The 72,089-nt window shown below is 39.9% G+C and overlaps 2 protein-coding genes and 1 long non-coding RNA gene across 4 annotated transcripts; 1 reads left to right on the top strand and 2 right to left on the bottom strand.

Moving 5' to 3' along the window:
- Positions 1–35,826: 35,826 nt before the first annotated feature.
- Positions 35,827–37,205, bottom strand: LOC121631161 (von Willebrand factor A domain-containing protein 5A-like). 2 transcript variants are annotated; one of them, XM_041971865.1, is made up of 3 exons: positions 36,888–37,205; positions 36,715–36,838; positions 35,827–36,622 (listed from the first exon to the last, which is right to left on the bottom strand). In XM_041971865.1, the coding sequence occupies exons 1-3, from the start codon at positions 37,107–37,109 to the stop codon at positions 36,543–36,545; spliced, it is 426 nt and encodes a 141-aa protein (XP_041827799.1). In that variant the 5' UTR covers positions 37,110–37,205; the 3' UTR covers positions 35,827–36,542. The 2 variants fall into 2 exon arrangements, 1 of the variants encoding a protein (XP_041827799.1); XR_006008682.1 differs by lacking the exon at positions 36,715–36,838.
- A 17,032-nt stretch (positions 37,206–54,237) lies between these two features.
- LOC121630866 (von Willebrand factor A domain-containing protein 5A-like) lies at positions 54,238–60,087 on the bottom strand. Its single transcript, XM_041971380.1, has 4 exons — positions 60,024–60,087; positions 55,177–55,343; positions 54,970–55,084; positions 54,238–54,476 (listed from the first exon to the last, which is right to left on the bottom strand). Exons 1-4 carry the CDS (start codon positions 60,085–60,087, stop codon positions 54,238–54,240), a joined length of 585 nt encoding a protein of 194 aa, XP_041827314.1.
- A 1,229-nt stretch (positions 60,088–61,316) lies between these two features.
- On the top strand, positions 61,317–61,725 carry LOC121631162. The gene is made up of 3 exons (XR_006008683.1): positions 61,317–61,359; positions 61,460–61,593; positions 61,673–61,725. It is a non-coding gene; the product is annotated as an uncharacterized LOC121631162 (long non-coding RNA).
- Positions 61,726–72,089: the final 10,364 nt, after the last annotated feature.

Genomic DNA, 72,089 nt, shown 5'->3' with positions numbered 1-72,089 from the left:
AAGAAGAGGATCAACAGTCAGGTCATCAGTGGAAAAATGACATTCTCTGTCTGCAGGCAGGAATAGTCAGTCAAGCACCACCAATAACTGACTAAAAAGACAGATGTCCCGCTCGTTTTCAGCCAACTCAGGTAAATGCCATTAAAAAATAGTTTATGGTTTGTGGCATACAAGTTATTGGTTTTCTGTATAAACAAATGGTGCCCTTTGTATTTGTCTTATTTTTGTACAGATTAACGAAGAATTCAGAAGGATCACCGCTGTTAATCTGGAGACAACATTCATGGCAAAACTGGTCCTGTACTCCCCAAAAATAATGTCCCTGCTTTCTGCTAAAGGAGGAGCTACAAAAGTGGAAATTCAGCACATTAGAAACATGCTCCTAGAGGTAAAAGCAAAATTTGCTTTTACATTTAATGTAACATGAAATCTAAGTGTAAATAAAATCATTTTTTGTGTTTGGAAGGAGATTGCAAAATCCTGTTCACTGAGTTCTTTGTCCCTAATTGATGTTTTTTGTCTTTACAGGATGATTCAGGAGAGGAGGAGGGAGGCTGCTGTCCGTTTTTTAGTGGCATACCTCAAAAAAAGGAGGAAGATCTCTTTAAAGAGCACTCGGTAGGTAAAAGACACTTGCATGCACTTTGTTTTCAGGTATACACACACACACACACACACACACACACACACACACACACACACACAGACAAATTTGTTGGTACCCTTCGGTTAATGAAAGAAAAACTCAATGGTCACAGAAATAACTTGAATCTGACAACAGTAATAATAAAAATTTTGTTAAATTTAACCAATAAAAGTCAGACATTGATTTTCAACCATGCTTCAACAGAATTATTTAAAAAATAAACTCAAAACAGGCCTGGACAAAAATGATGGAACCCTTAACTTAATATTTTGTTCCACTACCTTTTGAGGCAATCACTGCAATCCAACGATTCCTGTAACTGTTAATGAGACGTCTGCACCTCTCAGCAGATATTTTTTCCCTGTACCAGATGCAGCAAAGCAGCCCAGAACATAACAGAGCCTCCTCCATGTTCCACAGTAGGGACGGTGTTCTTTTCTTCATATGCTTTATTTTGCCATCTGTAAACATAGAGATGATGTGTCTTGGCAAAAAGTTCCATTTTTGTCTCATCTGTCCATAGGACATTCTCCCAGAAGCTTTGTGGCTTGTCAGCATGTATTTTACCTTTTTTATGGTTTGTTTTCAACAATGGTTCCTCCTTGGTCGTCTCCCATTAAGTCCACTTTGGCTCAAACAACGACCGGTGGTGAGATCTGACACTGATGTTCCTTCAGCTTGAAGTTCACCTTTAATCTCTTTAGAAGTTTTTCTGGGCTCTTTTGTTATCGTTCGTATTATCCGTCTCTTTGATTTGTCATCAGTTTTCCTCCTGCGGCCACGTCCAGGGAGGTTGGCTACAGTCCCATGGATCTTAAATTTCTGAATAATATGTACAACTGTAGTCACAGGAACATCAAGCTGCTTGGAGATGGTCTTATAGCCTTTACCTTTAACATGCTGGTCTATAATTTTCTTTCTAATCTCCTGAGACAACTCTTTCCTTTGCTTCCTCTGGTCCATGTTGAGTGTGGTACACACCATGTCACCAAACAGCACAGTGACAACCTGTAGCCTATATATAGACCCACTGACTGGTTACAAGCTTGTAGACACCTGTGATGCTAATTAGTGGACACACCTTGGATTAACACGTCCCTTTGGTCACATTATTTTCAGTCTTTTCTAGGGGTACCATTATTTTTGTCCAGGCCTGTTTCATAAGTTTTGTTTTGTTTTGATTTGTTTGTTTGTTTTTTTTTGTTTTTTTGTTTGTTTTTTAAATAATTCTGTTGAAACATGGTTGAAAAGCAATGTCTGATTTTCATTGGTTAAATTTCATAGAAATAGAATTTTTATATATTATTACTTTAGTCAGATTCAAGTTATTTCTGTGACCATTGTGGGCTTTTCTTTCGTTAACCGAAGGGTACCAACAATTTTGTCCACGTCTGTACCTTTGAAGTGTTTCAGACGGTATTCCTTGGGCTGGATGATCTGAAAGCTAGCCCAAAGGTCAATTCTCTAAAAAACAAACTGCTGCAATAAAATGTAGAAGATCAGATTCAGCAGGAAACTTTACAGGTTTTATTGTTCATGCGGTTATATTTCCAGTTTGAATGTTGTTAAAATTAGTCTTATGTTTCATACTGTTTAAAGGTTTATCAGGAAATTGAACCAGATCTGTACTCAGTATCTGAAAGATTTGCTCCATGTTCTTCAGGGAGGAAATGCCAAATGTTTTTGGGCATTTCAGCAAAAGTTTTTATGTATTTGTGTTCACATGCGCTATTTTTTATTTTTTTTTATTTATTTCTGAGAGGACTGGATTTAGTGCAGACTATTGTCCCACCAATATCCAGATAATTCATTTGAATACTGTATGTTAAGAGGATTTACCTGGATTCTTATCTTTTGGAGCTCCTCAGCACAGCAAGATTTCTTTTGTGATTATATTCAAAATGTTTTCTTTTTGTTTTTGTGTTTTGATTTTTTCTTTGTTTGTGCACATGGGGTAAAACTTTTTAAATTCATTGTCACTGTGACTTTATAATGAAGTGAGCAAAAGAATAAACTTGTTTTAAATAAGTTCATAGTACTAAAGAAAACTGAGGTAACAATTTGCAGTGACAATAACTTAAATAAGTGATTTGATAACTCAAAATCACCAAAATTTTAGAAGGAAAATGAATTTGAATCAGCACAATTAAGCTTTTTTGAGACCAGTTCAAATCATGTTGACCATGCTAATCAAATTGAGTTAGTAGAACTATGAAAGTCTCTGGATATATACTTAAAAAGTTGCAAGTAAGATGGATGCAAATTGTTACCTCAATCTTTTAAAGTTAAGTCAGTGTATTATCTTTTAGAGTGTAGCCACATATTTTCATAAGATCATGGCACATCGATATGGCCTCCTCTTCCGTAGCCACAGACTTAAGGCAGTCGTCCACATAAAAATTCTGTAGGACTCTTTACAACCTCAGTTCTGTTTTGTTTACCCTGATCTTCAGCACACTTTCTCAGGGCAAAGCTGACACAGCTGGGTGAGGATGTGGCTCCAAACAGATACGCAGTCATCTTGTGTTCCACCAGTGGTTGAGTGGAATCTCCACCTGGCCACCACAGAAATAGGGCTGCATGATTATGACCAAAATAATGATCACGATTATTTTGATCAATATTGTAATCACGATTATTAATCATGATTATTCACCGTGTTTGGAAAAACATGTATTTTTATTGCACCAATTATAAACAAACTATAATTTTTTGTGAAAAAAAAAACGCCCTTGTTCTTTAGGCAGTTTCATGAAGCTTTGGCCTTGCGTTCGCCCCCTGGTGTTTGGCAGACAACAGGTTGAGAATGTATGTGATCAGAAATACAGCAGAGCCGCTTTTTGAATGTAAATATCGTTGACAATCAGGTTAATTTAATTGTAGCCACCAAAATCGTGATCACGATAAAAATTAGATTAATTGTGCAGCCCTACACAGAAACCTCAGTAGGTTGGAGTCATCGTCAAGAACTTTAACCTGGTGGAACATTGCTTCCACGTCCGCCACCAGGTTCTTGTCTGGATCTAATGACAACACCAAGAAGACTGCTAGTTAAATCAGGGCCTTGCAAGAGCTGATCCTTTAACGATGTTCCCTGAAAGGAAGCTGCACAATCAAACACAACTCTCAGTTTCTGTTTCACTGGATGATATACAGGACTATGTGGTATGTACCACACTTTACCTTCCTTGTGTGTCAGTTCTTCAATGGACAACTGCACCGCATATCCGTTCTGAAGAATATTGTCCATGAAGTCCTTGTATTCCTTACGAAAGAAGCCATTCCTGATGAACCACCGTTTCAAATTCTGTGCTCTCTGCTCAGCCATTGTTCCATTATTTGGCATGCTGACCATTCGGTTCCTCACAGGCAAACATACAACGTAGTGGCCTTCAACCAGTTTAGCAGATTCTATGACCATGTCCATGAACTGGTGGTCTTCTTTTGACATTCCCACCTCATCATGTTTGGGAAATCCATCCGAAACTGTTGAAGCCACAAATCCTCCAGACTAACAGCTGAAATACGGTTCACCATGGTCTTAACAAGTTTGCTCTTGTTGCTGCAGCTGGATCTTTCCCTCAAAGGCCCATTTACTGTCCAGCCGAGCTGGACAGTAAATGGGCCATTACAGACACTGCTCACAACCTCCCATGGCTCCATGGCCTTTGGCACATTTGCTCCAATGAGCAGTCCGATGATGCAGTTTTATGTTTTTAAGGTAAGGCCACCTTTCAAGATCCTTCTGTTGTAGTATTTTTTCTTTTCCTATAGGTATTGTTTTATGAATGAAGGCATCTGGGAGATCAATAAACTCATCACCTGACAGACTGCTGACCTCCAGGCCAGACACCACATAAGTATTGACAGGTTTCTCTTCATTCATGGTTCTCAGCATCATTTCAGTCTTTCGTCCATTAACCTTCAACTCATTCATTAGTGCCTCTGTACAAAATGTAGCAGAGCTGCCTGGGTCAAGAAAGGCATGTGTCTGCACTATCACACTTCCTTTTTGGATTTGACTTGGACCGGAACTATGGCAAGCATGCAGTCTGCCTCCCCGGCCCCAGTCAGCTCATGCTCGTCAGACTGAGCACAAACAAACGAGCTCAAAACCATCACATTGACCATCACTGTTCTCTGCCCATGTTTCTGCATCTGCAACTAAGCCCTTTCTCTTAATGTGCTGAAGTGTTGGGTGTGTTAAAGTACACACCTCACAGTTCACTTTAATTTAGCAAAGTTCACTCATGTGACCATGCTTGAGGCAGCTAAAACAAAGTCCCTTGCTCCTCAAGAACTCCAGTTTCTTTTTGTGTGATTTACTTTTAAGTTTGTTGCTAGTCTCTAAGATATTCTCGCCTTTACAGAAGAGACAGGCCAGTGTTGTGGTAGTTGGAGCTGTGTGTTCAGCTGGATCTGTATCTTTCTTTTGTTTATCCAACTGCACGGCACTTGTGGTGAAGGACTTCCTGTCTATACCTTTTTTCAGCTCTTTGTGATTACTTTGCTTGGTTGTGAACGTTTTAGATGCAGTGCCATCTTTTATTTCACCAAAGATTGCATGAAGAGCAACTTTGGCTTGTTTGCTGATGAATTCAGCCAAATCCTTAAACTTGACTCTTCTATCACTATCCTCTTGTATGTTGCACACAACATTTCTCCATCTTTCACGCAGCTTGAATGGAAGTTTTGCCACTGTGGCTTTCAGATTTACAACATTGTCCAACTCCTCCAAATAACTCACCTCAGTCATAGTGTTGCAGCAGGCTGTCAGGAAGAGTGAAAAGGCATTCAAAGCCTCTGCATCCTCTGGTTTGATGGGCGTCAATATCTTGTTTTTATTTAAGAACAGCAGCCTTTGCTAGCAATGCAGCTCTTTCTACTTCAGCTTTGAGACGTGCAGCTCAAGCAGTGGACACTCTGCTCCCGACATCTGATGCAGGCTGTCTACTCCTACAGCTATGGGCACCTGATGCCAATGATACACTGTCTGCCGGGTGCACCTCTGCAGCACATTCCTCAGCTTGTTTAGCACGTTCTTCAGCTGTCTCTATCCACGTTTCCACTTGTCGCATAAATCCACGAATGTGCATTAGCTTCGGCTCAAACCACAAACTTTGATCTTTTTCCAGCTCTTCTCCACACAGCAAGCGTGATAAAGCATCATTAGTCTTCCAAGATTCTCCTAGGGAGTCTTGATAATCTCAAGGTGTGTCCCAATCCGCACACTTCTATACTTCGGACACTACATTTAAGTGCTTAGTGCGCTGACACAGAAATTTCAGTAAAAACTCAGTGCACTGAAAGTACCCGGATGCTGCCCTAAACTCGGCCAAAAATCTAGTGCGAAACGATGGACACTACACGCACTAAACGGACGCCATCTTGATGTCGTAGCGGAAGGGGAGGGACTTTCAACCAGTTTTTCAGAGCTGAATAATGGCAGCCACCGACTCAGCGGTACAGATGCAGGTGGAGGCTATTTTCTACTGTTGTAATTATGAAGGCATTTGATCAAAATTCTAATATAAACTGCAGCATGCTTCTTATCTCTTCTATCCCTGATGACAGTTATGGATCTGATCATTTGTTGGAGGCTGCAGTAGAGTTAGCAACGTAAATGTTAGCAGTTTTATAGCCGATTTCGTGGATGTAGATGGGCCATAAGTGTTAAAATGATTAATGCTATAGGTTCTGTATCTTTATTCATGCTTGTTGAACCTCCAGATTAAGCACTGCGGGGTCTCTGGCGTAAACGAAATGGTCCTTGATCTGAAAACTGATTAGGAAACACCGCTGGTTAGAGAACCGGCCCGTTTCCATGGTAACGCTGACGAAGCCGTAGCTGATTGTACATCACTTTAGATAAGCGTCTGCAAAGTACCTATAAAGTACATATATATATATTAATGTTTGCTTTTATATAAACTGCCATTCTGTGTTCACCGTAGGTCACTGTGGCATCAAACCACCGAGCCAGCAGTGGCTCTGAAGCATTTACCACCAGCGGGCCAGGACGCTGCTGTGGAGAAGAAGAGGCGGCAAGAGAGAAATGTTTAAATAAAAAGTTTAAATAAAATGTTTTCTGCATCCCTGTTTTAGCATCTTCATTACTGCATTTCATATTTTAAATGATGGTTTCTAGCATAGAAGACATGAACGATATCAGTGTAAACACCAATGAAAACACATGTATAATGTACTTTAATTCAGTGAAGATATCTTTGCTTGTTTAAAAGCTGTTTTATTAGTGTTTTAAATTGCACTTTATACTAACAAGTATGGGGGAGACATGCAAAGACACATGAACGTGTGCTGATGGTTTCTATTGTTATCTACTGAGATAGATTAATACAGTGGAGGCCACGGTTCTTTGTTTCACTAATGAGGCCTTTTAAAAGGATTTAATAGCATAAAAGTATGATGACATGCAAACACGTATGTTAACGTGGTTTTGGATTTTGGAAGAACTTGGACGGATTGTCCTAAAAAAAAGTATATTAACGGAGCGGCGCTGCTGTTAGGCAGCATGTAGGAGGGTCATAGACCTTAAAATAAATAAGCATACATTCTAATTCATGTGCAGCCCGAGGAGGATCCTGCGTTGGATGCGACAAAGTTTACAGGTGGGGTTAAGTAAGGGGTAAACAAAGTAAAATCAAGAGTTGGAAATTCATTCTGTAAATTAAGGCAGCAGAAGAATCACCGTCAAAAGCTGGTACGTCACTACCGGTAAGTTCAAAACGTTAGAGCTCAATTTGGTTCAGCACTTACCCACGATAGTGTTACTACAGAAGGTAGAGCTTAGTACGAACTACACACTACCTGCCAGTGCACTCATGTAAGTGTGCGGTTTGAGACACACTCTCAGTGTAACTTCTGCTTCACTGTGTTTACGTTAGCATCTTCTTCCATTAGCTGTTAGATCACATTAGCCTTGCCAGTTAGATGACCCAATTTAGCTTTTTTTGATTGAATTAATCAGGAAATCTTTTCTTCGACAGCCTTCTTTGTCATTTTCGGTTCTCTTTTTCCACGAGCTAGCTTATGATGGACTTCCGCTCTATCCGCTTTATAGTATAGAATAGAATAGAAATACTTTATTAATCCCTTTGGAGAGTCATCAGGGAAATCTGGGTACCAGCAGCAATACAACACCAACAGTAAAGCAGGATAAGCACAAGATATAATATATACAGGTATAAAGTAATATACAGGCAATAAGGTGCATCAGGGCTATTGTGGTCTAGTTCAGCCGCCAAAAGTCTACGCTTACTCCTCAGTTGTTCAGCCGTTTTCCCATTCTCCAACGCAGAAGCAATTATCAGACTGACATCCGGGTCCTCTGAATGTCTACAGAACAGCTTGATCAAGATTTCAAGATCAGTCACACTCCATAGTTTAGTTCCCTTGAGCCGGCTCTTAGTGCCTGCAGCCGCAATCTTTTCCCTATGCTGTTCAGCTGGATGGGCGTGTCTGTGGTGTTGAGTCAAACCAACAAGAGTTCACACGCAAACTCTCCCAGCGGGGCCACCTTGGGTACCCAAAAGGGGATACACAAAAGTACAGCCAGATGTCCATACCTGAGGCTCTGGAAACTGCCAAACAAAGACTCCAGGCATTGGCTGCACGACTGAGGAGATACAAAAGAGAAATAGAGGCCAGGAAAAATAACTGGCCTAGATAAAGTGTACTCCCAGTGGCAGGGATAATACCACACACACAAATTCACCAAGTCACCTAGTAGGCACAGTGTGGGGTTTGCAGGAATATTACATTTAAACCATGTTGACATGCCTTCACATACCTAAAGCCAGAACCTGCGGACAGTATGCAGGACCACAAGGCATGGAAGTAGTTGTCAATCATGTTTGAACAAATATTTGATTGTGACAGATCCATCTGGAACATCCTTTGTCCTGTATAAAGAGTTCTATGCAGAATTTTGAATTGTATTAGTTGCATGTTTGAATTCTTAGTCATTGTAATGGTGTTTTGATTAAAGTTACTGGATAAGCCAGCCTCCCATTTTGAAGTTTGAGGTTGAATCTTCTATTTTAGATAATATATATATTTTTAATAATAGTTTTGGGGCATTGAGATTCAAGAATTCTGCTACCCTGATTGTCATGTTTCCTCTGATAGGGGTCAGTTTTCCCAGCCACTCCCGAACGTATCTCCAGTTTTTCCGTCTGATTGCTGATGCGCTCCAGCTGGGCTGCGCCCCTTATATACCTGTGTGTGACAATCCTCCTGGGCCAGATCATCTCGGTTTAACCTTGCACGTATCCAGCCTCTGTTTTCTGCCTGTCTACCTGCCTGCCTGCCCGCCTGCCTGCCTGCTGTCGACCCTGTATTTCTGGACCTAGATATTCGCCTCTGCCTGGTAACTCAGCCTTGTTTAGTCTTTTGATCTCCTGGATAACTGACCTCTGGATTGCTCTCAGGATTTGGTTTCTAGATCACGGACTTGGCTTTTCCGCTCTGACGGAGAACACTGAAGCTCCTGCCGCTGCCTTCCTCCTCTCGGACTTCCTGATCTCCGCCAGTGACCTGATTTCACTTATCTTACACATATTGTTCAATAAAACTCCTTCACCTATCCCTGGGATTCTGAGTTTTCACTGAGTCCAAACACCTGAATCATGACACTGGTAGGTACCTGCAAGTTTAACTAGTTAATGGTGTGTGTGTGTGTATATGTGTGTGTGTGTGTGTGTATATATATATATATATATATATATATATATATATATATATATATATATATATATATATATATATATATATATATATATATTTACACACAATAGATTTAAAATGCTGGGATTCTAAAAATTTAGTGCTTCTGATTCCATATTGTGAAGTAAGTATATCAAATGAGAAGAAGTTCCCTTTTTATATTATATGTTCTGTTTTATTTAATCATCTTTTTGTTTTGCAGGATGTCAGGGTTCTTCCAGACAGTTGTCAGAATAGGTTGAATAATTAAATACTTGGTTATTTTTTTAAATTCCCACCAAGTCATTAAATAAGAACTGATTTAATGCTTTTAAAATACGTATGTGGTTTGATGGCAGGTCAGAGATAACTAGATCCTCACACAATGCTTTCTCTACATCTAACCATGATTCATTTAGTCCACTAGGTTTAAGCCATTTGGAGATATAGTGCAGATTGTTAAAAAAGAAATGGTGATTAAAGTTGGGTCTGAAATTTTTAAAGCATCCTTTTTTTTTTTCTTATGGGAAGAGAAGGAAATTACGTTCCCTCTCATTACCACTTTTCCTGCTTCCCAAAGAACACAGGCTGAAGTTTCTGGCAAGTCATTGTTTTTCTTTTAAAGTAGCCAATAAACTCAGGATCTTTAAGTAATGACATATTATATCTCCAGTTTCTAGTTGCTGGTTTATTGTTCTTATTTCTCAGAGTGAATGATACTGGTGTGTGGTCGCTGATGGTAATGGGATGGATTTTGATCTCTGACATATCACTCATCAGATAGCTGCTAGTTAAGAAATAATCTAATCTAGAATAGGAATAGTGGACTGAAGAGAAAAAGGTGTATTCTCTTAGTGTACAATGGTGAGAGCACCAAGCATCACAAAGATGTTTGGCGCTCTCATCCTTGTTTTTTTTATTATTATTTTTTTTAAATAATTGAGGCAGTAATTCAACAGCGCCCTTTGTGACTGGATCCTGACTCTGATCACCGGCGCACCCTTGGGTTGTGTGCTCAGTCCTCTGCTGTACTCCCTGTTCACCACGACGGCGTAGCCACCCACAACTCCAATACCATCATTAAATTTGCTGACGATACAACCGTCATTGGCCTGATTACTGGCGATGACGAGACGGCCTTACAGAGAGGGGGTCAGAGACGTCAGTAAATCTAAGGAGCTGATCGTGGACTTTAGGAGGAGGCAGAGAGGGGAACACGCCCCCTTTCTATCAATGGGACTACAGAGAAGAGAGTCAACAGTGTCAGGTTCTTGGGGGTCCACATCTGTGAGGACCTCACCTGGACTCTTCACACTGACTTTATCACTAAGACAGTGGCTGTTCTTCCTAATCAGGCTGCGGAGGCTCAACATGGATTCAAGGATACAGCTTTACAGGTTCACCTTAGAGTTTTCCTGACTGGCTGCATTACTACCTAGTGCAGAAGCTGCACCGCCCCCAACTGTAAGGCTCTACAGAGGGTGGTGAAAGCTATTCAGCACCAGGACAGTCCTGCCATCCATGGAGGACCTCCACACCCAGCGGTGTAGGAAGAAGGTCACCAAAATCATTAAGGACCCCAGTCACCCTTGTTACAAACTGTTTTGCCTGCTACCGTCTGGCCGACGGTTTTGCAGCATTCAAGCCCGTACCACCAGGCTTAGGGACAGCTTCATACCGCAGCCCACAAGACTCTTAAACTCAGTCAGCAGCAGCATCATTTTTTAAATAACAGCATCTTTTTGTTGCATATTATTATTATTATTCTATATTACTGAATAATTTACTAACTTTGTTAATTTCATTATCTTTCTCTTGTTGACTGTTTTTTTAATGGTTTATATTCTTTTAGCCTGTGGGAGAGTCTGGAATTTAAAAATTTCATTACAAATGACAATAATGTTAATCTTAATCCTAATCTTAATCTTAATCAAATAATTTAATATAATAGGGTTAAATTACTTTTTTTTTTCAGGACAAAAATGGTTTAAATAATTTATTAAAAAAAGCTTAAATAAATATTGAGGTATGAAGAATTTATGGCTATTTTTGTGCATGGACACTTTTGGCCATAAAGGTCACCAGAGGGTACTAAATTCACTACTACTAAACTAAATTTATCAACAGAGTATAAAAGACATGATAGAAGAAGAAAATTGGTTTAAAAAGGTCTCTAAAAAGAAAAGTTATTGCAAAGATTCATGCCACTAGCACTAACACGTCAGAAATTATCATCTAGGAAAAAAATAAAATAAAAGTTGAAAAAAATAGACAAAAATGTCCAGAGCAGCCACCAGGGTGGTTTTCATACTTCTCTATTTATCTGATCTGCTGTCAAATTACGAGTTATCACAGACCCTGAGGACTTCTGGTACTGGCATTTTAATTGTTCTCATAGTCAGAACTAAAACCTATGACGAGGCCTTGTTCTATCACTACAGCCCTCGTCTGAGGAACAGCCTGCTGGAGAGCCTCAGAGCTGCAGAGACGATTGATATATTAAAGAATATCAGTAGCACCTGAATTAGATTGATGGGTCAACATGATTGGGCAGAACTTGACAACAAGATGTTGAGGAGGACCATTTAATTTGAATCTGGTGTGTTGGAACAGGGAAAAGTCGAAACACCTGCAGGACTGCAGCCCATGAGGACCAGAGTTGCTCTTTCCTGCTCAAGACCTAGCTTTTTAGCTTAGCATATAACTGAATTATTTTATTTTAGTCTTTTTCTTCTTAGTTAATTAATTATGTACTTGTTTATTTTAAAAGCTACCTGTTTATGTATCCTTTATGATTCTGTTTTTACACAAGCACATTGATTTTATAAGCTCATTTATATAGACTATTATACTTGTTTCTCCTATTTTTTATTATTGTTTTTAGGTATGCTTGATTTTTTGTTTTTAGCTCTGTTTTGACTCTAGTGTTGTACTCATGCAAATCCTCCACACCAGGAGCCATGCACAGGATAGTTGCCGTAGTGATTGGGGGTCCCCCAGACTGCATCCCTAGGTTGCGTACAAATTGAAAATCATTGTTACGTAAATATCATAAAATACCCCATAAGACTGGAAACTCCAGCCTTAATCTTTTGTGCATTTATTCAGTGAAATGTCTTATTCTCAACATTTCATAATTAGAATTATTTAAAATGACACAGATTAGGACTATACTTCATTGCAGCTGCAAGCAGACAGCAATTTGCTAAGGTTAGTGAATTTTAAACTCCATATATGGACGGGCTGATAGGCTTCTGGTAGAATTTAAACATAGCATTATGTTAGACACATTCTATTAGGCACATTCAGGTCTTGACTATATGAAAGAGGAGACAGACATTTGTCTTTTTTGGGCCTCATACACAGGTTATGAGGACACATATGAATGTAAGAAAAACTTTAGAAAGTGAATTTTGCATAAAATAGGACCTTTAACATTATCACATTCATCTACCAGAATGTGCAATACTTGTATTTTAAGGATTTTATAGAAACTAAAAAAGGAAAAAGTCTGAGAAATTACTTATATTTTATGTATATTTTTATTTTTATTACAAGGCCGGAGAGAAGAAAGTGCCATAGTTGGTGTTGGCACAGCTGTCCCAGTATGATTTTGCATCATACAACGGGAAATTTGGAGGGTTGCTGTAACAGTCTTGAGAGACGAAAGTGCCGTAGTTTGTGTTGGCACAGCCGTCCCATTATGAATTTGCATCATACAATGGGAAATTTGGAGGGTTGCTGTATCTGTTTGCAGAGAAGAAAGTGCCGTAGTTGGTGTTGGCACAGCCGTCCCAGTATGATTTTGCATCATACAACGGGAAATTTGGAGAGTTGTTTAACAGCCTTGAGAGAAGAAAGTGCCGTAGTTTGTGTTGGCACAGCCGTCCCAGTATGAATTTGCATCATACAACAGGAAATTTGGAGGGTTGCTGTAACAGCCTTGAGAGATGAAAGTGCCATAGTTTGTGTTGGCACAGCCGTCCCAGTATAAATTTGCATCATACAACAGGAAATTTGGAGGGTTGCTGTAACAGTCTTGAGAGAAGACAGTGCCGTAGTTTGTGTTGCCACAGCCGTCCCAGTATGAATTTGTATCATACAACAGGAAATTTGGAGGGTTGCTGTAACAGCCTTGAGAGATGAAAGTGCCATAGTTTGTGTTGGCACAGCCGTCCCAGTATAAATTTGCATCATACAACAGGAAATTTGGAGGGTTGCTGTAACAGTCTTGAGAGAAGACAGTGCCGTAGTTTGTGTTGGCACAGCCGTCCCAGTATGAATTTGTATCATACAACAGGAAATTTGGAGAGTTGTTTAACAGCCTTGAGAGAAGAAAGTGCCGTAGTTTGTTTTGGCACAGCCGTCCCATTATGAATTTGCATCATACAACGGGAAATTTGGAGGGTTACTGTAACAGTCTTGAGAGAAGGAAGTGCCGTAGTTGGTGTTGGCACAGCCGTCCCATTATGAATTTGCATCATACAACGGGAAATTTGGAGGGTTGCTGTATCTGTTTGCAGAGAAGAAAGTGCCGTAGTTGGTGTTGGCACAGCTGTCCCAGTATGATTTTGCATCATACAACGGGAAATTTTTGAGGGTTGCTGTAACTGTCTGCAGAGAAGAAAGTGCCGTAGTTTGTGTTGGTACAGCCGTCCCAGTGTGAAATTGTATCATACAACAGGAAATTTGGAGGGTTGTTTAACAGCCTTGAGAGAAGAAAGTGCCGTAGTTTCTGTTGGCACAGCCGTCCCAGTATGAATTTGTATCATACAACAGAAAATTTGGAGGGTTGCTGTAACAGCCTTGAGAGATGAAAGTGCCGTAGTTGGTGTTGGCACAGCCGTCCCAGTATGAATTTGCATCATACAACGGAAAATTTGGAGGGTTGCTGTAACTGTCTGCAGAGAAGAAAGTGCCGTAGTTGGTGTTGGCACAGCCGTCCCAGTATGAATTTGCATCATACAACGGGAAATTTGGAGGGTTGCTGTAACTGTCTGTAGAGAAGAAAGTGCCGTAGTTGGTGTTGGCACAGCTGTCCCAGTATGATTTTGCATCATACAACGGGAAATTTGGAGGGTTGCTTTAACAGCCTTGAGAGATGAAAGTGCCGTAGTTGATGTTGGCACAGCCGTCCCAGTATGAATTTGGATCATACAACGGGAAATTTGGAGGGTTGCTTTAACAGTCTTGAGAGAAGAAAGTGCCGTAATTGGTGTTGGCACAGCTGTCCCAGTATGATTTTGCATCATACAACGGGAAATTTGGAGGGTTGCTGTAACTGTTTGCAGAGAAGAAAATGCCGTAGTTTGTGTTGGCACAGCCGTCCCAGTGTGAATTTGTATCATACAACAGGAAATTTGGAGGGTTGCTTTAACAGCCTTGAGAGATGAAAGTGCCGTAGTTGGTGTTGGCACAGCCGTCCCATTATGAATTTGCATCATACAACGGGAAATTTGGAGGGTTGCTGTATCTGTTTGCAGAGAAGAAAGTGCCGTAGTTGGTGTTGGCACAGCCGTCCCAGTATGATTTTGCATCATACAACGGGAAATTTGGAGGGTTGCTGTAACTGTCTGCAGAGAAGAAAGTGCCGTAGTTTGTGTTGGCACAGCCGTCCCAGTGTGAATTTGTATCATACAACAGGAAATTTGGAGGGTTGCTTTAACAGCCTTGAGAGATGAAAGTGCTTTAGTTGATGTTGGCACAGACGTCCCAGTATGAATTTGGATCATACAACGGGAAATTTGGAGGGTTGCTGTAACAGTCTTGAGAGAAGAAAGTGCCGTAGTTGGTGTTGGCACAGACATCCCAGTATGAATTTCTATCATACAACAGAAAATTTGGAGGGTTGCTGTAACAGTCTTGAGAGAAGAAAGTGCCGTAGTTTGTGTTGGCACAGCCGTCCCAGTATGAATTTGGATCATACAACGAGAAATTTGGAGGGTTGCTGTAACTGTCTGCAGAGAAGAAAGTGCCGTAGTTTGTGTTGGCACAGCCGTCCCAGTATGAATTTGTATCATACAACGGGAAATTATGAGGATTACTTTAACTGTTTGTAGAGAAGAAAGTGCCGTAGTTGGTGTTGGCACAGCCATCTCAGTATGAATTTGAATCATACAACGGGAAATTATGAGGATTGCTTTAACTGTTTGCAGAGACGAAAGTGCCGTAGTTTGTGTTGGCACAGCCATCTCAGTATGAATTTGCATCACACAACGGGAAATTTGGAGGGTTGCTGTAACTGTTTGCAGAGAAGAAAGTGCCGTAGTTGGTGTTGGCACAGCCGTCCCAGTATGAATTTGCATCATACAACAGGAAATTTGGAGGGTTGCTGTAACAGTCTTGAGAGAAGGAACTGCCGTAGTTGGTGTTGGCACAGCCGTCCCAGTATGAATTTGAGTCATACAATGGGAAATCATGAGGATTACTGTTGCAGGGTGGAGAGATGAAAGTGTCTCCGGGAGGAATCTGGTTGGAGTTTGGATGGACAACCGGATTATCAGTATAATCTACAACCAAGGGTGGAGTGAGGATGGTGTTATCAATGGCAGGTTCAGGGGAAGAAAGATGGGATGTCTCTGGATATATCTCAGAAATATTGACAGGTTAAGAGAGTGTTTGAGCACCGAAGGTGGAGCAAAGTTGAGATTCCTCATGAGATGGATGTGAGTAGAAAACTGAAAATTCACCCTTGTTCTCAGGGAGACTCAAGGGTTGAGCATGAATCAAATCCTGTGTTTCTTTTTCCTTTTCTATCACATGATTTAGCTCTGCTTCCAGTTTTTCCTGTTCAATCACTACTCTCTCCTCTTCAACGTGTTTTTCCAGCTGCTTCGCTTTTCTCTCTTCTTCCAGTTGAATTTTTTCCTGCTCCAGATGTTGTTTCTTCTCTAAGAGTTCATTTTTCTCCAACTCCAACTCTTTCTTCTCCTCTTTTAGTTGATTCCTACTGATTTCCACATGAGTTTGTACTCTCTTTTCCTCCTTCACCAAGTCTTTTCTCGCCTTTTCAAGCTGTTTCTTCTCCTGCTCCAGATGTTGTTTCTTCTCTAAGAGTTCATTTTTCTCCAGCTCCAACTTTTTCTTCTCCTCTTTCAGTTGATTCAAGATTTCCACATGAGTTTCTGCAGTCTTTTCCTCCACCAAGTCTTTTCTCTCCCTTTCCAGCTGTTTCTTCTCTTCGTAGAGTTTATTGTTTTCCTTCAACAGCTGATTATTCTTCTTTTCTGCTTTTTTGAGCTCACCTTCCATCATTTTAAATCTCCTGCTCCAAATTTGTTGTCTCTCTCTATATTTTCTTTTCTCAAGCTCAAGTTTTCCGTTACTCTTTCCCTCTTCATTCATTTCCACTTCAGGGTGTATTTTCCCACCTTGCTGCTCCTGGCCTTGCTTTTCCAGCTGTTTTCTTTTCTGCAGAATAGATGTTTTCTCTTGCCTCAACTGTTCTCTTAGCAGCTCCAATTCCTCTTTCTCCTTTTCCAGTTTCTTTCCCTCCATGTTGAGTTCTTTTTCTTTCCTGCTCCAGAGAGATTTTCTCTTGTTGAGTTTAATTTTCTGTTGGTCAATTTCTCCTCCTCTCTCCTCCACTTTGCTGATTTGATCCTCTAGGTGTTTTCTCTCTTTTTCTAAATCAGTCTTCATTGCCTGAATTTCTCTCCTTTCATCATCAAAATTTTTCATCTTGTTCGTCAGAGCTTTGTTCTCTTGTGACATTTCTTTGATCAGATTTTTCATCGTTAGCCAAATTTCTACCTGTGTTATTTTTTCCTGATCAGTGGCTCCAAATGCTTCCTCCATTTCCTTCCTTTCTCGTTCAAACATCTTCTGTTTTTCAGTTTTGCTTCTCTCTTTTGGACGTTCTTTATTGATTCCTGCCACTTTTCGATTGTCTTCAAAAGCCTTAGTGTTTGTCTGTTCCAAATCTTTTACTTCTCTCTGGATTTGTGAGTTTTCACCCTCCACTTGTTTCCCCTCTTTCAGAGCTGATTCTGTTTCTGGTGAAGATACCTTCACAATTTGGCTGAGGTATTTCCATGTCTGAGATTTGGCTTTTTCCTCCCACAGTTTCCGTTTATGTTCTTTCTGGAAAGCAATCTCTTCAGCTAATTTCTGACTTCTTGATGGTTTCTTATCTGTCAGTTCAAAGAGGTTGTTCTCCTCAGACTTCTGCAAATTTACTCCACGCCCACAAATAGCCTGCCCATTTAACTAAGAATTTAAAAAGCCGTCTAACTATTGCAATTATTTTATTAGATACTGTTTCTACAATAAACACTTAAAAAGTAAAAAAGAGTAAAATGTGTCAAACTACAAGGTTATAAAACATGAATGTGTTTTGGTCATACACATTTAATTTATATCCTAATATTTATATATTTACTTTGCTTCAGCATTTAAAGCATTGTAATTGTACATTTTTGGCTTTTCTAAGAATGAACATGAACATGGTTTGTTGTGAAATTGAGTTGCAGGGAAGATCCTGGGCGAAGCACAGTTAGCAGGATGTGAACTAATACTGATCTCCTCCAGGTCTTACATTCACATTGTTTTAGTTTCAACTAAAACAATGTGAATGAATGAATGAATGAATGAATGAATGAATGAATGAATGAATGAAACTTTATTGTCATTGCAACAGGTGCAACAAAAATTTTTCTAGTACAAACCAGTCAAAGAGTAGACAACAGCAACATATAAACAAACAGGATCAGGCAGACTGAGGCAGCCACCGAGCAGTGCACCATTTTCACAGATCATATTTAGTGATGTGATGTATGTAGTATGTTTTGTTGTTTTTGGCAGAAAGAAGTGACATAAAGACATACCCTATTAACATATTACAAATATATAGAGGACTAAGAGAAAAAAAAAGTAGATGGAAAAACATGTTTTTGAAGGTACATATATGCCAGTGAGATTGCTGTTATATTATCAATCTCTTCTATCAACATATACTGATTTTATTTGTTTTTGCTTGACTAAGCAGCATCCAGCGACTGGACAAAACGCTGTCATTGCCTGCTTCTGTTGCTGAGAAACAGCAACTCATTACTTTCCAACTTTCCTACCTACCTACCTACCAACCTACCTACCTAACTAACTAACTAACTAACTAACTAACTAACTAACTAACTACCTACCTACCTACCTACCTACCTACTGTATATTAAAGGCCACAAAGAAATTAATTATAATTTGTTAAAAAAATCCATCTTTGTTCATCTTAATTAATGTGAAAACTAATTAAAAAAATTATTTGTGCCCTTTTACAGGAGAACATTTTACCACGTGATCATGGCTGCAGCTGATTGGTGCTGAACTATAACCTTCAGTGGAAGTTGTATTTCCAGCTGTCTTATCAATGAGCAAAGATAAACAAAAAGAGAAACAGGAGGCTTTGCAGAGTTGGGAGGAGGAACTTGATGAAAGAGCTCTTAACTTTTATTTTTGAAAGAAAGCAGGACTGTGAAAGTTTTTCTGCGTTATAATCATTGATACAAAAATAAATAAATAAAAAAGGTTTTTGCCAGATTTGAGGATGACTGGGTTTGTTCAATGATCATAATAAAACACAGCTTTGGGCAAACTGGCCAGCTCCAGTGCAGATTGTTCAGACTCTGTCCTTTTTCTTTATAAAAATGTTATTAAAGAAAGCACTCTGGCTAAATGCTGTATCATCTCTTTTATTTGTCCAGAATTTCAATAAAGGAGGCCACAGTCAACAAATCAACACCTACAAAGACACACGCAAAACATTAAACATTTTAGTGTGTAAAGCACAAGTGTTAAAAGAACTAATAACAAAAAGAACTAACAGGTTAAATGTTTTCTTTAAATAAAAGGTTTGTTATGAATTCACTACAGAATAATTTTTTTAAACCTTAACAGGGACAATTACAACCACACAGAACAAACTATCAGAAAGGGTTTGGACACCCCAAAACAATGTATTATGACTTCATGATGATGGTATGTTGGGCTGTGGGAATAAAATGTTTATTTTATTGAGTGTAGTACAGAAAAGATTTGAGTAGCTAAAACTACAGCATAGTTTATATGACTGGGAACAAGAAAACCCAAAACAAAAGCAAAAATGTGAGCACTAATTAAAGGTTAAGTGATAGTTATTACACTAGCAATAATTGGATAATTAAAGTATTCTTTATTTAATCTTATCAACAGCAGTTTCCACAAACTAAAAGCAGCTGTATGCTGGCTGGGCCAGCTCATGGCAACAATGGCAGCTGCTCTGGAAAGTTGTGACAGTCCATTTTCAGACTATTTTATAAATTTTTCCATGAAATTTCCGATGCTTGTTAGATTAGAAAAATGCAATTACTTTGTCAACATTGTGTGTTTATCAACTCAGTTTGTCAAATTCTCCAAATAGTGCACTTGATCCATTCCGTTTCTTTCAGTAATGTTCGTACTCCGAGTATGACATTATATTGGCACGACTGTGATGCTCGTGAGGTGCGCGTACACATGACTTGGAAGTCGTGGTGCTCTCACGAAAATAAGGCTCCCCAAAATGTTTTTAAGTGATCACTGACATACAGCATGGTCTAACGGTAGGCTATTAACAACAAGGACTCAATACTTTTATAATACAAATACAAGTCGAGGCTGAAAATAAAATGACAATAATATTCTCATTATATTTACTGTAATATATTAGCGAGGCTGAGGCAGGAGTAACATGCAACCAACTTTATTCTTGTACCGCACATCTTACACTAGACTCCAGATACAACTTCCAGTTTCAGTAATACCCATGCATCAGTATCCAAATGTCTGTAAGGATGGTTAATACACCACATCATCCCCTTTCTTAACTGAAAATTACTTAACTCTTTGATATAATCAGAATTAATTGTACCAAAAATGACTTCAACAAAGACTGAATAACAACAGCAACTACTAGTCAGCAGATTTAAATAACAACTAAACATAACTTCCACTGACTCAGTTAAACATCACATTTATACCAACATTTAAACTATTAAATTAAATTCATACTGTTGTGAAGGACCCCTCGGAGACAGGACTGGTTTAACAGGTTTTATTCTGAACAGAGTAACTGGCTGAAGCAGGAGTCTTTATGATCTCGAAGGTCTTCAGAAGTCCAAGTTGACAGCTTGGGGAGTCGGGACCGGGACGGGGAAGTGGAAAGGTTCAGCGTGCTTGAACGAGGTCTGACAGAGACTGGTAGGAGAACTGGAGCTTATAAGTCCTGGAGCCGGGATTACTTGCAGGTGTGCTTAATTAGTATTCTGGAGCGGGAGAGCGGCGGTGATTGGCAGGAGCAGGTGTAGCAGAGTCTGGCGCAACGGTGACACATATGTACTGAATGTTTAATATGGTCACAGAATACAGTAATAATTACTGCAGATATCGTTTAGGTGGTTTAATTACAACGTTTAAGCACCTAAGGATCACAGACAGAGACTCTGGCGAATGGACCGTTTGGGGCTCAGGTGAGCAAACAGTCTGAGGCTCCGAGCAGTCCCAAGCCGTGTCACGTTCAGCGTCATCCGCCTGCTCAGTCGACAAGCTTTTATCCCTTGTGTTATGCACTGTTGTGACTCGAGCTCACAGCTGATCTATGTCGTTTCTCAGAATCCTGCTCTCTCACTTTGTATGACACTGGGCCAGTACATTTGGTCACTAACCCTGGAATCCACTTGTGATCTCCTCCCACTGTGCTACGCAGGTACACAGCATCAGCCGCCTGAAAAGGACGGTCCACAGCTTTGCTATCATGGAGGTCCTTCTGGTGATACTGGCATTTGCGCCCCAGTTCCCAGGTGCACGGCTGAAGGAGGTCCAGCCTTGTTCGGACATGTCTGTGCAAAAACAAATCTGCTGGAGATTGCCCGGTTGTGGAGTTAGGTGTCGTCCGACACTTTAGCAAGAACAGCGAGATCTTTTCCTCAATGCTCAAGGACGTGTGCGCAAGTTTCTTTAAACTTGTTTTGAAAGTCTGTACATATCTCTCAGCCAGACCGTTAGTTGCCGGGTGTCCAGGAGCGCAAGTGGTGTGTAGAATGCCGTTCAGTTTGACAAAGGACTGAAACTCCTCTGACATGAAGGTGGTGGCATTATCAGTCACCAGCTGTGCTGGAAGGCCAAAATCAGCAGTCTTTTGAGTCTGGTAATGGTTGCTTTAGACGTCACCTGTGACATGTGAAACACCTCTAACCACTTGGTCTGAGAGTCCACAACAATCATGTTGTTCAGAAACGGTCCTGCAAAGTCTATGTGTAGCCTTTTCGAGGATTCCCCTGGAAACTCCCACGGGTGCAACATGACTTGTTGTGGCATTTTTTGGTCAAACTGACAGACCTCGCATGCTTTACAAATCTGCTCCACATCCAAGTCAAGGTTGGGCCACCACACATATTTGCGGGCTAAGGTTTTTGTTCTGATGATGCCTTGGTGCCCTGTGTGAATTTCATTTAGTAATGTCTCAGTTTTGAAGGTACGATGACTCTGGTTCCCCACAACACACAGCCGCTCTCTGTGGATAGCTCATTTCTTTTTGTGTGGAAAACTTTCAGATTCTCTTCAACCTGTGCCGGCCATCCCTCCATAATATACTTATACACACGAGACAACTCCTTGTCCATGCGTGTCGATGTGGCAACTTGTGTGGCATTTAGCGGTGCTGCCTGGAAGTGTTCGGTCATCGATGAGCGGATTATAGCTGAAGTCACGGCTGTCCCCGTGTCACTGGTTTCTGGCAACAGGCATCTGGAAAGTCAGTTCGCATTACTGTGTTCCTCAGATTTGCGGTAAGTTATATGATAGTCATAAGCTGATAAGATAATTGCCCACCGTTAGATCCGTGCTGCCGCGAGCGTAGGCAAACTCTTATGTTCTCCAAACAGCGTTAACAGGGGGCGGTGGTCAGTGACCAAAAAGAAAATGTCTGCCCCATAGGTGCTGATGGAACTTCTTAACCCTGTAAATCAGTGCCAGAGCATCTTTTTCAATCTGAGAATATTTTTTCTTGGCAGGGTCCAGCATTCTTGAAACACAAGCAATCGGACGTTCCTTGCCGTTCGGTAGGGTGTGTTGAATGACTGCACCTAATCCACAAGCAGATGCGTCACAAGCTAAGGTGAGCGATAAACTGGGGTCATAGTGCACTAGTACCTGATCACTAGTCAACAGCTGTTTACACTTATCAAAAGCATCTTGCTCCACCCCGTCCACATCCATGGTTCCCTGTTTCTTTAACAGTTTGTACAGTGGTGCCAACACTGTGCTTTGCTGGGGAACAAATCTTCCATAACAATAATTCACTAGCCCCAAAAAAGCCTGAAGCTCTTTGACATTTGTGGGGACTGGTGCTTCCTGTATGGCTCTCAGTTTGTCTTTCGACGGGTAGACACCCCTCTCATCCAACACACGTCCCAAATACTGAATTTGAATTTTTCTGAACTCACATTTTGCGCATTTCTGCTGTCCACTTTCCTGGAGGCGTCGCATAACACTTTCAGGATTGTGAAGGTGCAGAACTGATTCCAAAGGGAAATCTGTTGTAAACAAACAGCCCCTTGTGTGTGTTAATGGTGGTGTATTTCCTTGATTCGTCATCCAGTAACACTTGCTGATAAGCTGCCGCCAAGTCGATTTTTGAGAAGATTTTCCTTCTACTGGGGGTTGCTAACCGTTCTTCTAAACAAGGTAGGGGGTAGCTATCTGTTTCAACAGCTTTACTTACGGATACCTTGTAATCCCCACATAAGTGCAGAGATTTATCTTTTTTTTCCACAGGCACTATTGGTGCTGCCCATTCACTGTGCTTTACGGAAGAAATGATGTTCAGTACCTCCGGACTCCTTAGCTCCTCCTCCACTCGCTACTTCATGGAAAAGGAAAGGAGTCTGTGTTTGCAAAATTTGGGAGTTATTTCAGGTTTAACAATGATGGTGTCTTTAATATCTTTTAGAGTTCCCAACTCTTCTGTGAATACTTCAGAGTATGTCTCCAGCACATCGTTATGTGTTTTCCTCTCATGCAAATACTTGATCTGTTGCCAGTTTAAGTTGAGGCATTCAAGCCAATTTCGACCACAAAGAGTCGCTCTATTTCTTTTAACAACTAAAAGTGGCAAATCTTTTGACTGTCCGTCATTCACTACTACACTACTACAGTTCCATCACCGTAAATGGAGCTGAGAGAGTTGATCTTCCAAAACTCTGACCAGACATTTAGAATTTTTTTCAATCCCAGATCCATTTGCTGGTGTGTTACACAGCGCCATAAAGCAAAATGCAACTGACATGTGATGGTCTGTGCTGGGAGAAAAAATAAAAAAAGTATAGTTAAGTGCAGTTTCTCGGCCTTGGGACACTGGAGGACAATGACAGCCCCAGGAGTCTGCATAATGAATAACATTTTGTCATCAAAACGACAGCGAAGCATGAGGTCAGGAAGTTAGGTAGTGTTGCTTTAAATGCAATACTGGTTTGTGCTTGTCTTACAGAAACTTGTCCAACACTGCCCCCCTGTGGAAATTTAGGGTGCATTTTGATGCAAAGTCCACATTTATTGGTTACTTTTGTTGTATATTTTATATTTTGTGTTGTGTTTAATTATTGAACAATGACAATGGACTGGGTCCAAGAACGATGGTAAAACTGTCCAGCTTACTTTTTGGTCCTGGACTGAGATGGTTAACAGTTGGTCAGTGTCATACTGAACCACTTCCTGGAGTAAAAAGGCCAGTAAGAGACCCTGCCATTTGGTGAGAAGACATTAGGCTGCCACCACCCCTAAAACCACTGCCAGTGGGCCAGTGAGTGGCTCACTGGCAGTAGAGGAGTCAGATTTTACTGCAGCTGCATTGTAAAATCTAACTGTTTAATAGTTATAAATTTAATTTGTTATATATAAAAGATGAAAACGCTCCTCATCTCCTGTCATTTCTCATTCATTCATTTTCTTTTATGCTTATTCCAGTTCAGGGTTGTGTCAGAGTTCATCCTGGACAAGTTGTCATTTTACAGCAGGGCCAACACAGAGAGACAAACAACCATTCATGCTTACACTCACTCCTCATCATCTCTCAGTCTTTAAATAAAGTTAGGGGGAAAACATGTATTTCCTCCATCGTCTTTTCAAAATCATGTTTAAATGATAAGTCTTTGTGAGACAAAAGTTGATAATGATCTATAGTCTACTTCTCTCCCTTTTAAATGGCTGGGGAGTGGTGTTTAGAATAAAGGGTAGAATTACAATTAAGATCCAGACTAAAATTAGATGTAATCAAATGTTACAAAATATGTGGTAAAACTATTCTTGGGATCTGTATAATTTACTCTTCATTGGACACTATTCTGCATGGATGCTGCATGGATACTTATCCTGTTACTTGCTTTGGTAAAATAATCATTTATTGAAAGCAGTTGGAATCAAGATATATAAACGTTGCACAAAAAGTAAAGACATTTGTTGTTGGTTGATTATTTCTCTTCTGTAATAAAACCAGTTGCTGTTTAATTATAAATCATTAGAAAGCATGATTAATCATCTTTACAACAAAGTATAACTGGTAAGGACTGTTTCTGTGGTATGAACACTGTTAAACATGTGGGTACTACCCCACCAAAAATGTGCCAAACTCCCCTGTAATATTCTCATGTTGGTGATCTTGTTTTAATTTAACTGGTGGATTCGATAATTGTACTCTCCCACTGCAATGCAGAAACGAACAACACATTATGGTCAGTTTTTGGCAGCTCCTCCTTATGCATTATGTCACCAGCCTGGTCACACGTTGCTGTAGGATGGTGTCCCATTCCTCTAACAGGAGTTGTTGGAGGTCAACCAGTGTGGTTGTGTTGGTCGCTGTAGGAGCGACAGCACGCCCTTGCTTATCCCACAAGTGTTAGTTTGGGTTAATCTCTGGACTAACGGTGTTGCTCATTCCACAGGAGCACGGCCCTTGCAAGTTATACCTGTAAAGGTTGCAAAGTGACTAACCAGGCGTTTCAGTAATGTATAATAAAATAATTGGCATGATTAAAGGGGAGAAATAATCGGCCAAGCCTTAATTTCCTTACTTGCTGTGCTAAGTTTAGATGATGTCAGTGAGCTTTATCACTTCATGTAAGACTTCAGAGGAGCAACAACAAACTAGTAATGAATCAAGTTTCCATAACTCTGTGCAAGAAATGTCATGGATTGTGGAAGCTGAAGATGAGGAAGTGAGACCAAAATGCTGGACTGAAACACCAGAAGCAGATGGAGGTTTAACTAAACCAAAGCCACAACTGTAGACGAGACCACACAACTAACACACAATTAGCTGAATAAAAGTAACACCTGGAGCATATATACAGAAGGACTAATTACAAAAGAAGAAGCAAGTGTGTGTGAGGATTAGTGACGGGAAGCAGGAAACAAGAAGTAAAGCTCAAAGAATACACATGAGAAAAACAAAATAAAACAGGAAGACAGAAATAATAAAATGAAAAAAAAAAAACAAGAAACAAAAGTTGAAAACATAATAAACAGCTACAGAAGAAAACCGGCAGGTCATGACTGGAAATCTGTCACTTAAAGGGAAGTTATGAGACCAGGCTGCAACTATTTGCCAGATTAGCTGCAGAATGAGATCATGGGCTGTGTGGGGGTCATGTTCTTTATTTTCTGGTTGTACTTTTGGGTTGTGGTTCTGGTTTCTGTCATTAGTTTCTGTTTTGAGATCATGGTTTGGGTTTTTGGTTTTTGTTAGTTTTTTCTTGTGTGCTCTGTGGTTTCTGTTTTTGCCTCGTTAGAACACCTGGTCTAATTACTCATCCACTTCACCTGTTCCCCATTACTCCCTCCGTGTATATATGTCCTTGGTTTTCAGTCACTCCTTGTCAGATCCTCTTATGTGGTCATATGCGGTACATGTTGTATGGATTATTCCTGTCTTGAGTTTTGGGAAATAAACCTTTCATCTGCACAGATTCTGCCTCCTGCCCTGACTGCTTGTAATTGGGTCCTCACCTCCACCGCAGTTACAGCAAAGACATGGAGGCAATATGCAATATTCTTGGCTTGGAATGGATAGACAGCAGGAGTATTTTAATATTTGTCTTGGTTTTCTGTTTGGGTGATATTTTGAGGAACAGACAGCCAAGAAACTTGGACCCTGGGCTTTACCTTTTATAGGCGACCTTCATCGCATGCAGCCTGCCCTTCAGCTAGTGCTCAAAGTAGAGATGGGATTTATGGCTCTTTGAAGGGAGTCGGATCTTGAGGAGTCGTTCTTTTCAAAGAGCCATTCAAAAGACTGGTTTGTTTTTACGATATCTTACAAAATTTCACAATATATGAGAATGACAAACAATCAAAACATGTACCTATATAAAATCTACAAGATTTTTAAAAATTATAGGAAAATATAGATTTTAAAAAAAGGACAAACCTGAGCAGTCAGTGCAAATTCTAGTAAATCTTTTAGATAGAACTCACAGTATTTGTTTCCGGACAGTACTCTCTGCCCATAGATGCTACTCACGAATGGAGCATGGTGGACATCAGACTTCTATGATGTCACAACTGTAATGAAGGTGGTGTAAAAAAATGTGTATATAAAAAGAATGGCTCGCAAATTAACGGCTTCACAGCTGTGACCCGGTTCCCATTGTTCATTTAAAAGACCCGTTCAAATGAATCGATTCGTTCATGACGTCACATCCCTAAAGCCTACAATACCGACGCACTTAAAATGCTGGAGCGGCTGGCTTGACGGCAGTCTGTTCAGTCGTTCTGTCGCAGGTGAAGCGAAGAAATGGAGGCAATATTCAGAGTTCTTGGCTTGGAGTGGTTAGACACCAAGAGTATTTTGATATTTGTCTTTCTGCTACTGAGCAATATTTTGAACAGAAAACCAAGAAACTTTCCTCCTGGTCCGCATGCTCTCCCTTTTATTGGAGATCTTCAACTTACCTGACTTCACCTGCAGCTGACAGAAGTAGGCTACAGTATGATTTCGTATAAAAGTGTGAATAATTGCTATATAGTAGTTTTTCTTTTTTCTTTAAGTGTTGAATAAACATATGTCTGCTTCTTAAATGTGCTAATTTACCTCACACATTTCTTGCGTTAAACAAAACTGAGTAAAATTCAGCGCATGTGCATAAAAATAAATACCTACTTTGGGTCCATTTTCATCTGTGAAATGACATTTTCACAGATGAAAATAATACCGTGGTAAAGTTAGTTTGATGTTCGATATTCAACAGATATTCGCGCACCCAGTCTCCTCGTCATATTTAGCCGAGCCTATGCTCTTTGTCACGGATTTGAGAAGCACGATGAAACGGTCGTGTGGTCTTCACTACCGGTGCAAAGTTAGGGACCGTCAGCAAATTACAGATACCATCATTTTTGAAAAACAATATCTCCTCAACCACATGAAATATAAATGTCAAAACAATCTAAACAATTCAACATTTCTTTGTGCATGTTGCACAGCCTTTGTTTTTCCATTTTATCTCATACTATTTTTTATTAATTTTTTAATATTTCAAACTTCAATAGCTTTTTAGTCACGTGACCTATACACCTCAAATCACATCTCAAATCATCTAATCACAAATCACAATGCACCATATTAGTTTTCATTAATTCCGCTATAAAATCATACAGTTAATTCAGTATCATAATTGACACATGAATTTATTTGACCTGAAGTAATCAAAATTATCAATACTTGCCACAAAAACCTGATGTATGCAGTCTGATACATGTCTTCTGCCCTCTGGTGGATTATATACGCACTGCAAACAGTACCAAGCTTTTCAATGCCAAATCCAAAATGGCTACCATCCCAGAACAACTAGCAAGTGTTTGGGTCTGAAATCTTGGTTGAAATTAACGAAGTTACAGTAAGAGTACTATTTATTTTGTAGCTTATATTTCCAAATGAATATTTACTGTATTGAAGCGTATCAAAGTTTATAGTAAAACTACGTCAAAAATGTGTAAATCTAATATGAAACTGCAGGTTTAGAAAGTAATAGTAAATCCCTCAGTTATTGTTTGCATTTCATGATGCAATCTGCATTATGCCGAACCCAATACCAAATTAAATGTTTTAATTATTTAATTAAGCTAATTAAAGACTGAAATATCATCATTAATATACATTTGGTGTGTTTATGTTTTAGGTTTATACAACTTGCTCTCATCACTTGGATCTTCCAATGACTTCCCTGCTAATTATTGACATAGCTCATCAGTTTTCACACAAAACATTAATTGGCTATTATAAGGTGTGTTGTCATCTTCAATTCTGAGGAAATTAAGGCAATTTCTACCACAAGGCAATATAATATAATATAATGACCAATACGTTTGTAAACAGGTTACTGTTTGAAAAAAAATAACAAATCAAACCAATTGAAATGTTCAAAATATTGTAAATGCAGTGGACCCCATTTGTTTTTGTTTCTAAAAGAAATATTCTTGTTGCAAAATTAACATAAATGCCTGACGTATCAAATATGATTGATACAGTGGTATAAAGTTTATAGCTGTCATTGTTTTTGTATAACCCCAACAGAACTATAGGGTAAGATGTTTTTTTTATTCCAAATTCTTATATAATCATTCTTATTTCTGCACATGCTGCAGCTGATTATAATCCACAATTCAGCTGTCAAGGCTTGTTAGACAGAGTTTACTTATGTCCTTAATAATGTTACTTGTCCATTTCAGTGTATAGCTTATGCATGTGACAGGAAATAAGTCAGTGTGTGTTCACCTCAATAGTGATGATGTTGTGGTTGTGTTGTCTGTAGTTGAGTACAATAGTTCTTGCCTTTTGGCTGTACTGAGTCAAAGGTTTATGTCCCTTCTTTAGTGTGGTTTACTTGTTCATGGTGTGGTGTTTATATAGTCATATGCAAGACATATGTTATTATCATGGGTGGTTATGTTATGTAGGAGGTCAGATTTCCCATTAAATTGTTTTCATTCAGACCATGATGAAGCAGCAGAACACTAACTGTGTATTTCCTCTGTACAACATATTGTCCTTCGGATTATCATGGGGCGATTAAAGAAAGGACAAAGAGCAGAAACAGATCTCTGGAAAAAAGCAGGAGGGATAAATGTAGTGATACAGGCATTTGTTGCACATGGCTTTGGAGAAAAGAAAATTACAACTAATACAGAAACATGGTCTTCTTTAGCTCAGCAGCTTTTTAATGCTGATTCAGAAAAACTCTGTAAATGGTTGTGTGGTATATGGAGCCAAAACAGAAGAGAGATTAGAGGACAGGTATTGATGAAACAAGAAGGAGAGCAGCAGCAAGAGAAAAAAATGGAAGAATCCAAACAGCTACCAGATACAGAGAAAGAAATGACAGTTAGAAGAACGAAAGAGAGATGCTCTCCTACCCCTGCTGAAAGTGACACACAAGTAAAAGAGGAGAATCTACCAGGTGATACAGAAGAAGAGATAGACAACGTCAGAGGGAGGAGAAAGGATGACAGAGGCTCTCTGGAATCGGTAGAGTTTAGAGCAACAAAACCTGGACCTAAGGTTTTCAACATTGTTATTAAAAGAAGGGCATGGAATAAAATAAAACCTTTGCCAGGCACAACAAGCCTTAGGCGACCATGGACAGACATACTGTCCAAAGAGTTCATGCAAATCAACCCTTGCTGTAATCTCACCCTTCCTACATGTATCTGCAGTGTGCACATTTAAGAGATGCAAAGCTTTGTATGTGTTCATAAGAAAACAAAAGCCTGGAACTATGAAAGAAAACATAACAATCAAAGTGCTCAGATATGGTGAAGTCACCCATCCAAAAAAAGAAAGGAAAGTCCGTCCTGCAAGCTACAGAAGACGAGGGGAAATTGCCAGAGCTCTTCAAAAAGGTGTGAGCAACTACCATTATCACCAGCTCAGCAAAACACACAAGGATGAAATTTCTGCAGGTAATATAACAAGGAGTCTAACTAAGGATGTCTTGAAAATGATATCATCTGAATTGAAAAAAAGTATGCGACACCATGATGATGTTTTGCTGGAGCTAATGCTAACACAGTACCAGTGCAGTACCAACATTTCCTCAGGTGGTTACATACAGAACCTGCAGGTGGACCCATTTGGCCTTCATATGTACATGGATGCAAGTATACAGATTTTAGTGGAGCATCTCAAACTCATGCCAGTTACCCTCCACCTTGATGCTACTGGCGGAGTTGTTTCAAAGATTCCCAATAAAAAAAAGAGTACTCTACTATGTTCTTGTACTGCCAGGGAAGGGCAAAGATAGGACACCTCTCCCCATCTCTGAGTTAGTATCCAATGAACATTTCATCCCAACTCTTACGTATTGGTTGATGGAAACAGAAAAGTTTCCAAGTATACATCACGTAGGATAAGGCAGGTAGAGACTGATAACAGCAGGGTAGTAAAATTGTACTGATTTTAACTTCAAATTGTGAGAGAGAGGAGGTGGAAGAACAGGAGAGAAAAGGCCGGGGCATAGACTACTTTGCTCGCCCTGAGCCGCCATGTTACAGGCATTCTTACATCACCACCCACAGCAGAACACCAGCAGGGCAGTTGAGGAGGCTAAGCTGCCGTATTTATATATTTGTTCCAGTGTAAAGACATTTTATTTGCTCATTTTATTTCTTTTGAATGCTTGTAAAACCATATACTGTACTTATTAGGCCCGAGCACCGAAGGCGGTGCGAAGGCCTATGCAAGCGTTTATTATTATTTTTATTTCGCACAATGAATCGCATTTTTGGGGGCCTGAACATGCTCGAAAACTCACCAAATTTTCCTACCCCCCCATTGGAATGCGAAAAATTTAATAATTTGGGGTGTTCGGGACTGTTCAGGCAAAACCGAACGAGAGCGCCACCTATTTGTGATGCCCCTCCACTGCAAGTTATCAATCTTCAAGAAACTTTGTACACAAGTTCCACATGGTAGGGCGAACAAAAAATGAAATTATAGTATAGGTCTAAATAGAACAGGAAGTCGGCCATTTTGGGTCAAAGTCGCCATTTTGGCGTTTTACTGACCTCGTATTTGAACGAACTCCTCCTAGAGATATTATCATATTGACACCAAAATGGCTCAGGATGTTCAGAAGGCATGTGTGATCAAAAGTTATGCAAAACTTTCTCAAAGGAGTAAGGGCGTACAGGGGGCGTGGCCTCAAAGTTTGATGTCTCGCCATGAAAGACGAAATTGAAATAACTCCCACATAAAACAACATTTCTGAACCAAAATGGCCATGTATGATACTAGTCCCATCCTCAAGACAACTACGTGGTCATTATTGGATTATGAATAGGCCACGCCCCCTGGCGACAGGAAGTCATGTTTTTTACTCGAAGACCCACTTCTCTGACGTTTTGAACACAACCGGGGTCAAAGTGGGTCAGACACCTGAAAACAAGTTGGTGATGATATCCGGTGAAAACTGTTGCTCTACGCTGCAAGGCGAGACCGTGGCGCCATGGCGAACTTCGATAAGACGCCATGACATCATAAATCAATATAACTCCCTCAATTTTCACCCAATCACCATCAAACTCACAGGAAATACTCATGGTCCGGTCCCGAACACACACATATGACCACTTCCGGTCTAGCCCTAAGCCCCGCCCACTTTAAACACGAAGTGCTTTTTTTCAGATGCTGGGGTCCTTCTCCTCAGGCATGAACTCTCCAGACACTTGAAAGTGCTTCACAACAGGTCAAACCCTTTCATGATACCACAATAAAAATCTCAAGTTCCTTCGCCAAATGTAACAATGAAGAATATTGGTCCGACGCCACCAAACAGGAAGTACTTGTAACTCGCCCGGTGTACCATCGATCTCCACCAAACTCGGCAGGAAGGATCGTAGTCAGACGTGGAACTGAGCCAAATTGACATATGGTGGAATAGTGACATAGTGGCTCTATAGCGCCCCCTACAATATTTTAATCAACCAGCCCCGCCCCCTACGTGGACCGACATGCATGAAATTCACCACATTGATTTACTATGCTAGGATGTACAAAACTGTCCATGAGACCTATAGGCTAATTTCAACAGGAAGTCGGCCATTTTGTAAAACGTGTCATTTTCAGGGTCATTTTGGCCTGCTTCTTGCCATTGCATTTGAACGAACTCCTCCTACAGATTTTATCGTATTTACCTCAAAATCACTCTGAAGCTTCCACAGGCATGTGTGATCAAAAGTTATGCAAAACTTTCTCAAAGGAGAAAGGGCATGCCGGGGGCGTGGCCTCAAACTTTGATATCTCGCCATGAGAGACGAAACTGATATAACTTACATATCAAAGAACCTATCTTGACCAAAATGGCCACGTATGATGTCATTTCCATGCTGACCACATCTACATGTCCAGATGTTGTCAACGCCATAGCCCCGCCCCCTGGAAACAGGAAGTACCACATTTTTTCCAATTGAAAACCTTACACACCTACTCAAACTCATCAATATCATCGTTGATGAAATCATGATTCACAATATAACAAACTTCTTACACCATCATGATTAAAATGGCTGCCTGTGAGGTTTCAATCCCTCGCCATCAAACAGGAAGTGGCTATAACTCTGGACTCGATTGACCAAAGTACGTCATATTTAGCAGTTGTCATTAAAGTCCCAACCTCAACATGTTAGTACATGATCAAACACTATAGCGCCACCTACTGGCCATGTTGATATCTGCAGATCTTAAAACCATGCTTTTGTTTGTATTTATTTCACATAATTGGTCAGAACATAGTCATGAACACTTCTGATGTCACTATGGGGCCCATTGATGTACCAGGTGATCCTTAGAGGGACATGATGACCATCCAAGGCAGAAAACCTGGGGACGAGTGAGCATAGAGCTGTGAGCAAGAATGAGCGTGCTGGGGGAGGGAGGTTGCCGGATGATGGGGCGGTGCAATAGGCCGGAGCTGCGCCAGAGGTGCGAGGGCCTTCATCGCTGCTTGCAGCTTTAATTATTACTTATTATTTTTGTGTGTGTGTTCTTTTTTATCTGCTTCTGCTACTGCACATGTACTGTTGTAACAAAGCAATTTCCCCCCTGAGGGACGAATAAAGGTTTCTTAATGTTACTTATTATTATTATTATTAGTTTATTTATTTATTTGAGCGGGACAGTGCATGCCAATGAACAGACAGGCTTGTATAGCATGAATGTAAACATACCAGATTATAACAAAATTCTAATTTCAATCCGTTGTCCCGGGGATTTGGGGGAAACGGGAGAACAATGTAAACGGGAGAATACAATATAAAAAATAAAAAATAAAAAAAACACTTAATATTTACACATCACTTATAAAAATATACAAAAATATACACATTCTTAAATCTAAAACAATAGACTCACATATACAATTACCAACCCCCTACTTATCAAGGCTCAATGAACACTACATACTTATAAAACCATCTAGAGTTTTATTTATCGTAAATTAAAGTTCATTTTACATGTGGGTGCACTCCTGATTCGACCAAAGCCAGCTTTTTAATTGGGTTTTAAATGAGTTCTGTGTTGGACACTGTCTTATTGTTTGTGGCAGACTATTCCATAGCTTTCCACCTTTGACAGATAACACACCCTGGCCAAATGAGGTACGTCTGTGTGGGATTATCACATCTCCTCTAGTGGTGGCTCTCGTTGTCCTCTGTTCACTAATGCCACGGTTAATGAAATCTCCTAGTGGTGGGGGGCTAGAGAGTGTAGCACCTTATAAATCAGACAAGCATTTTTTAAGTTTATCATATTTTGAAAATTTAAAAACTGGAGTTTTCTTAAAATGTTGCAATAATGATGTGATTTCAATTTTTTATCAAGTATTTTCAGTGATCTTTTATATAGAGTTTCCACAGTTTTAATAGTTGTAGGACAGGCAAGTGACCAGCTGGTTATACAATAGTCCATGTGATAAATGATCATAGAATAAAAAAAACATCTTGGCTTGGTTTCACTTTAAGCAGTGTTACGCAGTCTCGGCTCAAAATGTCCGGGCCGATTTTTTGTCCCAGTCCAGTCCTGTTAAAGTTAAAGTTAAAGTTGTAAAGATGGTTGTAAGGCTACAACGTGTGTGTCTAAATCTCTACATCTGATTTAAATACAAACCTTAACTACAGAAGCATACAGCTGCCCCCCAAGGAAAAGATACTGGACCACATAACATTAAAATGTCATATTTTTATTGTAAAAACATGAAATTTATCAAGTTATAACGTCATACGTTTTATTGGAAAATGAATATGAAAACCTAAACATGACAAATACAAGTAGGACAGTCCGCTGCAGATGTATCAGCAGCTGTATGTATGTCAACATAAACAAGTGTAAGAACAGCTCCAATAAATTCATTGAAAGCTTAGAAGGAAGTTTACCTGTAAGGACAAATGATTTACTGAGAACAGAAATGCTTGGCTTTTACAGCAGGTCCCTCTGTTTTTGGGTGGAGTTTTTTTCAATCCATCTCTGTCTCTTGTTCCTGCAAATGAATTCAGACACAACTTTTCGTTTTTCTCTTTCTTTATCACACACATACTACACACATACTCATAGGAATGTCAGATTTTGGAAGAAAGAAAATACTTAATAAGGCAGTGTACAAAAGATTTGCATTGATTGTATCATCTGTCTATGTGCTTAAAAGTAAGCAGACACATATTTCATACAAGGAAAAACACCTTGTTTTACTTTAGTATGTACTGTGTGTAAACAGAAATCAAATGTCTTCAGGCAGCAGGTGTAGTTACAGAAAATGGCCAGCAGGTGTCACTATGTGAACTTTCTCCATTAGATGGTGTGAAACATGAAGCGTCAGTATTTAGCAGAAATTCTGTCTGGGACTTCTTATTCATCTTCCATCAGCTAGAATGAGGCTTTCATTCAACTGTAGATTTTAACAGCTGTGATCACATGAATCCACACGACAAAGCAAAACATTAATCTGCTTATAAATTTAGCTCCTCAGATCACAGCTTGCAAAAGAAAGTCAGGTTTGCATGTGTAGTCAGACTGCTAACATGGTCAAAATGAAATATCTGCTTTCATTTATGCGTCTGAGCAAAAATGTCCCAGTTTCCCCTCCCCATCATACAAAAAGAGACATTTCCAGGATTCTATCATTTCTTTATTCACATCACATGAACACTTTCCAACCTCAAAGACAAGGATACAGTTGCCAAAGAGGTTTAAAATTCAGGTAAAGACGTGCAAAAAGCAGAAGGGATTGTTATTCATTACTGAAGAATATTATGGACAACTTTGAACATGGCATTTTAGTGAGAAATAAAAAAACATAAACAAAAGCAAAACAAACAAATACTTCAACTTATGTTTACTTCATTTATGTTAAATCCCCAAACAAAATGGACATTTGTAGTGAATATATGATCACTTAGCACAATTACGTTGCTACTGTGTCCATCCATGACTTTTTCAACATGGATCAGAACATGAATATTTATTTTCCAGAGAGGAGGATTCAATAAAAACTGAGTTTAGAACAAATATTACTGACATTCCTTATTCTCCTTCATGTGCAGCCAGTGCAATGGCTGCCTTTCACAGGTATAGAGAGAGGTAACCTGAACCTATTCAAAAGTGGACTCTGAGCACACTTTGTGAACTCTGGCTCTTTGTTACTCTATGCGACTCTAAACACGTCTTCTTAAAGTTTCAATTGTGGATAAAAACTAGAGTCATCCTCAAAGTAAAACATCCTGGTAACTAAACTCAGGTGTAGGGTTAACTGTGAAAAACAGATGTGGAGTTATATTCATTTTAATACAATTTGGTAAACAACAGTGTCACCGTCACCTAAAGCTGACATAAATAAAACAACAATAAACAAATTCTCACTCATTTTTTTCAGTTAGTCGATTTTTTTCAGTTCAGACGATTCATGCGTGTGTCTTTTAGTAAAACATCCAGATACAAAGAAACATGAAAAAGGCAAAAACAAAAGCTTTCTTTAAGAACTCTGGTGGCTGATACATACAGAGCAGTTATAGTAAGGCACATTATAAAGGCAGATGCTGCAAAGAGTAATATACATTGTGAAAGCTGTGTGATTTAGTAAATGTGCTTCTGTGTAAGAATCCTGAAAATGAAGCCTCTTTAACGTTAACTTCAGAGCCCCAGAGCGTCTTTCTGCACGCTGCAGCCCAGCAGTGCATTTCCTGCTTCCACACACTCTGTCACACACGGTCCTAAAAAAGCAAACATGATTTGAACCATTTTAAACAGTAAACACTTTAACAAAGAAAAGACAAAAACAACAGTTCCTTATTAATTGTAGAACCATTCTGAGCTCGGAGCCATGATGCAGCCTTCATGGCCAGAAGCTCCCACTCTTCCTTTACATCCATCTTGAAACCATGACGCCAGATCAGAGCCAGAATGGTGGCCCACACCTCCTTGTTAACCTGATTAATAATATCATTACAAATGTGGGTTATTTTTCCAGCGACCCACCGATGCAGGCTTTGACTTTTCCACCTCATCACTGGTCTTTCCCAGTGCAGAGGCCAGAGGAGCATCCAGCATCCAACTACCAGACGCCTTCTGCAGAGACACCAACTGCAGAAGAGGCTCTCTGAGGGGCTGCTGGGGAGCAGCAGCTTCATCTGCTGGAGAAAAAATCACTGGAATTAAAGTCAATAAATAAATTAAAGATGATACACATGAACACAGCATTAGGTAGAGTAAACTAGTGTTTGATGGTAAAAATCAAATTAAATGATCTATTGACTGTAATTGAACTACTATTGAATTCATAGTTTCCATGTACTGGGCCATCGTATGGACCGAATATACTGTATAAGTCCAGCTGTGATCCGGAGGCCGGCCGAGGTGGGGACTTGGCGCTGAGCTGGAAGAGACCAGCTACTCTTCTGGGGATCTAATGCTTCCTTGTTCACACCCTGTTACAACCACTCACCTGTTCCTTCCATACTAACAGGAGCAATCCCCTCATCATGACTGGCTCTGGGCTCTGCTTCTGACACTAAATCACATTTTAAAAATGCTCATATTTCTCAGCACAAATCTCCTTTTTTTACAAAGCCTTCTGATCAATTCAGGTCCGTTGACTGCTGAATCATCGAGCACTTTTCATAGAGAACAGGTCTACACCATATTCTTAATGAAGATCATTCAAAGTGCTTTACATAAAACATTACAGAAAGTAATACAAGTGCATAAAAAAGATTAAAAGAAATGCAAGTAATGAAATAAAAACAGATGGAATATGCTAAAAAATAAAATGCAAGAAATGAAGTCCCAGTGTGGGGAAAGGTTTTTAAGAGTCTTAGTGCTGCAGTTTTTTTCACAGGACCTGGTCTAAGGGAGTCCAGATGGCAAAATCGTCATAATATGAGGCTATTTTTCATTTTCACAAACAGAATAAAGGTTTCACAAATCAGAAACTGTATTTTAATGAATCTATATGTTGTTTAGAATATTTAAGTCCTGGTTTGAAGTGTCTAAGTGTTGTAGTTTTTGATCAAGAGCTGTCTAATATGGTCTAGATTGCTCCAAATTCAGTGGAATCGCCCTTTACACATTTTACAAATCGGAAGCTAACTTCAGCTTCGTTCGTAAACCTCCCTGAAACTGATTACACCGCGGACAGATTACTGGAGGATAAAGGTCCATCAGTCCCATGGCAGGATACTACAGTTCATTTACATGTGAATATTAATTATATTTTAGTAAACTTTTATTAATCACAGGCTAAAATCTGGTTTAGGGCAATACAAATCGTAGCTACATAATTAGCATTTATCAAACGCTAGCTGAGCTAGCTCGCAAGGCATGGGCGCCATGGTAACTCACGATGTCACGCGTCATCCTTTCGCATCAGAAAATGGGGCGTGGCGATGCCATGGCAATTCATTACGGCATACGTCATCCCTTTGCATCAAAGGCAGAAAACTTTATAGAGCAAGTTTTATTTCTTGAGAATCTTCTTGAGAGCAATTCAAAAAGCGAGACACAAAACCAGACAACATTAGGGGAAAATGGAAGCATTAATCTTTACTAACCGCTGTGTTTATCGGATGGATGAAGCCCAGGATTCAGGAGTTTTTGCAGACGTGTTTAAGGCCACAAAAATAGACACGCACGAACGTGTAGCAGTTAAAATGGTGAAAAAAAAATATCGCCATGTGGCGAAAAGAGAGTATAAAATGTTAAAGAAAATCAGACAGCTTGAACCTGATAGCAACAATTTGGTTAAATTTTATGAATGTTTTAAATACAATCATCAAATTTGCTTTGCGTTTGAATTACTGGACCAAAACCTATATGATTTGATGAGGAATAGCAACTTTACACCGCTGCCCGTCTCTAAGATCAGACTTATAGCTCAGCAGGTGCTTGTGGCTTTGAAAGCACTGAAAAGAAAGAAAATCATTCATACCGACATAAAATCTGACAACATAATGCTTGTAAATCACCAGTTACAGCCTTTTAAAGTAAAACTGATCGATTTTGGCCTAGCTGTAAAAAAATCCGACTTGAAAGTGGGAGCAAAGCTTCAGCCTCTTAGCTGCAGGTCTCCAGAGGTCATTTTAGGCCTTCCAGTCGATGAAGGAATTGATATGTGGTCTCTTGGCTGCGTTTTGGGTGAATTGTTCACTTGTCAAAATCTGTATTCTACAAAGTCTGAATATGAAACTTTGAGAACCATCGTGCAGTTGCAAGGAATGCCCCCGAATGATTTTATTCAGAATGGATTAAAGGCAAAACAATATTTTACTCGCTCTCAAGATTCTACTGGTTGTCCTTGGCGGCTAAAGACCCCAGAGGAATATCAAGCTGACATGGAAAGTGATGATAGTCTTTACAACATTTGCAATTGGATAAGTTCTCTAGATGAGCTGCCAAAGTTGCACAAGATACCTGATGACCCTGAGGACACGTTGGCTTTCATTGACCTTCTCAAGAAGATGCTGGAAATGGATCCAAAGAAACGTATCACACCAAGTGATGCCCTTAAACATGCCTTTATCACAGGGGAACACTTACGTCCTGAACCTAATGGCTCACGGGTCACACCGCCGCATTCATCCACAAGGAATTCCCAAGTTAAGACTGCACAGAGAGAAACAGTAAATGACTCAGCTGCTCCTCTCTGTCAGGAATCGAGTCACATACAGAACTCTGCACAGAAAGATACGTTTTTCAAGTCGATCGGTAATTTTTTTTCAAGAATATTTCGGTGCTTCAGAAGCTGTAGAGCAAACACATGAAAGACACGATGTTTTCTCACACCAGACAGCTGACCCACCACTGAAACATGGCATGGCATTCTGCAGTTGCAAAGACAACAAATATTTTTATATAAAAGGATCCCTCAGAATCCTAAGATCCCTAATTAACCAGCAGCTCAATATTCAATACAGACAGATTTCCACACACAGCTAGAAGCTACCAGACCAGGAAATCATGAGTTAAGGTGCTTTACAGAATACAAGAAGCATAATTTAACATTAAAAGCAAAGAAAAGGGATGAAGAAAGAACGTTGGATAAAAACAGCATTAAAACACGATCAAGGTTCAAAATTCAAGCTTAAAAGAAACATGCAGATCTGGACTTACAGCACATCAACAAAGCACAGCGACATTAACAAGATCATCGTTCCAGCAGCTTTACCAGGGTCAGTACTACAGCAGCTCTACCAGGGTCAGTACTACAGCAGCTCTACCAGGGTCAGTACTACAGCAGCTCTACCAGGGTCAGTACTACAGCAGTAGTACCAGGGTCAGTACTACAGCAGCTCTACCAGGGTCAGTACTACAGCTACATACAAAGGGTCATCACAGCTGGTGATCATCATGTTCAGGTAAAAGTTTGCAGCTTGTAACACACGAGCCTTCTCTTCTCTATCACTCATTTACCACCAAACCACATTTATTTACATAGTACTTTAAAATACAACACATGGTCGACAACAAGTAAAACACAAGACAGAAATAATTCATATAAACACTAAAAACAAAGAGGAACCAAAACAGTCTGAAGACAAGAAACTCACTCTGGGTTAAAAGCCAAAACATAAAAATGTGCTTTAAAGAAGATTTAAAGACATCATGTGTAAAGGAAGCTCACAGCAGAGCTTTGGGACCACGACAGAAAAAGCTCCATCACCTCATTTTCTTTTGTGGTTGAGGAACCAGAAGGCAACATCTGGTCAGCTGACCGTAGGGAAGGGGGTCATGGCATCTTAACCAAGTTCACCACGCTGCCACGACCATGCCCATCAAAGTCACAGTTTTCAGTGGAAAGTATCACCAACTTCCTTTTTTCAGGTTTCTGTGACAAGCCCACTTGTAAAAAAAAAAAAGGAAAAAAAAGAAAATAGGATCCTTAAAGGTCCTGAGTTTATCAGCTACTTTAAAAGAGAATGATCCTTATATCTAGAAAACGACAATGTGCCCGAAGCTTCAGCGTGTGTTCTTTGGGAAGCAGGAAAAGCAGTAATGAGAGGAAAATTAATTTCCTTCTCTTCCCATAAGAAAAAGAAGGAGATTTTTAGGATTTCAGAGTTAGAACTCCTTAGAGGAGTTTACCATGTCTCCCTAGAAGAACACACACTGAACCATATAAAGAAAGCTAAACTTGAACTTAACAAAATAATAGATTAAAATAAACACAATTATAAAGACTTCGCTTGGAGAACTTTGAGCATGGCACCAAATCTGGAAGGTTCCTGGCTGATCAGTTAAAACAAACAAGGAGAAAACAATCATCTAGTCTGTCAAAGATCCAGAAGATCAGCCACGACCCTGAAAAGACAAATAACACTTTTATTTATTTTATTGTTTAAAAAACAAATGAAATAAAAACAAAACAAAACAATTAATAAATAACACTTTATTTATTTTATTGTTTAAAAAACAAATGAAACAAAAACAAAACAAAACAATTAATAAATAACACTTTATTTATTTTATTGTTTAAAAAACAAATGAAACAAAAACAAAACAAAAGAATTAATAAATAACACTTTTATTTATTTTATTGTTTAAAAAACAAATGAAACAAAACAAAACAAAACAATTAATAAATAACACTTTATTTATTTTATTGTTTAAAAAACAAATGAAACAAAAACAAAACAATTAATAAATAACACTTTTATTTATTTTATTGTTTAAAAAACAAATTAAATAAAAACAAAACAAAAGAATTAATAAATAACACTTTTATAGATTTCTATAAAAATGTGAGCAGAGTTGCTAAAAGATACTAAGCTAAATATACACGGGAAAATGCAAAGAAAGATAATGTAACTTCATGGTTAACTTTTACCAACTAACATAACTGAAATCTAACAAACCAAACTTCATGTCCCATGCGCCCTGCTACATTAACCTGCCCCCCCAACACAGACAGAGGGCCAGCCTTATATAACCTTGAGCCCTGGTAATAAAATAGCTTCCCTAGACTCCAACCACTTGACAGGTGAGTCTATTATTTACACATAAATCCCACATACAGTTATGTTATTCAGTCACAGTAAACTTAAATAACCACTGACACATTTTTATCAATCTAATCTTCGTACCACACACAGCTAGGCAGCAGAAAAATCAAACAATTCCTGGAAAAAAACAAAATCCTGCATTAAATGATAATCCTTTATATCATTTAATAGTTTGAAGGGGATTGAGGGGGTGTGTGGGATGGTAGGGGGAGGTGGTGGGGCGGGGTGAGCCTGAGAGGTTTATGTGTATGTGTGTGCTGGTATGAGTGGGTCTTCTGGGGTTGGTGGCAGCTCATTGGGGGGGATGGTATTATTGCTCTCTCAGATAATGCAGACGTGGTCAAATTTTTGTCCCTTCTTTCCCGAAGCTGGATGTGTTCGCTCCGCTTCAATTGAAGAAGTTTTACAATAATTGTAAATTTATTCTCAACTAATCTGTGGTTCAGTACAGCCGAAGAAAGTTTGTAGAAATGGTTTTGGTGGAAATTGGCCTAGCAGCTTACTATTTAAACTAAAATCAATTTTGAAAATATTTTCTGCAAATAGCTAAAGGCCAAAGAAAGGGACAGAAAAATAAGTAAAAGTTAAATAAGATAACTGCTCGAACACTGGCTCTCTAATTGATTAAACTTCATTTACAATGTCAAGGACTGAAACTGAAAACAAAGTTTCAGCAGTAACAGAAAGGGAAGGAGCAGAAACGACGTAGACCATGTCCACATTGGGGTGAGTTTAAGTGTCGCTATAAAAACTTTCATTGTTTGGACATTTGACTCATAGCAGCATCATTTTGCAAACACACATTTTTGAAAGTGGGTCCCAAAGTAAACTAATCTGAAAAATCCATAGTTTTGTTTCGGCGTCCTGCATTGATGATGTCTGTAGGAGCCCTTTTAAAGAAAGTGTATATGTTTTGTTTGGCCGCCAGGTGGCAGCATTGTACAGTTTTTTGTCTGTATAAGTAGGAACCTTCCTGCAGGCGACAGCAGGGCCGGAGCGGGACTCGTTTCAGCCCTGGAGTTTAATACCTCAGACCGGTCCACTTTAGATCATGACCTATTATTATTAAAATCATGTAATTATTACCTTACATTTTATGTTTACAAGAGTACAATGTTCTGTAAAACCTTGTAATTAGGCCCGAGCACCGAAGGCGGTGCGAAGGCCTATTGTAATGCAAGAGTTTTTTCTTCTTATTATTCTTCTCTGAACTCAAACGCATTTTTGGGGTACTGGCCATGCTCGAAAACTTACCAAATTTTGCCTCCCCCCCCAAAGGAATGCATATGGTGGGGTTCTCGGGACTGTTCGGGCAAAATTGAACGAGAGCGCCACCTATTTATGGTGCCCCGCCACTACATGTCATCAAAATTGAAATTCGCTACACATGTTCTAAGTGGTGGGGCAAACAAAAAATCCTCTTGCAGTACTGCTCTAAAAAAAACAGGAAGTCGGCCATTTTGGGTCAAATCACCATTTTGGCATTTTACTGACCTCGCATTTGAACAAACTCCTCCTAGAGATATTAGGTGTGTCTCAATTCAGGGTCTGCACACTTCGAAGTGCGGATTCGTCGGCCACATACGTCATCGCGGTGCGCGAAGTACTGTCCCAATTCACAGAATTTGAAGGACCCTCCGAATCCACCCTTCGAATCCACACTTCGTTTGGCCTCAAACGAAGGCTGCTGGTGATGCATCTTTCACAGCCTCTTTTCTCCCACAATTCATTGCGCACAGGACGGTGGCGAATCAGCAACCTCAGAAGAGTCGTATTAAGTTTAAATAAAGTTTTATTTAAAAAAAGTACGTTTTTTTAACTACACTTTAGTATATACGTTACAAAATCAAGTACATTTAAACCATGTTTGTTAAATGGTGACATTAAAATTCGGTAATATTTGATATTCAGTGACTTTTAAGGGGTTAATGAAGTGTGTACCGGCTGGAAAACAACAGAGCCTCAAACCGTTTTTTTTTTTTTTTTTTTTTTACTGTCAGTGTTGCCGCTCCGTGTTCAGCGTCTACGAGTAATTTCTGAGGTTTAAGTGATTCAACGTCCTGTGTTGGGTATGGGATGAGAACACTGCCATAATCTGAAACTGAAAGAAAACGTTTTGAAACTTTGAAAGTCAGTGTTTGAAAATTTAAGACCTGAAATAAAGTTTTGCAAGTCTGAAAATAAGTTTTGAAACCTTGAAAAGTATTTTGAAAGTCTGAAAAAAAAGTTTGAATCTCTGCAAGCATAATTTTGTACTTGAATTTTTATTTTTCATAAGTGCAACATGCATATTACAGAGTTTCAGCCTCACATTTTCAGAGATTCAAACCTCTTGTTGCAACCTTAGTTAATTTTAAAATAAAAATAGTTAATAATTAAAAAGTATAATGAGAGGATTAATGTGATTTTATGTACAGAATACGAGAATAAAACCCCACTAATAAAGACACCATGCTGTATGTCAGTGGTCACTTACAAACAGTTTGAGGAGCCTTATTTTCGTGAGAGCACCATGACTTCCAAGTCACGTGTACGCGCACCTCACGAACATCAAACTTGTGCCAATATAATATCATATTCGGAGTACGGTTATTACTGAAAGAAACGGAATGGATCAAGCACAGTATTTGGAGAATTTGACAAAGTGAGTTAATAAACACGCAGTGTTGACAAATTAATTGCATTCTTTTAATCTAAGAAGAATCGGAAACTTCATGGAAAATAATATAAAATATAATCTGAAACAGCTGCTATTGTTGCCATGAGCTGCACAGCCAGCATACAGCTGATTTTGTTTGTGGAAGCTGGTGTTGATAAGATTAAATAAAGAATACTTTTATCATCCAATTATTGCTAGTGTAATAATTAATCACTTAACATTTAATTAGTTCTCTCATTTTTTCTTTTGTTTTGGGTTTTCTTGCTCCCAATCATATAAACTATGCTGTAGTTTTAGCTACTCAAATCTCTTCTGTACTACGCTGAATGAAATTAACATTTTTATTCCCCCAGCCCATCACAGTTTGCCAACCAGTTGCAGCTGCCTGCCACGACCCCACAAGAGTGCTGCTTGGCACCAGGTCTGCCTTTGCTTACAGCTGCTGCAACAGATACTGCACCCACAAGCATGTCCTTGTATCGGTACAGCTGAAGTCATAATACATTGTTTTGGGGTGTCCAAACCCTTTCTGATAGTTTGTTCTGTGTGGTTGTAATTGTCCCAGCTAAAGTTAAAAAATGTAACCTGTAGTTAATTCATAACAAACATTTTATTTAAAGAAAACACTTAACCTGTTAGTTTTTTTTATTAGTTTTAACACTTGTGCTTTACAAACTAAAATGTTTAATGTTTTGTGTCTTTGTATGTTGCAGTTTAACTAAAAGTTGATTTGTTGACTGTGGCCTCCTTTATTGAAATTCTGGACAAATAAAAGACAGATGATACAGCATTTAGCAGGAGTGCTGTCTTTAATAACATTTTTGTAAAGAAAAAGGACAGAGTCTGTAGATAATCTCCACTGGAGTTGGCCAGTTTGCCAGATGCTGTGTTTTATTATGATCATTGAACAATCTTAATCATCTTCAAATCTGGCAAAAACTTTGTAGTTTTTTTTTAGCAATGATTTCAATGCAGAACATCTCATAGTCCTGCTTTCTTTCAAAAATAAAAGTTCAGAGATCTGCTGGAGAACTCTCATCAAGTTCCTCATCCCAACTTTGCAAAGCCTTCGTGTCTCATTTTGTTCATCTTTGCTCATTAAGACAGCTGGAAACACAACTTCCACTGAAGGTTATAGTTTGGCACCAATCAGCTGCAGCCATGATGTCACGTAGTAAAATGCTTTCCTGCGAAAGGGCACAAATAATTTTTAAGTTAGTTTTCATATTGATTAAAGGTCCCATATTATGCAAAATTCACTTTTTAATGGTTTTGGAACAGTCATACTGGTCCCCCCGCATGTGTAGGAGACCCGTAAGTGTGAAACTCTTTCAGGCGCTCTCTCTCCCCCCTGCTCCACCTCTAGGGAAGTAAGCGCTGAAATGAGCTTGTTTGAAAGAGTGTACGTTATGATGTCATAAGGGACAATAACCACTCCCCACAGAGCGATGGACCCGTCTACAGGCTCTCAAAGCCCGCCCTCTAAAAATCACCTAGCGCCCAGTGTTTTTCCCTCTTCGGCAACCCTCGTTAGCGGACATGGCTAAGCGACAGAAGCACTGTTCTGTTTGTGGCTGCATAAATGAACACGAAAACGTTTTTTTACTTCCATCCACTGAACCCACGAGGACTGAGTGGATTAATTTTATTTTTGGAGGAAATGTACCCGGAAAACTTCCAAAGGTTTTGCATGTCTGTGGCCAGCATTTCAAAGAGGACTGTTTCCACAACATGGGGGCATGGAAAGCAGGCTTCGCCAACCGTTTGAAGCTGAAGCCAGGTTCAATACCAACTGTCCGTGACACAGCTGGAGAGGTAAGAGCTGGCAGTTATTTTATCGTTTCGGCCTTATTAGTCTGATAGCTTGAAAATATATTAACCTGTCAATCACCTCATGACGGGCGATGCGATGGGCGGAGCCAACAGCTGAGCTGCTCCACCAGGGTTCCGCCCACCATAAACGGCACATTTCTGAAGCTGCTAAAAAGAGGGAGGTGAAGAGAAGCCGCTGCACTCAAACTGAGGGTCGATTTGTCCATACCATGGCGGAAATATTTCATTTAGATATTAATGAATGGTCTCAGATTGGGAATAAAGTGTATAATATGGGACCTTTAAGATGGACAAAGATGGATTTTTCAACATTTCATATTTAATATCTTTGTGACCTTTAATATACAGTAGGTAGGTAGGTAGAGAGGTAGGTAGGCAGGTAGGTAGAGAGGAAAGTTGGTCAGTGTGAGAGGATGACGTACAACAAGGTGTCCTAGAATGGGATTTGAACCTTGGCCACATTAGCACCTTTACAAGGTGCAGCTGCTCAACCAGGTGACCTAAATGACATTCCTACATATCTTGTGTTTTTTTTTCTATATGAAACACCTGAAAGTAGTTTACCTATAAAATTGAGTTTGGGCATCAGTTAAAATATTTATTGAGCAGCATCCGTCAAGGTATGGAGGTTAAAAATGTCTCACCTGTTCAGTTTCTGTGTCTTCAACTGGAGTCTTATCTGCAGGGCTGCAAAAAATCAATGAATAAAAAGATTAATACTCACATTGAGCAACATATGGGTGTGAAGGAGACCATAGCTACAACAAAATCACTGTCCTGTACCTTTCACTGTCCTTGGATGCACTTTTCAGGAGCACACATTCTGCTTCACACCTGAAATGTGGCCTTTTTTTCAACCACAGAATCATAACCTAAAAACACATAAAGAACAATAGCTATAATAAAACAACAGTGTTAATATTTTAAAATGCTCATATTTACAGTCAGTTGGATTCTATATATTAATGTTGGTGCATATCTTCAGTAGCTCACCTCAGGCAGAATGAGCTCTGTGATGGATTGCTGCTTCACATGCAACAGAAGCAGGCAATGACGGCGTTTTGTCCAGTCGCTGGATGCTGCTAAGTCAAGCAAAGACAAATAAAATCAGTGTATGTTGATAGAGGAGATTGGTAATATAACAGCAATCTCACTGGCATACATGTACCTGAAAGAGCATGTTTTTCCATCTACCTTTTTTTTCCCTCTTAGTCCTCTATATATTTGTAATATGTCAATAGGAAATGTCATTATGTCACTTCTTTCTGCCCAAAACAACAAAGCATACTACATACATCACTAAATAATGCAAAAACAAAAAATATATAATTTTCTCTGTAATGTTTCCGAAGGGTCGGATCCAATCCTGCATGTTTCCAAAGATAAAGTCTGTTGGAAAGAACGCAGCCTTTCTCCAGATTTCTTTGCAAATCCTGTATTTGACTAATGTTTAGTTGTGTATAAAGTTTTATATTGTCTGAACAACTGTAAGCACCATCGTGGCTAGTGTTAATTTTATCAGCCATTTTAAAATTTTGTCTCAGTTTTAGTCCAGTTTCAATCGCGCTTATTAGTTTTTATCACATTTAATCAACCTCATCTCATTTTTATTTAGTCAAGTTTTAGTCGACTATAAGTTGAGCATTTTAGTCTTTTAGTCCAAGAAAACATAACTTTATTTGTCTAGTCTTAGTCAACAAAAACTGTCAATTTTAGTCTAGTTTGTCAGGACAAACATTTTACCCTTTTAATTTTGTCAGCAGATAATACTGAACATTGTTAGTAGTTAGTAGAACATTGTTAAATGTAGTTTAACATTGTTAAACTACATTTAACATTTAAAACTCATACTTAAAATATAACAATCCTATTTTATGTAGAAATTATTACAGGCATTTTTATGTTTACATGCATTTATTTATATTAATATTGATGCCAATTCAAATCAAATGTCCTTGTGATGGTAACCTGAAGACAAACAGAACAACATTTTGTTTTTTTTTAGCTTGGAACCCCATTTTGATATCAGAAAACTTGCGACCCCAGACATTCAAAACACAATTTAACTTTTTTTTTAATACCACATTTAGACAATTTCATGTATGAAAATGCAGGTTAAAGTTGTTTTGAAGTGTGGCATATTATTTTATCTAGATGATTTGTTTTAGTACGTTTTAGTTTGCATCCATGTGTAGCTCTGAAGTGTTTTGTGTTCACTATAGTTCGCTTGCAGCTCCTAAATTAGCTCATACTTCTAATCTAGTCTGCTTTAATTAAACTTGCAGTCCAACTGAAAACATAGTTACCTGACCAGTATAACGTGTCTAAGTTAGCATAAATTCAACTTCACACATAATTCTACCAACAAGTGGCTACTATCGCTACAAGCTACGCAGCTAGTAAGTTAGCCAGCGGTTTGTGGTCGGTTTAATGTTCTTGTTGGAAAATGACAGCCGTTGGTTTAATGTTACATTAAACAACCACCACCAAACGTTTTGTTAACTTACCACGATGTCTTTGTGCTGAACTGCGATGTGTCGCTTCATGTTTGTGTTTTTCCTGCTAACTTGTGCCTTTTTTTTCTTCAATCTAGCGAGAATTGGTGCATATATCACGTCTTCTCTTTCTCTGTAGCTCCGTGCAAAGCAATTAATGTTTTATTTTTAACTTTTTACCGTGACTCCACCTCCTGACTGGCCCATGTGTGTAAATGTGCCTGCTGCATGTTTGAAGAGGGGCGTGTGTGAGTGGCCAAAGACCCGAGGAGGAGGCGGAGGAGACAGGATTTGACAAAGTCATATGATATAATAATATAATTTTCGTCTCGTCTTTGTTCGTTAACTAAAATTTCCATACATTTTATTCCAGTTTTTATTTAGTGAACTACATTTTCGTTTCGTTTTTATTAATTCACGAAAATGCATTCTGATTTAGTCCCAGTTATTGTTCATTAATGGGTGTTTTATACAAGTCTAGTCTAGTTTTCGTCCGGTGAAAAATGTGAGTTGACGAAAATATTTTTGTTTAGTTTTTGTTAGTGTCGTTCGAACAACTGACATACAGCATGGTCTAACAGTAGGGTATTAATAACTTTTATGCAACAAGGACTATATACGTTTACAATCCAAATACAAGTCGTGGCTGTACATAAAATCACATTAATCCTCTCATTATACTTACCATCTGGTTCATGCCTGGTGCAGGTTGCAGGCACTTCCCCTGTTCCCTGGTGCTCCAAAGAGCTGCCGCAGCACGGTTGAAGCAGCTTACATCCACCAACATTTCTGTGCCTAAAGACATTTGTTTACGGTTATAAACGTTAGGCTGTGGAGAGTCGGGCCATCCACTTCGGCAGGCTCTGGCAGTCCGGGACAAGTCGCGGCCACAACCAGTAGTTGCCACTGCCACGATTTGAGCTTCGTCTCAGCGCCCGGCAACGGTGACAAGAACCGTGCATTCTTTCATGTGATTGGACTAATACTTCACAAGGGAAACGATTAGTTAGAAGAGGCGAGTGTCCCTCCCCCCGATCCGTTTTTTTTTTTTTTTTTTTTTTTTCTAGTTTTTAGAGTGTGCGTTTCAGAGTTTCAAATCAAAGCAGCGAGAGAACACTGCCAAAAATCACCTCATCGCAACTCGCAGCGGTGCAGGCGAAACTCCGAAAAGTTCATCCGCCCAGATTTCAAAGTAAAATTTAATCCTTACAAAATGATGTTTGGAGAAGATTTTAACATTTCAAAACTCAGGTTTCAAGGTTTCAAAGCTTTTTTGCGGAGATGCACACAGCAGTTTTCAGATCTCATATTACAAGGTTTCAAAAGTTTTTTACAAACTAATGTGGTGGGAGAACAATGCCATATTTGAAACTCTGAAAATGTAGACTTGAAAACTGTAAGGTTGCAACAAGAGGTTTGAATCTCTGAAAATGTGAGGCTGAAACTCTGTAATATGCATGTTGCACTTATGAAAAATAAAAATTCAAGTATAAAATTATGCTTGCAGAGATTCAAACTTTTTTTTCAGACTTTCAAAATACTTTTCAAGGTTTCAAAACTTATTTTCAGACTTGCAAAACTTTATTTCAGGTCTTAAATTTTCAAAGATTGACTTTCAAAGTTTCAAAACGTTTTCTTTCAGTTTCAGATTATGGCAGTGTTCTCATCCCATACCCAACACAGGACGTTGAATCACTTAAACCTCAGAAATTACTCGTAGACACTGAACACGGAGCGGCAACACCGACAGTAAAAAAAAAAAAAAAAAATGGTTTGAAGCTCTGTTGTTTTCCAGCCGGTACACAGTTCATTAACCCCTTAAAAGTCACTGAATATCAAATATTACCGAATTTTAATGTCACCATTTAACAAACATGGTTTAAATGTACTTGATTTTGTAACGTATATACTAAAGTGTAGTTAAAAAAACATACTTTTTTTTAAATAAAACTTTATTTATACTTAATACGACTCTTCTGAGGTTGCTGATTCGCCACCGTCCTGTGCGCAATGAATTGTGGGAGAAAAGAGGCCGTGAAAGATGCATCACCAGCAGCCTTCGTTTGAGGCCAAACGAAGTGCGGATTCGAAGGGTGGATTCGGAGGGTCCTTCAAATTCTGTGAATTGGGACAGTACTTCGCGCACCGCAATGACGTATGTGGCCGACGAATCCGCACTTCGAAGTGTGTTGCTATGGGAAATTCTTCTAGACTAGGTAGGCTGTCCCATTTCACGAACTTTAAGCACACTTCGAAGTGTGCAGACCCTGAATTGGGACACAGCAATTATCGACACCAAAATGGCCCAGAATCTTCAGAAAACATATGTGATAAAAAGTTATCAAAAACTTTCTCAAACGAGTAAGGGCGTAGAGGGGGTGTGGCCTCAAAGTTTGATGTATCGCCATGAAAGACAAAATTGATATAACTCTCACATAAATCAACATATCTGAACCAAAATGGCCATGTATGATGCTAGTCGCATCTTCAAGACAACTAGTTGGTCATTATTAGATTACGAATAGGCCACGCCCCCTGGCGACAGGAAGTCATGTTTTTTACTCCAAGACCCACTTCTCAGACGTTTTGAAAACAACCGGGGTCAAACTGGGTCAGACACCTGAAAACAAGTTGGTGATTATATCCAGTGAAAACTATTGCTCTACGCTGTAAGGCAAGATTGTGGCGCCATGGCGAACTTCGATAAAATGCCATGACATCATAAATCATTATAAGTTCCAGAATTTTCACCCAATCACCACCAAACTCACAGGTTTAGTCATGGTCCGGTCCCGAACACACCCATATGACCACTTCCGGTCTAGCCCTAAGCCCCGCCCACTTTCAACAGGAAGTGCTTTTTTGCAATTGCCAGGGTCCTTCTCCTCAGGCATGAACTCCAGACACTTGAAAGTGCTTTACAACAGGTCAAACCCTTTCATGATACCACATTAAAAATCTCAATTGCCTTCGCCAAACGTAACCATGGCGAATATTGGTCCGACGCTATCAAACAGGAAGTACTTGTAACTCACCCATTGTACCATCGATCTCCACCAAACTTGGCAGGAAGGATCATAGTCAGACGTGGAACTGAGCCAAATTGACATATGCTGGAATAGTGATATAGTGGCTCCATAGCGCCCCCTACAATATTTCAATCAACCAGCCCCACCCCCTACGTGGACCGACATGCGTTAAAATTTACCATATGATTTACCATGCCAGGCTGTACAAAATTGTCCATTAGGCCTATAGGCATATAAAATATAGACATATAAAACAACCTATCTTAACCAAAATGGCCACATATGTTATCATTTCCATGCTGACCACATCTACATGTCCAGATGTTGTCAACGCCATAGCCCCGCCCCCTGGAAACAGGAAGTACCACATTTTTTACCATTGAAAACCTTAAAAACCTTCTCAAACTCATTTTTTTACTATTCTAAATATCTTTAATGTCTTTGTTTTATGTAAAGCACTTTGAATTGTCCTGTACATTAAATGTGCTATACAAATAAACTGCCTTGCCTTGCCTAATATCTTCATTGAAAATATTACAATCTGCTTAGACAATCATGATTAAAATGGCTGCCTGTGAGGTTTCAGTCCCTCGCCATCAAACAGGAAGTGGCAATAACTCTGGACTTGGTTGAGCAAAGGATGTGATATTTGGCAGTTTTCAATAAAATCCCAACCTGAACATATTAGTACATGAAAAAACACTATAGCATCACCTAGTGGCCATGTTGATATCTGCGGATGTTAAAACCATGCTTTTGTTTGTATTTATTTCACACAATTGGTCAGAACATGGTCATGAACAATTCTGATGTCATTATTGGGCCCATTGATGTATGAGATGATGGTCAGAGGGAGACAATGACCACCCAAGGCAGAAAACATGGGGACGAGTGAGTGTACAGCTGCCAGCCAGAGCGAGCTTGCTTGGGAAGGGAGGTTGCCGGCTGATGGGGCGGTGCAGAGGTGCGAGGGCCTTCATCGCTGCTTGCAACTTTAATTCAGTATATTTTTGTAAAATATTTCTAATTCAGTGCAAGAAAGGGTTGCTTCACAATGTAGATTCATTTCAATATGAGTCCTCATCTCCAACATGATTGTTTCAACAACTTTAAGAAACCTTTATTCGTCCCTCAGTGGGGAAATTGCTTTGTTGCAACAGTACATGTGCAGTAGCAGAAGCACGCAGGTCAGATAAAAAAGAACACACACACAAAAATAATAAGTAATAATAAGTACAGTATATGGTTAGACAAGTATTCAAAAGAAATAAAATGAGCAAATAAAATGTCTTTACACTGGAAAAAATATATAAATACGGCAGCTTAGCCTCCTCAACTGCCCTGCTGGTGTTCTGCTGTGGGTGGTGGTAAGAATGCCTGTAACATGGCGGCTCAGGGCGAGCAAAGTAGTCTATGCCCCGGCTTTCTCTCTCCTGTTCTTCCACCTCCTCTCTCTCACACTCCTCCACTGGGGATGGTGGATCAACCTGGTGTAACAAAGTAAGATTGACACTATTGGTTGATTTTTTAAAGAACTCACAGAAAATAAGGTAACAAGAACAAAAAAAAAGACATTTCTATTATATTCCTGCAGTTTAAAAGGTTTCTCTTCATGAAATAGTAAAGCTTAATTAGCCTGGTTGTAGTTACATGCATCCATAAGTAGATCTATTTTATCATGATGCAGTTGAATAAAAATGGTACAGAATGTAGATTTTACAGTATTTTGAAAGATCGTACTCTAAAAACTAACAAGCACTAAGTAAAAGTTTTTAAGGAATGCACCAGTGAAAACCATCAACAGTAAATATTATAGTAAACCCTGTAATACTGAAAAGGTTCCAGGATCTTTCACATGCAGTCAGATTATGTCTAAAGTGGAACTGAAGGATCTCACATGCAGCCTCATCAATGATTATAGGCTAGGATAACAACATTATAGGCTCCTGTATGACTAACATGTACCGGAAGTTATTATTTATAGATTATAAAACATTGTCCGTTTTCACTGTTTTAAGTAATTCCCAGGATCAATATGGCGGCGCCACTGACATACGAAGCGGGACCAATGCACCGTCTACATATGTCTATGACAGAGACTACCCAGCAGTAGAGAAAGCTGTCATGCTAGCTAACTAGCATGTATAGCTAGCTAAAGTGTTAAATGCTCTACTCGTAACTCTTGACTGTTTTGAGAGGTATCAAGCAAAACAAAAATAAACTACACACAAACTTGATTTAGATCTTGTTGTGTGATCTAATCATGCACGCAATTCTGACTGTTTTCTTGCATGTGGCTTTATTACATAAAAAAAGTCATGATAATTTGCTGAGACAGATATGAGTGTTTCTATGACTGAGTTTACACTTGTTGAATACCCTTGCACTGCTGATGCAAGTTTCTTCCTGCTTGCTGTTATTCATGGGATCGTCCATACTTCCCCATCCATCCAATGAGAACACAAACTCCCCACATGAGGCGAGTGAGGACATCACAGACTGGGGGAACTCAGGGTACAGGCTCACCATCCCCACTGGATCACCCATCAGAGTACCTGAAACATGAGAGGAATGGAAAAACAATCACCGCAAATCTACATTTTCAAACCTATTTTAATGAATGCAACAATAGTTAAAGATTCAAATTCATTTGAGCTGTGGTAGATCTGCAGGAGAAAAGTACTGACTTCTTTTTTAAAAAGTTTTTCAAAAAGAAATGTCTGCTGTAAAAGCCATATCATACTCAGTAGCTTCTGCAGCACAAACACAACACTGCATTCTGCCGTTGTTGAAGCTGTTGGCAGGGTTTGTGCTGCATATGGGTTCAGGGACAACTGGGACTATGGCCACGTCACTTTAGGAAAGATGTGTATGGGTAGTAAACAGGTAAACAAAATGCTGTTATTTTCATATTTATTCACCTTGAAACCTGCTTTTAAAGATTACACTTTTCAGGCTCCCAAAACACTGCTTTCAAAACTTGAGCAGATTCACCTAAACTCATCTCCATGTGGACATGGCCCAATAACTAGACTAACTTACACTCACCAGGCTTTGCAGAGGCCTGTCCTGCCTCCACCACAGCAGTGGGCTGGTGGGCATCTTTGTAATAAACCAGCAGCTCAACATCTCTGTCAAACTTGTGTCCTGCAGCCAACTTAACCTGACGTTCAAAAGCACAAATACACAGTTCATGAAGTTATTTATCTTCTATGGAACAACCACACACAGCAGACACATCACCACTCTACCTACCACGGCCTGTGTCTGATCAGTGTTGAGGTACTGAAGAGGCTCCAGGGAACCACTGGACTCGACTTTAAAGACTGGACGAGGAGAGGACACTCTGGCAGAAAAGGACAGACTGTAGGGAACCAGAGAGGCTGGAACTGAGCTCACCTGGACACTGACATCTTCACTACCTGTCAACAACATGGGAGACGACTACAAGTCATGTGCTTTATGGAAGGTGGTGGCTTCAAAGCTCATATTTACTTGAAACACAATTGCATACTGCTGTCAACTTCCACCAGTATGAAGTCCAGATGGACTTTAATAAAACTCTTTCCATCAGCATGTTTGTGAGCACTAAGATGAAACATAGTAAGTGGTTCTCCTACCGTGAGGTTGCTAGCGAGGGTTGAGGACAGCAGGCAGACAGAAGCGTTTTAAGCTGTAATTTAATGAGTTTTGGGGGATTAAAAAAATATGTAGGAAAAAAGAAAGCAAAAAACCCAACAAGCTTTGATCCACTAGTGGTGCCAACTGGAGGCAAGTGGGGTGAAGTGTCTTGCCCAAGGACACAACGGCAGCTGACTGGGGGAGCAGGGAGATATATCCAATTTTGTAGCCTACTGGTTCGCCTGCTCTGCCGACGGCGGGAGCTGGTATCGAACCCTGTCTCACCAATCTTTTGATTTCTGGTTCTCTGCTCTACCTGCTAAGCCACTGGCGTCCCCAACCGTGCCAAGACTATTAATATATTTATCTTGGATGTTTTATTTGGAAAAGTATGAGAAATTTGAAAAATGGATAAAATAAAAAAGAAAAATGAGTCAATTATGCTTGTGAAATTATGAAATTTCATTGCTCCTTTCATCATTCTTCTTTTTTATGGCAAGCCGTTTTGACATTTATTAGGTAAACGGGATATGTATTTCAGATATCTGTATTTCAATTCTTCCTAGTCAAAATCAACATTTCAGATATCTAAAATGACATTCTTACTAGGTAAAAATGACGTCACATTCCCCATTCATGTGTATTGTGTTTTTACTTCCAGCTATCCTAAATGACATTCCTCCTACCTAAAATAATCATTCTGGATATCTGTAACAGTATTCTTACTAGGAAAAACGTGAGTTTCTGATATCCAGAATCCAATTGTTTCTAGTCATAATTTTCATTTCGGGTATCAGAAATGAAAAACACATTTCAGATAGCTATAAAATCATTTCAAACATCTACAATATTTTTTAAATAGTAAAAATGTCATGACAGATGTCAACTACTGCTAATATGACTTGTTAAAATTACATTTCAGCTATCTATAATTATAATTATGTCTAGGAATAATGCAGTTACAGATACCTACAAACATATTTTAGTTATCTTGAGACAGAATGGTGGGGCACCATTTTGACATAAAAAAGACTAACTGACTCTCCACATTTCTATTTTAGGTAGCATTAAAGCATTCTTCCCAGTTAGAATAATTTTCTTGCTCGTCTGAACTGCTTGTTTCCTGTTCAGAATTACAGTGTTCCTAGTGATAATTGTGATTAAAGACATTCTATGGCAAGCAGTTTTTACATTTATTAGCTTACTGGGATATGTATTTCAGATATCAGTAATTCAATTCTTCCTAGTTAAAATGAACATTTCAGATATCTAAAATGACATTCTTACTAGGACAAATGAACATTTCAAATATAACATTCTTACTAGGACAAATGAACATTTCAAATATCTAAAATGACATTTAAAATCCGCCCTGTTTTTGGATTTTGGTAATTCCTTTTTTTTTATTTTTCCTTCTGAATTGAAAGATGAAGACATGTTAACAGGCGGCCCAGAAGTTAGACTATTTCTTTCAAATTAAAAGCCTAGATTAACACGTAGCATCGTGCAAGCGTTTTGACTCATACAAAACAATATGAATATGTTCGTTCGGGCAGACAGCGACCCCAAGATGATGACAATAATAATAATAATAATAATAATAATAATAATAATAATAATAATAATAATAATAATAAGATAATGATAGATAGATAGATAGATAGATAGATAGATAGATAGATAGATAGATAGATAGATAGATAGATAGATAGATAGATGGAAATAAAAGCCTAGTGGGTAACAAGTAACCAGGATTATAATGATTGTTCACAGTGATCACAGTGCTGTGAACTGTTCATAGCTATTATTCCTTGCTGGCTAAGTTACGTTGAACGTCTGGAATTTATCTGTGCCAAGCCGTCATATAACATGGTGAACAACTTAATCTGCCAAAGCGGAAAATCAGCATTTTCATTCAGATTTTTCCAGTGGGTGGGTCATTTTGTGCAGTTTTCTCAATAGTAAATGTAAATGGAGTCTAGAAAAGTTGTTTCATCAGTACAGCGCAGGAAAACTTCTAATATTCTATTTCCTTACACAGCTGCTGTTACTGAATGACCACAAGGTGGCAGAATACATGAGGGACATGGACTGGACTTTTGGCAGGCTACACATACTGAAGACTTTATTCCATGAGGGAATGCCAAAGATTGAACAATATAGCATCCACTCCAATGTACAAAGGAAGCTGTTGCCACAGTTTCCACAACAGTGCCTGATATGGAGCCTAAGTGAAAGTAGGGTGTAATCAAGACCTGTTTCTATGTTTATATCACCATAGAATAAAACTATTTGTCATGTCAGTATTGATGAACGTTTAAAAGTCCATTTAATAATTTACTACATTAGAATGAATGAATGAAATGAATGAAAAATACTTTATTAATCCCAAAGGAAACTCCTGATTAAGTTAATACTTAAATTAACTGGCTTTCCCACAGGAATCCTGGTAATAACCAAAAACACAACGGCTTGATTTTGATGGTGCACAAGCTCTTTAAGGTAGTTACCACTTGTATGGGAGATGATGTTAAATATGAAAGGCTGCTGGCAACAGCTGATGAAAACTAAGTGTATGCTGGTTTTACAGTGTATGCTAGTCTAACAGATGTAGCTGTCGAACGTATGCCGATCTGACAACGTATGCTAAACTGACAGAACATGGGCAGACAGACCAAGTGTTTGGGAGAGGACAAAATGGACAGAAGATAGAGGTGTACAGGAGGACATGGATGCTGAAGTGCTGCTTCAGTGCCATGATTATGATGTGAAACCAGAACCAGGAGCTTTAGGTACAGTGCACAAAATCATGGGGCTCAATATGTTTTTCACTTTTAAGGTTTGCCAGTTACCATCATCTACTGACATTTTGGCATCACACTGAACAAAGAGCTGGTACACATCATCTGCCTCCAGTGCAGCAGCTCCTGACAAGGCCACGGATCCACTGCATTGACCAGTAGGAATAGTTTATAATTCAAGTTTTTGGTTTAACTTTTAAAACAGCTTTCTGCCAAGTAGCCCTTAAAAACGCTGTTTTTCATTTTAATAAAGTTAAAATTTTCTTTTAAATGACCACTATCCCTTCTTCACTTTACCAGAACCAATGTCTTCCAACAATTGTTGAATAGTTCCAGTTCTTGGTGTACCTGTCTCTTGGTCTGAAGGAGAAAGATCTCAGTGACTGTTTCAAAGTTCATCAGTCCACTGTAAGCAGGATCATTACAACCTGGATCAATTCTTTGTACACTTGGCGAAGTTGGGATATGGATGTCTCCTGACATGATTAAAGCCACAATGCCAAACGTGTTTTGACAGTACTCTGACACCCCAGTAATTATTGACTTTACAGAGATGAAATGTCACATACCTTCATCTTTTCTCTTACAGAGTGAGATATTTTTACAGTACAAATCCCACTCTGCCATGAAAGGAATGTGTCCCCACATGGTGCTATCAATCCTGCTTCTTCGTTGGATTCTGGCTCTATTAGTAACAAAGAATTGTTTAGGCAATCTGGCATTATCCCGCTTCTGGAAAAAGATATGGCCATTATGGAGAATTTTAGAATAGATGACCTGGTGCCCTTCAACGTTTACAAACCACCTTTTCTCACTAAAAACTCACAGCTATCACATGACGTGCTGTTCACTCAGGACTTTGCATGGTTAAGGATACAAGTGGAAAGGGCCAATAAGGAGAACAAATTATTTGACACCATCATCCCCTGAACCTTTGCTGGCAGTGTCAACCAGCTTTTTGCAGTAACCTGCCTCCTGAGTAACTATGAAAACAAACCCCCAGTCAAAACTTGGGCCAAGAAACTGACAGCAGGTTAAGTTGCACATGGGGTGATCAGATAGCTCAGTGGTGCCCTACTAGTTTACAGAACAATAACATGTTTGAAAATGCCATTTAGACAGGGACTTCTGTTTCTAATGATAAGTAATCTGTCACTTTAAATTTTAGTTGCAGACCTGATGGCCAGTAGCACCCTGCTGCCGCAGTCTGATTGGCTGAGACACCTGCGCTGCAGAGTGGGTGATGACTTCGCCTAATTGCCCAAAATGCAGAGACAGCATCTTTGTGGACCTGCAGTTTCATCTAACAGGATTGGAGGATGTGATAGACATCCTCCAGCCTGTCATCAGGGGATAGAGTTTCGTTGTTTTTATCTCAACTGGTGCTTTTTCTCTTCAGTTATAAAGTTATGGTTAAGCTGGGGTAGCTGTCTGCCCGAACGAACATATTCATATTTTTTTGTATGAGTCAACACAGTATGTGCTTGCACGATGCTACGTGTTAATCTAGGCTTTTAATTTGAAATAACTATTCTAACTTCCGGGCCGCCTGTTAACATGTCTTCATCTTTCAATGGGTTTTATGCAATAATACCTGCGCAGTCTCTTCCTGGTCACGATAAGCCAGCCCAACTACTTCCGGTTGCCAGCTGCCAAAGCGGTTAATATGGTGTTTTTTACCCGTTGTCTTCAAGACTTGCCTCGCATCAACGTGGACGATGTCCACAGGATTTTCCAGAAGCATACGGAGCCGTCTGCAAGCAAGCGGATTAAAGGCTTTAAGTTGTATATCACCAACTTTATACACGATTATGAAGGTAAGTGTTTCGCTAACAGTGGTAGCTCGAAGGTAGCATCATAAGAAGACAGGCAGCTAGTCAACGTGTTAATGTGATTAGGACACTGTGTAGTAAGAACAATAAATATTAAGCTCGCATTTTACACAGAAATATATTTGGTCTGTTTTTGACATATAGTAATGCTTTGCTACTTATATTGTGTGTTCTTTGGTTAGCACCATTTGCTAATAAGTCACTACTGCTTCTCTTCCTCAGTTTCTGACAAGAGTGAGACAGAAGTGACAGTGAGGGCAAAATGCTTCAGATCCATGAAAAAGAGCCAGAAGCCGCATTCATTGAGTGTAGGGAAATGGGGGCAGCGGGAAGAATTTACTTATTAAATATGACCTCAAACGGCAGTTAGTTGCAGTCCTGGGTTTTGATGCTGCTGTAATTTTTGCTGTTAATGTCTGTAGTTCAGAGGCATTTTCTACTCTGGTTTATTAATGTGATGGGAACTATGTAGCTCTACATTTATTGTTAGGAGTTTTTTTTTTTTTTTCATTTAGACGAAATAAGGGGAAACGATGCATATTAATGAACATTCAGTCAAATGTAAATATAGCTCAAGGCTAATTTCCATCTGTAGACCCCCTGGCAGGTTAATGGTACTACAGAAATGCACACTAGACAAAAATAATTCAGTATTTTATATCTATTCAGTATTTTAATATATAAGAATATTTGGCTAAAACATATAACAAGTTTAACAACTTTAGTTTCTGTGTTTTATAAGTCATACCAGTTTTAGGGCTATCATTCACTGCATGGATATAAAAACACTTCACATGGTACTGTTTCTATCAACTTCTTTTACAGGTGGTTCTCAAAGACACTAAACCTGTTGAGCTGCTGACGTACCAGTGTTCATGTGTTGCTGGGCTTGCCCTGTGCAATCATGTTGCAGCCTTGCTGTATCAGTCTGCTGATTACAGCCAGAAGGGACTTACAGCTGTACCCCCAACACAAAGCTGCACACATTCTGAACAGCAGTGGCACAAACCTCGTACTCAGGTGAAAAATCCAAATCTTTTAACATAATGTTGTTAGTTACACACATACAAAAACATCATCTTTAACTTTTACATTTCTTTACAGGGCTTCAAACCTGGTCCGACCAATCAGATGGTGATACTATCAGCAAGACCCAAAGAAAGAAGACTGGCTGAAGGAATCCGGTAATACATTACACATAGAATAGTTAATTTATTTTCCTTTGTCTGTTTCATTGAAGTTCCCTTTATAAGCATGCACACATGCACACTCTTCTTCTTAAAGCACACAGCTTGTTAACAGTGAGGCACAAGAGAAGGCATAGATGCAGTGAGTACATAGTACATGATAGATGAAACCAAACCAACAAGCAGCGTGAACAACTTATTAAGAATAAAGTCTACTCCAAAGTTTGGCAGGTCAGAAGGTTATACTGAATTGATCTCATAAAATATTTGACTGAACATGTAAAACAATTACGCTGTGTTGTAATTGCAGGAGTAATTTATACAAAGCAGCCTCAAACCTGACCTGCGAGCTCCCAGACATGACTGTGCTTCACCTGAACGAGGCCTATGAACAGATGCCAAGGGACACTGCTCCACTTATAACCACCATGGGGATTTCAGGGGCTATACCACTGGTGGACAGTGCCTTTGGCAAAGTTCAAGAAGGAAGTGTCCTCTCCTATCTCCTCCCAGCATGGAGCCCACCTAAAACGTGTTTGCATTCCACTGCAACACCACGACCATCTGTACCTCCCTCGAATTACTTCTTGGGCCCCACCAAGTGCTGCTTTGTACTGAGCCATCATCAGCAACTCCACATGATGTCTCTGGAAACATCACATGACATGCCCACCGAATTGAGGAGAGCACAAGGCAGCAAAGCTCTCTGCAGGAATGGCACCTCTTAAGGAGGCTGCGTGCGACATCCTCTAGATTTAGGTATGTGCACTTTTCACCCAACAGGATATATAGTTGTAAACAAACATGATGATCCTGTCGGAATAAGAAATTGTGTTAAATATGATTTTGTTTTTAAAACTTCGCCTTCATATAAACATCTTTTTCAGAAACCGCAGCCTAGCAGACCTTGTGTATTTTGGTTTTAATAATAGTATAGTGTTTATATTATATATATATATATATATATATATATATATATATATATATATATATATATATATATATATTATGCTGTTTAATTATATACTGTTTATCCATGTGATGTGCTTCAGAGAAGTTTGCCATGTGAGAGGACAGTCATCGGCAGAAAGCTTGGCCGTTCGAATCTACAAAACTGCCGACATGAAGAGAGGCCTCGAGCTGGAGCCTAAGGCAATAGAGGAGTATTGTCTGGCGAGGGACGTCAACCACTACCCATGTGGCTTCATCATTCATCCCGATGCGCCGTGGCTTGGGGCTTCACCAGATGGTCTGATCTACGACCCAAAAGCTGAACCTGCATTTGGACTGGTAGAGGTGAAGTGTCCTAATGTCAGAAGCTATGTCGACTGCACTTACCTCAGGGTCTCTGATGACATACTTCAGTTAAAAAAATCACATGCCTACTACTGGCAGGTGCAGGGGCAACTTTTATTAAGTGGATTTGAATGGTGCAACTTTGTAGTCTACACTGAGGATGACCTGTTCATTCAGAGGATTTACAGGGATGATGAAGTTCTACAAGCTATAAAAGAGAAAACTGATTACTTTTAATTTTATCTGTCCATGCTTTTGGCATGAAAATTGTGATGCTTGCACTGCTTGTAAATAGAGGTGGGTAGTAACGTGGTACATTTACTCCATTACATTAACTTGGGTAAGGTTTTACAAAAAATGTACTTTTTATAGTAGTTTTAAAACGGTGTGCTTTTTACTTTCACTCAATTATACTTATAAATTAGGAACACTACTTTTACTCCATTAGAATTGCATGCAATCCACTTGTTGCTTATTTTTTTGGCCATTTATTAATATGAATCAGTTTTCTTACACGACTTCCACATGACCATCTCAGAAAACAAACATACTGTGCTGGTGGCTACGTCAGTTTTATGAAGACTGTTTTAATGTGATGGATGTTTTATTCATGTTCATTTTTTTCATCACTGTTTCAGTTACTGATTTTTAGTTAAAAAGAATATATCTGATGTTGTTCAGAGAGCACTCAGTATTTTAGTAGTTTTTTTCAATAAGTACTTTTTAGTCTAACTAGAGTAATTATTTGGATGACTAGCTTTGACTTTTACTTGAGTCATATTTTTCTCATGTAACAGTACTATTATTTCAGAATTTTTGGCTTCTCTACCCACCTCTGCTTGTAAATAACAAACACAAAACAATTAAAATTCCACCGTTTGTGTCCCAAAGGAAGGCTGTGAGATGGCCTTTTTTTATTGCATCAAAATGTTTAAAACAGCAATAACAATATCACATTCAATGACTAACTATTCTACAATAATCACTTGCAATGTCAGATTTGATTGTTCTACTTTGCCCAAGCCTTAAACAAGGGGCCATTTTCGTAGTTCAGCAGGAGACATGCAACAATGTACAGTTGATTAATGTTACCAAACATATTCAAAGGAATGGCTGAATCGAATAACTTGTGTTCTTTCAATCTTCGAATCACACGCTCCACATGCACTCTGAGGTGTGCGATTGCCTGCGTTTCCCTGACCTCACTCTCAGGCATTTGATGTCTTCCTGAAAGAAATGCAGGTCTGTACATCTTACAGGGCACACAGTTGTCCATCAGGAAGCCTCTGTCCACCATGATCGCTGAGTCTGGACGGAGAAGCTTGCAAAGACCTGATTCCACAAACAGCTGCTTGTCGCTGATCGAACCAGCATAGAGGGGAGAAACAAAGGTCACTGGACCATGTGGTGCTATACCAATCATTCCTTTCAGGGTGCAGTGGGACTTGTAGTTTGAGTAGACCTCACTCTGTAGCAAGGGAGAAGAAGGGGTTTGGCACCTCAGCTCAGTGCAGTCCAGAACCACAGTGGTGTCAGCATAGTCTCTGAACTCTACAGGTAGGTACTCCCGGATCCTCTCTTGTGTCATCCAGATTCTCTGTGCACCCAGGACAGAAAGCAAAAAATTGCTCCATGTGAGAATTATTCTGCTCACAGTAGATTGGTGGATTTGATAGCGGTCAGACAGGTCCCTCTGCTGGTCAGGTAGTTCAGGAACAGGAACATTTCATCTATTGGGTGTAGAGCCTGTCCCTGTGAAACACACAAGATAAGAAATAAATGGTTGGCTGTACTACTTTATTGTGCTCTAGTTGGAAAATCACATAATTACAAATAAGGCCTACCGTGGGAGCACTCAGTCGTCCAGCATCATCAGCAGTTAAGCTGGTCGCTCGGACCATGTATTTCAGTGATGGTTGAATGACCTGCCAAAACCGCATCAGGTGGTCATAAGATGCAAACCTGGAAACAGATGGAGGCCTAACTTCACCTGAGGGACATTCCATTTTGTTTTATTTATTATTTTGAAAATTACAATGAGCAGGATAAATGTTAACCAAACTACATTAGTCAGATATTCAGTCATTTTTTTCCCCACACGCTGTGTAAATTTTTTTTAGATAGACATTTATTTATGCCTCAGTGGGGTAATTCATAGTGCTGTAGACAGCTGTACAATTTCACAGTAAACAAGTAAAAAAATAGATTAGATTAGATTAGATTAGATTAGATTCAACTTTATTGTCATTACACATGTACAAGTACAATGCAACGAAACACAGTTTGGCATCTAACCAGAAGTGCAATAAGCAACAAGTGCAAGATATATGTTATATACAGTATGTGCAAATGACTGTACAGTATGTACAAATGTGCAATGTACAAAAGCAAAAAGTGATTATCACAGTATGATGATTTAAGTGCTATGAGCATAATATACAGATGGATATGTGCATTAATGTACATCAGTGTCGAGCAGAATCTATGAACGTAGTTTACAGATGATATTTACAAGTCTTTATGTAACTTAGTCACTAGTGCAGTGGACATTGAAATAGTGCAAAGTAATGAGCAGGAGTCTAACTAAATAAACAGTGAAGTGGAAAGGCTAGTGGAGTGTTCAGTACATAGTACTCGGTCAGGTCGGGGGGTGTGTGATGGGATGTAGTGTGGTATGGGGTCAGTCAGTGGGGGGCAGAGTTCAGCAGCGAGACAGCTCTGGGGAAGAAGCTGTTCCTCAGCCTGCTGGTCTTTGTCCTGAGGCTTCTGAAGCGCCTGCCAGACGGCAGGAGTGCAAACAGTCCATGTGCAGGGTGGGATGAGTCTTTGAGGATGCTGCGAGCTCGACGCAGACAGCGTTTCCTCTGGACTTCCTCGAGGGCTGGAAGTGGAGACCCTGTGATGCGTTGGGCAGTTTTCACCACCCGCTGCAGCGCCTTGCGATCTGCGACAGAGCAGTTCCCATACCAGACCGTGACACAGCTGGTCAGGATGCTCTCAATCGCACAGTGGTAAAAGTTCACCAGGATGGCTGAAGACAGGTGGTGTTTCTTCAGCGTCCTCAGGAAGAAGAGGCGCTGGTGAGCCTTCTTCACAAGGCTGGAGGTGTTGGTGGTCCAATTCAGGTTCTCCGAGATGTGGATCCCCAGGAACTTGAAGCTGGAGACACGTTCAACTGCCATCTCGTCGATGTGGATGGGGTCATGTGTGCCTCCTCTCTCCCTCCTGAAGTCCACGATGAGCTCCTTGGTTTTCTTTGTGTTAAGGAGCAGGTGATTGTCTGCGCACCACGTGGCCAGGTGCTGAACCTCCTCCCTGTAGGCCGACTCATCGTTGTTGCTGATGAGGCCGATCACCGTGGTGTCGTCAGCAAACTTGATGATGGAGTTGGATCCATGTACAGGTCTGCAGTCGTGGGTGAAGAGGGAATACAGGAATGGGCTCAGCACACAGCCCTGTGGTACGCCTGTGTTGAGTGTGATGGTGGAGGAGCAGGTGTTGCCTGACCTAACATGCTGAGGTCTGTTGGTCAGAAAGTCCTTTATCCAGAAGCAGAGGGGGGTGGTGATGCCCAAGTCTCCAAGTTTAGTGATTAACCTGGAGGGTCTGACAGTGTTGAATGCTGAGCTATAGTCAACAAACAGTATCCGTGCATATGTATTGGTATTGTCCAGATGTGTGAGCACAGAGTGCAGCGCTGTGGAGACTGCATCCTCTGTACACCTATTGCTGCGGTAGGCAAACTGATGTGGGTCCAGTGTGGGTGAAAGGCAGCTCTTCAGATGTGACAGGACTAGCCGCTCGAAGCACTTCATCACAATGGGTGTGAGTGCGACTGGCCGGTAGTCATTCAGGCATGCCGGACTGGAGTGTTTTGGTACCGGTACAATGGAGGTGGATTTGAGGCATGTTGGCACAGCTGCTTGGGTAAGGGACAGGTTGAAGATGTCCGTGAAGACCTCTGCGAGGTAAACAAGTTGTGTATACAAATATATATATACACAACTACAATATAAATACATCAACACTGCTGCGAACAGGCCTAATTGTGGAGTCTGACAGCAGAGGGGAGGAAGGACCTGCAGTATCTCTCCATTGATGATGCTTTTGGTGTTCTTGACCTTCATCTGCGATCTGAAGTAAACCTTCCTGCTACAAGCAACCACCTGTTAGACCGGGGTCTTATTAATTTGTATTTCAGAATACATTTTTAATTTCCATGTTCATGGAGTCTAACAAGTAAACCAGTCTATCCAAATATAAGAAGACGACCCCTCATTTCCCCTTGATGTTTCACTCTCAGCAGATATCTGCATCTGATCATCCACCTGGCTGCTTACTACCTGCAGATTCTACAGGTGAAGCTCCTGCAAACTTCAGTTATACTGAGGGGTTACCTTATGAAATAAATGCTTAACATTTTCACAGTACAGGGCAGCCCCTTTCACCCTGCTGCTGTCAGACCTTACAATCAGACCTGCTCACAGTCGACAACATGTAAGCTAGATGTTTACAGTAAGCAATAAGCAGAAAGCAATATACCATCTCCTGTGCTATAACTCAGCTCTTTATTTTTGCCAATATAAAAAATAAAATAATGGAGCTCCTCTTGTGACACAACAAGAGAAAAGTTGTTCCACGGAAATAAAACTGGAACGGCGCCGGGTCTCAGCCGCCTCCTCCTGCCTTCCTTACTCGGCTCTTTGACATCTTGCGCTGTAAAGTGTCGACTGCATACACGGGTGTGTGGAGTGATGATGAGATTATCCCTTCTGATGTTCACGATCAATCTCTTCCGTTGTTGATCATCCGAGGGAAACGTGTGGAAACTGATTGTTGAATTGTATTTAGCTGACGAGGTACACAATGGAACACAGCAGTGTTCAGCTGTCGACCTTTCACGCCGCTGAAACTTGTGTGCCTGCTTCATCTCACGTTATATATTATACCATTATAGTAATACACTCATCTATAAACAACTATACTACCTGTTGTCTCGACTATGAACAATATCTTATTCCTTGGTTTCCCTCAGTATTCAAATCTACAGCCACAACGTTACCCATAGCTTTAACCGGAAGCGTTTTTACTGGCGTGTCGTGAACCGGAAGTTAAACAAACAGCACCGTGCATAAAGCCCATTGTTCGTGTTCCAGTATTCTTTCCCTGAATTCTAAAGCGCACATTTGAAGGAAAACACTTAGGTTAAAGGAGGATTTTTATCCATGTAGTGTCATTTCTCAATGTTTTTATGTATATTTCTTTAATTTCTTGTAAGGTCTTGTGACGTCACATGGTAATCCATGGAAACAGTGGAGGAGATTTGCTCTTCATACACTCAGAAACTTTGATTTGGGCAAGAAGACCCTGGAAGTATTCATCCAGCAGGAGTGCCGATATCTCACAGAGGCCTTTGCAGACCAGCAAGGCACGAATGAGTTTACTGGAAAACACTTGATATTTTTCTGTGGCTCATCACACACTTACTATTTTGACGTAAGGTTTTACTTAATCTCTGTTCCCTTTTTTATTTTACAGGCAAGCCTTTTAATGGCCAGATACTGATAAACAACGCTGTTTCCAACATCATCTGCTGCTTGGTGTTTGGGAATTGATTTGAGTACAATGACAAGCAGTACCAGTCTATTCTTCAGGGCTTGAATGACATTGTGTGTTTACAGGGAGGTTTTATGACACAGGTGAGCCAATCTAAAGACAGCAAGTGCAGAACTGGTGATTTATTCGGTGTATTAAAGGTATCAATCCACCTACCCACCCCACCAGGTGTGCAGTAGAAACTTAAGTGAATAACAGCTATAGTGTTCACAGACTGAGAGGATCTGGTATTTGTCTCCATGCTCTGTAGGTGTACAACACAATTCCTTGGCTGATGAAGAGGATGCCTGGACCTCATCAGGAGATATTTCGTGTGGTACGAAAGATTATTATGGGTGCCAATGCTGTAAGGCATTGGCAACATATTACTATCGCTCTGCGTATATTCCGCTTATTATTATGGGTGCCAATGCTGTAAGGCATTGGCAACATATTGCTTTTGCCTTTTTTTGTCCGCTCAAAACTTTGGCGGCTATCTCCTCCTACAGCTTTCACTCTACCCCCACAAAAGTTACATCAAACTGTGCGTCTCGATCGGGACATGTGTGGTATGACTTTTCTTGTACAAAAGTCTGGCGGTTCTCGAGTAAATCGCAATAAACCGCGATTTTCGGTCCCATAGGAATGAATGGGATTTTGGTCAGATCAGCCCAAAAACATAGGTCACTTTGGAAGCCTACAGCTCAGCCATACATTCACCCAGAAACACCACTCAAAGTTTAAACGGGTCACGAAAGATAAATCTATCACTGGTCTGAAGGGCAGTTTCATATCTATTATAGTTTATTCACAATCACTGTTGAAGTTTTAGCAAAAACTGCCAAAATCCTCTCCCTCTGCCTCACTCAAGCTTTTGCTTCAAAAAGACATGCTTAAACAAAGTTCTCTCACGGCCAGAGTTTTTGCTCTACAGACACAATTTTTACATCAAAACGTAGGTTTTTTTGTTGGCTTCAATTTATCAGGAGCTCATTTTGGCCTAGGACGTACAGATTTGGAGCTACAGAGCTTGGAAAGACCCAAAGTTTTCTCTCCCCATGCAAAATCTCCATTGACTCTGCTGAGATGCAACCATTTTTAAAACTGCTGCCATTTAAGTTCTGTTTGCAGTACAGTGACACGACTTATATCCTCGTGTTCCTCAAAGCCTACTGCACGCAACGGTGAAAGAATTATTTTGATATGTATTACGGTTTGCTTTCTGCAGCAAGAAGTTTTGGAGGCTTGCACACAGTGATTTCACAGTGCTCTGTCTCTGTGTGTAACCTGAGCCTGCCTGTCTGCTGATTGGGGGAAAGGGTGGGGGCATGGTTGCCATGGAAGCAGCTGCTGTCATTGCAAAGACCCACTGTTTAGCCCTTTTATACCTGTCAATCTGCAGATTTTCCAATCATGCAGAGATGAACCTTTGTTTTTTCTCTGTCACTTTTCTATCCTGGACACATCTAGATGTCCCCCCACCCCAACCCCCCGCCGCTAAAATGAAGTGACTCTAACTCTGGACTGGGTGGCGTACAGAACTTGAAACTTGGCAGTTTTATTAAAAGTCCCTATGTAAACATTTCTGCACATGAACAATGACTACAGCGCCACCTAGTGGCCGCCTGATTTCTGCAGATTTTCCGATCACGCTGATGTTTGGCAGTTTTCATCTGACAACCGATCTGAGCGCGCTCGTGCACGCGCGGCGACTGCGGCGCCACCTGGTGGCCGTACGGGATGTTTAACGGCATCGCATTCGCGGGCGGGTTTGCCTCCGTCTCGCGCCGTCTCCCTCGCGCCGGCTGGCTCCCTCGCGGCGGCCGCGCGGTGGGCACACCAGGGGGGCGGCGGGGCAACCGGCGCATTGGCACCCATCAAAATTTCTTTGAAATTTTCTAGTTCCGCTTTCCGTTTCCGCTCCAAACTTTGGCGGCTATCTCCTCCTACAGCTTTCACTCTACCCCCACAAAAGTTATATCAAACTGTGCGTCTCGATCGGGACATGTGTGCTATGACTTTTCTTGTACAAAAGTCTGGCGGTTCTCGAGTAAATCGCAATAAACGGCGATTTTCGGTCCCATAGGAATGAATGGGATTTGGGTCAGATCAGTCCAAAAACATAGGTCTCGTTGGAAGCCTACAGCTCAGCCATACCTTCACCTAGAAACACCATTCAAAGTTTAAACGGGTCACGAAAGATAAATCTATCACTGGTCTGAAGGGCAGTTTCATATCTCTAACAGTTTGTTCACAATCACTGTTTAAGTTTTAGTAAAAAGTGCCAAAATCCTCTCCCTCTGCTCCACTCTCCTCCACTCAAGCTTTTGCTTCTACAAGACTTTCTTAAACAAAGTTCTCTCACGGCCAGAGTTTTTGCTCTACAGACACAATTTTTACATCAAAACGTAGGTTTTTTTGTTGGCTTCAATTTATCAGGAGCTCATTTTGGGCTAGGACATACAGATTTGGAGCTACAGAGCTTGGAAAGACACAAAGTATTCTCTCCCCATGCAAACTCCCCATTGACTCTGCTGAGATGCAGCCATGTTTTAAAACTGCTGCCATTTAAGTTCTGTTTGCAGTTCAGTGACAAGACTTATATCCTCTTGTTCCTCAAAGCCTCCTGCACGCAACGGTTAAAGAATTATTTTGATATGTATTACGGTTTGCTTTCAGCAGCAAGAAGTTCGGAGGCTTGCAGACAGTGATTTCCCTGTGCTCTACAGCAGCCTGTCTCTCTGTGTGTGAGTATGTGTAACCTGAGCCCCTACATGTGTGGCTGTCTGCTGCCAGTCACAGGGAAAGGGTGGGGGCTTGGTTGCCATGGAAACACTCTCAGCTGCTGTCATTCTGCAGATTGCCACTGTTTAGCCCTTTCATACCTGTCAATCTGCAGATTTTGCAATCATGCAAAGATTAAACTTTTTTTTTCTCTATGACTTTTCTATCCTGGACACATCTAGATGTCCTCCCCCCCCCCCCCCCCCCCCCCCCCCCCGCCTCTAAAATGAAGTGACTCTAACTCTGGACTGGGTTGAGAAAAGAACTTGAAACTTGGCAGTTTTATTAAAAGTCCCTATGTAAACATTTCTGCACATGAGCAATCACTACAGCGCCACCTAGTGGCCGCCTGATTTCTGCAGATTTTCAGAAAAAGGCTGACGTTTGGCAGTTTTCATCTGACACCCGATCCGAGCACGCTCGTGCACGCCCGGCGCCTGCGGCGCCACCTAGTGGCCCTAAGGGATATTTAACGGCATCACATTCACGGGCGGGTTTGCCTCCGTCTCGCGCCGTCTCCCTCGCGCCGGCTGGCTCCCTCGCGGCGGCCGCACTGGCACCCATCAAAATTTCTTTGAAATTTTCTAGTTGACTTTGTTGAACTCAAAATCAAAGAACACTGAGCAGACCTTGACCCCTCATCTCCAAGAGACTACATCGACTCCTTCCTCATTGAGATGGAAAAGGTGAGTGTTACCTGTTTTTTTTTTCTTTTTAAAATCTAAATACATTAAATTCTTACATCTGTCTCTTGTTTGCTGACAGACGGAGGACCAGGACTCAAGTTTTACCCTCAGCAGTTTGTGTTATTGTACCCTGGATCTGTTCCCTGCTGGAACTGAAACCACCACAACTACTTTACTCTGGGGGCTGCTATACATGATCAACAACCCTGATATACAAGGTGTGTGTATGAGTAATATCTGCCTACCTGATTCTCTTATGAGCAGCTTCCCTTGACTTTATATTGCCAGTGGCTTCTCACATGTCAGTCCTTTTGTCATCTATACATCATATTTTGTCCTGTTGTCTCTGTGTGCAGAGAGAGTCCA

This window comes from Melanotaenia boesemani, chromosome 20 (genome assembly GCF_017639745.1).
Source record: "Melanotaenia boesemani isolate fMelBoe1 chromosome 20, fMelBoe1.pri, whole genome shotgun sequence".
NCBI lineage: Eukaryota > Metazoa > Chordata > Actinopteri > Atheriniformes > Melanotaeniidae > Melanotaenia > Melanotaenia boesemani.
The sequence above is the reverse complement of the archived record's forward strand: the minus strand, read 5'-3'. Positions and strand labels throughout refer to the sequence as shown.

Excerpts from the sequence above, each read along its gene's own strand:
- LOC121631161 (XM_041971865.1), bottom strand. The coding sequence starts at position 37,109 with ATGCTGTGTTCATGTGTATCATCTTTAATTTATTTATTGACTTTAATT. Across the intron at positions 36,839-36,887 it reads AAAAGTCAAAGCCTGCATCG|GTTAACAAGGAGGTGTGGGC; the intron begins GTGGGTCGCTGG and ends ATTATTAATCAG. Across the intron at positions 36,623-36,714 it reads ATGGCTCCGAGCTCAGAATG|GACCGTGTGTGACAGAGTGT; the intron begins GTTCTACAATTA and ends TTGCTTTTTTAG.
- LOC121630866 (XM_041971380.1), bottom strand. The coding sequence starts at position 60,087 with ATGCTTCTGGAAAATCCTGTGGACATCGTCCACGTTGATGCGAGGCAA. Across the intron at positions 55,344-60,023 it reads GCAAGTCTTGAAGACAACGG|GTAGTGAAGATGTCAGTGTC; the intron begins GTAAAAAACACC and ends TGTTGTTGACAG. Across the intron at positions 55,085-55,176 it reads CTGATCAGACACAGGCCGTG|GTTAAGTTGGCTGCAGGACA; the intron begins GTAGGTAGAGTG and ends TTTGAACGTCAG.